Source organism: Prinia subflava, chromosome Z (assembly GCF_021018805.1).
Source record: "Prinia subflava isolate CZ2003 ecotype Zambia chromosome Z, Cam_Psub_1.2, whole genome shotgun sequence".
NCBI classification, from domain to species: Eukaryota; Metazoa; Chordata; class Aves; order Passeriformes; family Cisticolidae; genus Prinia; species Prinia subflava.
In genome coordinates, this window is record NC_086283.1 from 62,563,760 (window position 1) to 62,635,848 (window position 72,089).

The window sequence follows — 72,089 nt, forward strand, 5'->3', positions numbered from 1 at the left end:
ACTCTGAGCCTGCAATGCTGATCTGAATAATGGACTTGTTCTGACTGAGCATGCCTTAATAAGGATCAGACTTTCTTCTTCTGCCCTGGTTTGGTTACATCCTGGACTTAATAGTAACTGACCTAAGGATGTGAAATACAACTCTGCATTTGCATGCTGGACTGTCTTGAACACTTTGCATCTTGAAAGAGAATACTGGCTGCTGTTAGACTGAGGTTACTCATGGTCCATGTTTGATCTTTTATATGCCATGGGCAGCAGTTCCCATGGTCACATATCCATGGCTGCTAAGCCTCCCATCTGTGGATTTAAAAGTGGTATGTGAAACTGACAATATAGGAATGTGACAGCTGCACTATCATATTGTAATGAATGAGCATGGTTTGTGCTAAATTGTAACAATATATATACACAATATAATCAATATCAATTGATATAATTAATATCAATAGGTTAGTATTGTAACTTTATATTTAATCAATATTAGCAGAATTAGTAAAACTAACTTCAGATAAAGGCGTAGTGTTAGAAGAGGCCCCCCCGCCCCTTTTTCCTTGGCAAAATACCATGAGAAAACAGGACATTAGACCAAGAACAGTTAGTAAGGGAGCAGTGTCCTTGAAGATGCTAAAAAGAGATTGAGACGAGTCCAGGAAAACTAAGATAAGGCCAGATGTTGCTTTCTGGCTATATCTAATAGAACTTAACTATTTAGTTGTACAACATTAGCTCGTCACATATATATAACTTGCAAGGTCAAACAAAGGACATACAAGGAAGAGGAGTAGCCTTCATCCCAGCGACTACCAAAGGGAGTCAGAAGACCCTCAAATAACAACTGGAGCATGCACAATGAAGAAGGTGACACAGATTTCAAGAATCGAAACTGGGGGGAGACAAATCAAAGATGGGAAGAGATGGGATGTTTGCTACAGTATAAAAGTATAGATGAAATAGGCTTTGATTTGTACATGGGGTAGGGTCCTGAACCCTGCACATGTACCCGGGCGCCTGCCTTTTGCTCATGCTTTATCAGATCAGACCCAAATTACTTTTATAAAGAATGGAATACATTTTTATTTGAATGCAACCTTCTATTTAATTATATTCATCTCAATTAAAATTTGCTGCTAAATTTTAACTTGGGTGTTTTTGAGACCTTTTCATTTATAACAATATCTTTGTTTTTCTTCTCTCATTTTATTATTTTGCTAGGAATAATTCAAATTTAAAGAAAAAAGGGGGGGCAAAAAAACCCCACAAACTTAAGGAGCAATGAAGTTTTTTGAAACTTAGGTTAGCACTGGTTTCTAGTGCTGACCAGATTGCAGCAAATAATTTGTGCATGTGCATTGAATACTTCAGCACTAGTAGTAGACAGAGGAATCCTGTATGCTTTTAAAATCACAGCTCAAGACCAGAAAGATCCATTATGGTTATCTAGTTTAATTTCGTGACTATTACCAGACATGAAATTATGCCCACAGATTCTTAACATTAAGAAGACAAACTAAACTATAGATTCAAGCTAAGCTAACAAATCTGCCTATAAATCTTCTCTCACGGATCATGGGGGTTTGGAATTTGATGACCTTTAAGGTCCTTTCCAACCCAAGTCACTCTGATTTTATGATTTTGAGGTCATGTCTTCATCATAGGCTGTGATTCGTTGTCTTGAAGCTCCAGTGGCACCACATATCCAAACTCATTCTGCTTTATTTAGACACTACAAAAACAGGACACTCTTGAACATCACAGAAAAAAAAGTGACCTATACTTCTCACATTGTATTCTGCAATAGGCTGAACTTTTCTTGACTGTTGCAAAGTTTAATGGGCTCACTTTCACAAAAACTGGAATTATAGTTGGTCCCTGCAGACTGAAAGATAGTGTGACCCAGAGCTAGAGCTCTGCTTCCTGGGCAAGGCCTCTACTGTAGCTCCAAGGCAGACTGTCATGCCTGGAGAATACTGTACCTATCTTGTTCAGGAACAGTCCAGCAACAGCACACTGCAACAATCTTCCCTGCTAAAACTCTTCTTCATTGCCAGTCTTGTCTTAAGTTCTCAGCTAACTGGTGGTACTTATGTATGCCAAACATTTCCCCTTGCATTCAATGGATCACAGCTATTCTAGGCAGACAGTCTTTAATGTGAGACTTTCTGTCCTTTGGGGTTTTGTAGGAATTGCTTAATTTATCTTAATGGCTGTAAGTCAAATCATGTATAGAGAAAGTAGTTTATGTGTCCGGGCTATCTGACTTAGCTCCTTAGAGAGTTCACAGCTGAAGTGTAGATGCTTCTTTGATTCTTAATTCTTCTTCTTACTTAGACTTGTTTAAGCCTACTTCACAAGTCTCACTCACTCAGTTTCTCAGGCTATCAGGCAAGCAAATGATTATTTCTTGTTTAATTTGACCTATCCATAAAGTGGTAATTATTTGGATTACTAGTTTTTTAAGAATACGAACCTTAATGCATCAAATACTATTACAAATACTAATATAAAAGTTGCAATACAGAACCACTCATGAGTAGGAGTTCATTGTATGCAGTCTTGGTCTCATTGCATATGGAGAGGGGATGAATGTACAAATAAGCACACCTGACTTCTTGTTCATAAGAAAGTGTTGAACACATTTCTTCCCCCACAAAAAAAAATTCTGATGTACTTCAGTATGTTTTGTTTATCCTGAAAAGTACCAGTGCTGAGGGTTTACTAAAGTAATGGTGTTCTGTTCACTCCTGGAAGTGCCTAGGGATTCTTGGGATGAAAGACAAAATATAAATTTAAGATATTATTAGCCTTATTTCTGCTAATAATAATAATTCAACACCAGAAAAATGTTTATGGCTAAGTTATTACAATCCACTAAACAAATGGGTTTATACAGAATCAGAACTGCTGAGACAGCCTCCTGTAACAAGACAATGCCAGAAGGCATTACTATAACTCAAGCAAGGGCCAGTCAAAATGATACAGCCATTCTGTTGATGTGTTGTATATGATTGTGAGTATTGGTGCCAACTGTGTTATAAACCATTCCCTAGAAATAATAAACCTGACAGATAATAGAAATGAGTCAGCATTTTCTCCTTAATCAGAATGTTTTGTGAGGCTGGCTAAACAGTCTCAAGATTCAATAGGGAATATTTTCAGGGAATATTTTCACTCCTCCTGAAAACAAACCCCAGAAGTTTCTATTAGGTTATGCCCTTTATTTAATAAAGTTAATGGTTGCTTTCTCATGCCTTCTGAAGCTCTGCATGAGATAACACTTTAGGGGAGAGTGATGATTATAGATGGAAGGGTAGGACACTTCCTCATATAGGCCCTGCTTGTTGCGTGACACCAGTGCTGGAAAGGTGTTCTGGAGCTGGAGCATCAAGCTGTAAGTGCAGCAGGGACTCAAAGCAGATTCCCTTTGCTAGATAATTTGGTGGGAGTAGGGAGCAGGGGTGGCCTTAGAGATATACATATTATGCATTCTCTTTGGTCATGGGAGAAGAAATTTGATGGAAGTTCAAGCCAGATTAAAAATCCAGCTGAGGAAATGTGTGATCACAGACTGGCTTGTATTCACTTTTTCTGCCAGCCTCCTTCTGACTCTACTTCCTAATGTACCAAAGTAAAGATGTTTGTTGGAATAATATGACATGCAGCTTCTTCTCTCTAAATCTTCCACACAGAAATACCTACCTGCCCTTACTTTCCAACTAGAATCTGGATAGATTATTTGTGCCGACACTCCAAATTTTTCCTCCTACAATTTTTTTTTTAATGAAAGTGAAGGTGGAAAAGCTGCCAGATAAGCTGTGTTGTCTTCCCCTTAGTTTTCTGTAAATGCAAAGTCATTACATTTTCCTGTTACCTCAGCAATATGTTGCTTTTCTATTCCTTGCGAAAGCTGGGTATTTGACTTACAATGTGGAAAAGAAAAAGAAATAAGATACCTTTACAAGGTTTATTTTTGTATGGGCAGGCTAAACCGCTGTAATAGAAGATGAACTATCCAAGTCTTCACTTGGTGTTTGCCCACTGCAAAGTGAAATACTAAATTGCAGTTCTCTCCTGATTCCCTCTGGAAGGAGATATCCATCTGGAAGATTTGGCTTTGAACATCAGGATCATATTAAGTAAAATGCTGACTTTTTTCAGTTAACTTGATGGTAAGACTGCTCCATTTTTCAGCTTGAGTTTTTCCTTCAGGGATAATAATTATTTTTAGAAAATTTTCTAAGAGCATCTAATATTGATACAGGTGGCTATTTAAACTTTTTTCATCCTTTTACTACCACTGCATTTTAGCCTAGGACCCTGAAAATAATGAGTAAGAGTTAGCATGGGTTAGTCAAAAATGTATAGGGAGAATTCAGGCTCTTTGTGTCACAACTCATTTAGTAAAATTAGTGGAAGTGTTGCTCCAATAGTCATCCCAAGGGTCTAATAACAAATTTTCAGTTAGCTTGTTAGTAGTGGCAATGCCTGTGATCCACAGCACGGCCACAGAACTGCAATGTCAGCATTTGATAAAGGACATACCTATTCATAAAATCTCCTTGCACAGACAGTAGTGACATTTAGAGTTGAGAAATTAAGGTGTGCAGGTGAAGACCAAGTAAGCTGCCCCAAGTCATAATTAGGGCAGGCTTCTTGGCCTCAGAGCAGCTTAACAGGGACAGCTTCACAACCATGGTAACCTTTCCCTTTCCTTCATACTTCAGAACACAGAAGAGACTTTCTCCTGTCATTGGGTGTAGGAGATGTCACTAGCACTGCCCATTCCCCTCTAGCACTGGTTCTTGCTACAGATCTGACTGCAAATTCAGTCCTTGTGTTGTAGCCATGTTTGTGACTCAGCTAGAAAATCCTAATTTTCTACTCTTTTACTCTGTATAAATTCCTTTATCAGGTAGATTTAGATTAGCTATTAGGAAGAAATTCTTCACCCTTGATGAAGGTAGTACAATTCTGGAACATATTGCCCAGAGGAATCGTGAAATCTCCACCCCAAGAAGAGTTCAGGTCCAAACTGGATGAGGGTCTTAGCAACCTGTCTAGTGGAGGGTGTTCCTTCCCATTGCAAAGGAACTGGATCTAGATGACCTTTAAGGTCCTACCTAAGTCAAGTCAGTCCATGATTCTATTTTTCAAGAGTTTATATTCTGCCCTGCCAGCTGACCAGACTTACTGATCTGATCTTTCTGCTCTTGAACCCTGTGCTAATTTTTCTTTGGTTTGAAGGAGAAGGAGTAAAAGAGGGGAATGCAGGTAACTGTGGTCAATTAAACTGATTTGTAGAAGTGACAGCAATTCTCCTTTTGCACTTTCTGTATCTCTGAGAGAGGGTCATTCTATGCTTGAAACAGGACAGACACAGATTAGAAGATTTTAGAAAGAGAAGCCCTGTCTTTATAAATGCTTACCCTATAGCAATCCCCTGCGCTTAAATAGTACAACTTGTAGCCATAGTGAGATTTATAGCATCCTCTAGGCCAAACAGTGACCCATGAAGGATGCTCTGTCTTTAATTTGGCATCCAACCAAGCTGTGTCTGCACTGTTACAGAGAAACACGCAACAGTCTTTATGTGCACACTTGAATATGTGTGAGCACAAGCTGAGATAATTGCTAATGCTAAGCATCACTTAAGACTGAAATACCTGTGTCTGTATGACACATGAGTGCCTGAAAGATTGTCAGATCCCTAATCAAAAGTCTTTTGCCTTGGGGGCTGCCAGTAACCTCTCTGTAGTATTACTCATTCTGGCAGGTAGTATTCCAGAAGCTCACAAATGCAGGAGGCCATGAAAAATTAGGGGGTGAAGAAACACCTTTTTTATGCAAAGAAAGTGGTATCAGGACTGCCATTGTTCTGGCAAGCTTTGAACAAGGCTTTCAGAACGAGAAGGCTGGAGACGAAGCTGCTAAAAATCAGAAAGGATATCCTTGCCAGCATGGCATGATGAAAAGCAATGTTTCTTTATTTCTGCTGTCTCAGAAGTAAAATGTGGCTTAACACTGCAGATAGTGTTCAGGAAGGAAAAAAAAAGGAGGTGAAACCTATAGGTTTTATATATATGCCCTTGAAGAATATTTTTTTAGCCTGTTTTATCATTCCATGCTTTTATGCTGTAACTTAATATATACAGGAGAAATTTCGGGACTGTTGAGCATGCAGATTTTCCTAGGGGATGAGTGCAAGGTTATTTAGCACAGGTGTTTCTGTAATTGTACAACACTCCCTATTCATATGCCCACAAGCTTTTATTCTCTTGTGAATGATGCTGTTGTCTAGTATTAGAGCACCAGGTTCTAATAAAAGCTCAGATAATATTGCTTTACAGTGACCTCTTCTGTGAGTCATCTTTCATTTCACGAATGCATGCAACTCAGGGAATAGGCACTTCTGCACTACATATTATTTATTTAAACAAGTGTGACTACAGACTTTTCCCACAGATTTTTTTTAGACATTAGCATATTTCACATTCCAGATTATATGTACTGTGCAAAACATCCCCAAAAAATAAAATAGAGAGAGAAACCCCTCAATTCTAATTATTACTGAAATGGTCAGGTTGCTCCCCATGTTAGGCTACATCTGGCATATCTCCACTGAAATGCATAACATTGTGCTCAAGGTACTTAAGGAAGCTGCTATTATACTGTTGCCATGCAGATTCCACTCCAGAGGAGCTGCATGCCCTGCTCGCCACATTCAGCATACACATCTGCCACGTCTGCAGATCTGAAACTCGTATGTATAAATGAGCCAGCAGGGAGAGGACAGTCGGTCTGATTCCTGACACCTCTCCGAAACTCTAAGATATCTTTCTACATTTGCACTCATACACTTAATTTGACTACTCTAGCCCAGAGACTGTAGCAAGAGAGAAACAAAAATTACTCAGTTACATTCATCTGGCTTTTATTTTATTTCACAAAACCACATGTTTATAGAGACCATTGTTTAGGAGCTGTGATTTGAAAAGACAGTATGATTTTTTTTTCTCTTTAATTTATGCCAAGCACATAGAAATTTGTGAAGCATCAACAGGATCTGGCTGGGAGGAACATCTCTGATTATCATCCCATGAAGCTGAAGCTACAGTTACTGAGCTGCCCTGTGTTCTGGTATTTGCTGCTTCTTGGTACCTGTTTTTATAGAATAGTTTCATCTATTATTCACTACAGATTTAAAAATGCACTAAAGAACTACCTTCATTGCTCTTCAATTCTTTTGTATTTTCCTATGTAACTTGAATTCAGTCACCTGAGTAAACACCAATTCTCTAAAAAAAGATTAGTTCTTCCCTGCTTTGCTACAGAGGCATCCCCTGATTTTGGATTCAAGCAACCCTGCTTAATTACTAATTAGTGCTCTTTCCATTTCTTCCCATGTCAATTGTGTCTGATAGTGAAAAATGCTTAGCAAGATAACTTAGCACCTTTGCTAATTACTCAGTAGTGCTGTGCTTTGATTTATATTTTTTTGCAGGGCTTTTGAAACACGTTGGTTTCAGTAACCCTTTCAGATGCATTGCTCCTATTATTGATAATTTTCCTGGTTGCAAAAGAAAAGTAGTTTGTGGCCTTTGTTTGTGGTATAAAGTGAAGTATATTTTTTTTTACTCTGCACTGAAGAGGAGTGAGATACCAGCAGAAGGTGCATTCTGTAAAGGCAAAGTCCAAGGTGCAAAGCCACATAAAATGGCAGAGATTGACAGTGGAGGGCAAAACACAGTCCAGAGTGTGACTTGAGAAATCAGAACTGAAGGTGACCTTCCTTTAAGGAAGATTTGCAGTTTGACATCCTAGATGTACTGGGAAGTTTCCATATTCAACTGCAGTTGTATGGCAGCAGCATTAAAAAAAAAATATTGTCTGGGTCCCAAACCTCTAAGGGTCTCCTGAGGTATGGCTGAGATCTTGTATGTAAAGAGATAAGTCAGGTTTAATGCAGACTGGTTTGCTAATTGTGACATTTCCTCTTACCCATCTGACTGCAAACACCACTGGGGAAAAAACCACACCAATAACCTGTGTTAGTAAATATTGGAAAGAACAAAAATCTGAAAGCAAACTTAAAAACCTTGATTTGAAGAGTACAGAAAGGGAATGGGGAAGAACAATAGAAACTGTCCATTTTCAAAACCCTGCTGTTGCTGTGATGACATTACACCATACATATATGCCTTTCAAGATGCTAGAAGCTGCATTTCCAGGAACCATAAACTTCCAGCTGCTGCCAGAGCTGTGAGTCCTCACTTGTGTTCTACACCTTTTTTTTTTTTTTCTGAGCTAGCAAGAAGAGCTCGGAGGAGCAGGAAATCTGCAGCTGTGAATATTGATAATAGACGAGCAACAATAGAAGAAAAATCTTACACAATTTTTCACTAGTAAAGAAAATCCTGTTCTCCAGATCTTTTCATCCATAAAAGAAGCAGTCACTGCTAAGCCACTTCATTTCTTGCTCTTGAAGCCTCCCAGTCCTATCTTTTCACAGGCAGAGAACAAAAGGGGAGAGAAGAGCAGGGGCAGATGGCTGCCCTCCCTGCAGGAAGAGCACTCACTGCTGTCGGGACAGGCAGTCATTGAGCAGGGCAAAGCCCACTGCTTGCAGCAGGGAGGGATCAGAGCTCTGCTCAGAGACCCCTGCCCTTCAGGGCTGATGAGTGGCCAGCACAGACGGGGTCTGAGGTGATGCACAGCAGCAGCCTCTGAGCTGGATCCTTCTTCTGCACTGAGCTCTGCCCAGGCTTTGCACCACACGGGGATGCACTACTTCTAATTTATGATGCCAGGTTTTTATAAGTTATAGCTTTGGGTGAAAGGTAGAGCCTTCCTCTGTGTAAGGCACTGCAGAAAAGTAATTACAAAAGGCCACATCACTCCACAAAGCTGGACCGGGGAGGAAGGCAGAAAAGTGTACTTATGATGATATGAAATTTACTAAAGCAGTTTGAAAGATGAGGAAAGATGGGTAAAAAACAGGGAAGTTGGAAGCTGTTGCTGTAACTCAAAGAAAAGAAATCTCTGTTCAGAAACAAAATGATAGGCTGGAAAATGGAAAAAAGTTTTAACAGAAGGCTCTGTAATGTCACGAAAAGTTACATTTGATAGCAGTTTTTCTGAACTGATCAGAACTCTTTGAATTTGCAGAGCTGTCACCTTCAAGAGGGCTCAATGCACTGCAATTAAATGACCTGAAGAATAGAGTAGTATTTAAAGTCAATTGCATGAGCAATGCTGAAATGAGAAGCCCAGACACTGTCAGCAAGTATTGAATAAAATGAATGAGACTTGAAGAAGCTGTATGACAAGAAGGTGAATTTGTGAAAGTAACTAAAACAGAAAGCCTCAGCTGAACAGGCCTGTGTAAGAAAATACTCTGCCTCCTAATCAGAAAAAGAGTGTGAAATGGTTATTAAAATCAAAGAGCTCTTCTGTTAAGAATGTCTTTATCAAAATATCCATCAGAAAAAAAACATCCTGTAATGTTTAAGCTCTGGGCAAGTACTGAAATAGTAAGCATAAAAGTACTTCACAGGAACAAAGTTGAGTGCTCCTAAATACAGGATGACAGCCAGGCATGCTTTTCATGTGCAGCAGAAAGCTCTCCTGCAGCCTGTAGGACTGTCTTTGATGACCTCCAAGTATAGTCAGAATAGACAGATACCATGTATGGCTGATTACCCTGAATATTTGAGTATGAGCACTCTCAATATACAGGCAGTTTCCTCATACGTTGCTTTCTTCTTCAGCCTATAGTTAAGACTCTGCAGTCTCACAGAATTTTACAAATCAGGCATTCAAAGCAAATCAGTTTGAAAAATGCACAGTGGTCCCAAGAGATCAGAGCAGGCTATTTATTTGTTGCTGTGAATATCCTATGATGTCCCTTTTATAAACTGCTATTTAACTACAATCACTTCCGATTGATCCATGAGTTTCAGGTGCATGCAGGGTGGGCTGACATCACCTACCTTGTTGGTACTTTTGGGAGGTTCTTTTTTTGTTGTTGTTCTTTTTAATTTTCTTTCTTTCTTTCTTTCTTTCTTTCCTTCCTTTTTTTTTTTTTTTTTTTTTCCTTCTTATTTTCTTTCTGGGGATGGACAGAAAAGGGATTACAGTTTATTAGGCCAGAAACTAAGTGGGCAGGAGAAGTTTCAAACTGTCTTCAACCTGTCTCTTCAGTTGAGAAAGTGTCATGGTGCCCAGCTCTGCTGACTCTGCTTTTGCAGGATTTGCTACTCTAAGGAGCACAGAGAGAGTTGTGGGGCTGGGGTATCCCCAAGCACATTGTCAGGCAGATATCCTCATGGCAAGAAGCCCATGTCACACAGAAGTGTGTGAAGGGGAATGAAGAACCACTGCACCATGGTCTCTGTCTTTTGGTTTTGCTAATCTAAAACCACATCGCGTGTTTCCACCAGAGGAACTTCACTCTGAAGTTGAGATGCTGCAGGGCAGGAAGCTTTACTAATTAGTCGGTGTGTTGTTCGGTTGTGATGAGTGTGAACATGAAGAGATTTTTTAGTATTTCTGGCTGGATGCTGTGTGACTGTGAAGTAACAGGGAGGGTCTTCTCTGCTTGAAGAAGACATTTTGGCTTTGTATGTTTATGCAAAGTGATATGAACAATTCAAGCAAAATCAGAGGTGTTCTTTTGGACCTGTAGCTTCCTAAAAAGTTTGTGATTGGCCTATGTTCAATAGTACTGGGGTTATTTTTTTTTCCACCACCACACAGATTTCACACACATTTTTTCACAACTATTGTGGTGCATGCAAGTTCTTTATTCTTCCCCAAACATACACCATTTATTTTCTATTTCTTGAGCAATGAGCAGAATTAGACTTCTGGGAAAGTATAATAACGTTTTACCTCTCTGAAACCAAGGAGTTTTGACCTTGGGACTGTTTGGACAATATCTTGTGATCTCAGTGAAGTGGTACAGAGTTGTTTTTCTAATGGTCTGTAGCAGTCAGGTTTATGAGAAATACTTCTGCAACCACTTCCTCAACTTATTGTTCAAGAGGACATGTTCAAGTGGCAGTACTACTTTCAAGGCTGTCTCATGCTGTTTCTCATGTTTGGCACAGATAGGTTCAGACATAGACTTAGATGAATTACTGTGAATAAAAACCGGGAGAGTGGATTCCTAAACCTTAGCATTCCCCAGAAGCACAGTCCATGTGTTTTGGGGTTTTTTGCAGCTTCTTCTGGTTTTGATCATGAAGTTTAAACTTGCAGAAGGGATGTGGAGTGACACCAGCCTAAGGTCAAGGAGTACAACACCACATTTTATGTGTGTTTGTTGCTAAATTTTTTAACAGTCAGGCACTGTGACTCCACAAATCTTGTATCTGTTATAAATGAGCTGTCTCCCCTGTCTTCCAGCATCGGATTCAATACCTTTAGTAACATCAGTTTCCACACCTGCCTCAGTAAGGCACCACCTGCCTAACTGCCTGTCTCATCACTTTAGTCTCCTTTCTGACATTATTAGACTTATTATATCTCTGACTTCTAAAGGTGGCCACCTGAGGCTTGTTCTCCTTTCAGATGGCATAAAAACACTTGGAACAGAACCTCTGGGTGCAAGACATCAGATAAATTCATGTAATTTGTTCATTGTAGTGGTTAAATAGAAGTGTCTGTGCATACTAGAAAGCTTTTATGATTGTTTCTGAGTAGAATGGAAGTTTGAGTAGACTGCAAGCCAAGAACATTTTATGGAATACTTCTATCCTACTTCCACATTTTCATTATTTCTACATGCCAACAGTTCTCAGACCATCTGAAAAGTCAAGTGCAATTTCACACATGCAGGTATGTAATAGTGAGATTTGATGTACCTGTGCAAGTGAACTGACTGACTCATGGGTGAAAATCAACACATTCTTGAGGTGCAGGCAGCAGCTCTGTTACTCTATGCTAAAGAAGCAATCTTTTGGTCTCGATATGTAAAGATATCACCCTGCTAGAAATAATTTGAGTTTGTGATTTATACCTTTTATACCTCCTTTCCTGGGTTTTATTTTGTTTTGGTTTGGTTTTGGTTTTGGGGTTTTTTTTTGGTTTTTTGTGGGTTTTTTGGGGGGGGGGTTTGTTTGTTTGTTTGGGTTTTTTTTATGACTGAGATGAACACAGGGAAGGTATCAAAGAGAACAGTCTTTGTCTAATTTATAACTTATTTTCCTCAAGATGTTCATAGAGCAAATGATGTTTTCCCAGTGTAACACTGAAAAAACCTTTCTCACTTTAGCACCCTATACTTTTTCCTTCATAGGTGCTGCACTTGACATCTCCAGGGAAAGAACAGGAGTAACCCAGAAAGATTAAGCCATTCTCTCTCCACAGGTGCTTTTTACATTGTCCTTGCCATGAGACAACTAATCTCTTTCTAAAAAGTGGCCCTAAAATTTTTTTGGCCTTTTGTAGCTATTGCTTCTTGATAATAGTTTGCCTATTTTGTTTTGAAAATCACTTAATATAGTCTTATTTCATATAAAATTCCCAACTGACTTAATTGTAACTTATATATTTGCCTTTTTTTTTTAGATCATATCTAGAAATTTTGTGGGTTTTTCATCAATCAGATACTCAGTTTTCTCAATTTTATCTGAGAATTCTCCCCATGTCATTTCCAGGCCAGTTCTAGAACGTTGTGATCTAAGCCCTACACAGCCCTACACAATATCTGCTTCATATGTAACTTGTTATTCCTGTCATATAGTGCTCTCTCGATCCTAAAACACAATATCACAATACTCCTGAGCAGCCTGACTGAACTCTGAAGATACCCTTGCTTTGACCAGGAGGCTGGGCTCTAAGGATCTCCATGGGTCCCTTACAACTTACATATGTCATTTTACAAGTAGTCAGAGAAAACAGCCTCTAACAGGACAGAACATGTGTCTAAAGTATAAACTGACTTTTGGATAAGTCAAATGTATTTATTTATTGCTTTCAGAGTCCTTTTGACTGGGGAAAGGGGAAGGTATTTAAGATATGAAGTCATGTGGAGCTATTCACAGCATAAAAAGCATAGATGATTTGCTAAATAAAGAAATAGTCATCATGCTTCTTTTCAGTTTTGAAGCAGTGCCATGACTGTGAGATAGATGAGCAGTGCTGGGAACTCCTGAAACCAATTGTGGTGTGCATTTGTAGCACTACATCATCAGACATGCCTAATTTGCTCTTACTGTTGTAAGTAAGGAGGTAGTTAAGAAAATAATGCCTATATACACATGCAAACATAAGACTTTATTTAGCAGCAATAGCAGAAATTGACAGTAGCTAATAGAATAAAAGGCACCACTAACAACAAAATGCCATGAAGAACAAAGAGCTGTGAAACACCCCTTTATTAGGCAGTGGGAAGAGTCCAGTAGGAGGTAGTGCAAACCTCTGAGCAACAAGGTTTACATAGTAGAAAGATCTCTGGTAAATTATTGTCTTTTGGAGTTGAATATACAGCAATGTGTTTTCTGGACCAAGTGCAACAGGATGATATGACTGTGTGGAGAGCTAGACCTGAATGTTGGGCAAGGTGTAGTTTCCCAACCAGAATGTGAGACAGGCCAGTTGGTGCAAAATGGGTTGGCACACAGCACTGAACAAAAACCGTAATACCTCACATTTGTAATAATGAGTGTTTGGACTCTATTCCATCTGCAGCAAACTTTAATTTTAAAGCAGAATTCCTCCTTATTTTCTGTCACCCAGCCCTTTCCAGCTCATCTTGTACTGCTGTTGTACTATCCAAACCTTGAAGACAGGAGGACAGAGCAGGGGTTGCCCAGCCTGTAGAAAAGAAGGCTCTGGGGAGGCCTTATTACAGGCTTCCAGTACTTAAAGATGGCTTGCAAAAGAGATGGAGAGTGGCTTTTTACACAGGCTGATGGTGACAGGACAAGGGGGAACCATTTAAAACAAAAAGTGAAGAGGTTTAAATTAGATGCTAGAAGGAGCTTCTTCACCCAGATGTTGAGACACTTGTACAGGTTGCCCAAAGAAGATCTGGATGCCCCGTCTCTGGTAGGGAATCCAAGGCCAAGTTGAACAGGACTTTGAGCAACCAGGTCAAGTGGAAGGCGTCCTTACCTAGGGCAGCAGGCACAGTGCTAGATGATCTTTAAGGTCCATTCCAACCCAAACTGTTCTGTGATACCACAATACTAAGGAGTTACTCTTACTAAGGGATACTCATATTATTTGCAGCATAACAGCTCTCTAAAAACCTTCTAGAACTGGCATAAGCTCTAACATCCTGACAGGCAACTATTTTATTACATGTCCTCCTCTGTCTCCCTCTTTCCTTTCCTTGGAAAATTCCTTAGGTCTTGTTTTTCCAGACATCTCTTGCCAGGCATATGAACAGTTAGGATTTGTCTTTAGCTTGTGGTCCTAAAGAGATTGTCTTCTTTCAATCTTATTAGAAAAGTCTGTTCAGAAGCACATGTTATCTACAAAGGAAAGAATTGCATCCTCAGTTTTACGTGGTATGTCCTAAAACCTCTAGTTTCATGCTTTCTATCAACAGGCAGGTGAGAAATGTAAAACCACTGTTGCAGATGAGAGGTTAGTACCTTCAGTGACCTGCCCTAACCTCTTCTTTTGCCTTTGGTGTAAGGAGACCACAGCAGAATTTATTTCCATTCTTACACGCTCCCACTGTTTTTCCCCTGTTCTTTCTCGTGCAAAACTCGTTCAAAACCACTGTGCACCATAGAGATGCTAGCTGAGTTGACATTGAACATGTCACATCACAGGTTTTATGAGCTGTGCTCCATTTCACACTGGTGAAAAACACAGAAAACCAGGTTTATTTATGCTTACTTGTATAGAGAGCCAGGAGAGACACTTTACAAGCAGGTGATCTTGCTGGGAGGAATAAACTAGGTTTTGATAGCTCTTTGCACAATAAAGTCTCTTGTCTGTTGCAAACTCCATCCCCTTTGTATGCATAGGTCCAGGTCAAGAGTGTGGATGGTCACTTAGAGTGCCTCATAAACCTGCCTAGAACTTTTCATCTTGAGTTTTTTATGGGGTGTATTAAGAAGAGTTTTGCATGAATGAGGTCCATATATACAAACCCATGCTTTATTAAAGTGTTTATTTTTTAAAATAATAAAGCACTGTGGAAAAGAAATTTTAAAAAGCCAAACTTACCATAAAAAGCACCTTACAAAAAGCCCTTTTTTAACATAAAGACCACAGTTATCAGGCACTACCAGAACTACTCAAGTACATCTGATGTCTTACATAGATAATTACAAGGTGTTCTGGCAGAACAAGTACTAATTCTTTACCACTTAATTCCTCAACTAGGAATTAACCAGAACAAAAATGAGTTCTTTGTGTAACTTATGTGAGCAGATGTTTGGCTATTTTTGACATGGAGATCTTGACAGTTTTACATATAGGGCTGGCTGATACTTAGCTGTGTCATTACCTCTTAAATGAGCTTGATCGTATCTGAATTTCAGATATACAGCATAGCATAAACTACATAAATGGCATGACTATGAGCAAAAAGACATATTTTTTCTCTTGGGAACATCTTGCATTGCCATCTTTGTAATAAGCCTGAAGATCCAACCAGAAGCACTTAGCTAATTGGGAGAAAAGGCATTGTTAATATTCAAGTTTTAATCCATTTTGAAGGATTTCCTCTCTGCAGCTATCTTCAGGAAGCTCAGAGAGTGTCATAGCTGCAATGAAGGATGCAGCTATGACACGTTGCCACTGAAAACAGCAACTCCTGGTATTCTCTTATTCAGTAATATACAGATATGTATGTTAAAACACTGACTGACTTTTAAGAATGAATAGAAAGCATAAGCATGACAGAAGAGAGAGATTTCAAAGAGCAAGACCATAGGTTTCCTTTAAAGGTAGTTTTTCTGGGGGTGGAGAAAAAAAGTTATTGCTTGCCTTTACTGACAAAATCTGCTGTGAAAATGAAAAGTAAATCTTTTTCTGCCCACAGGCAGGAACAGTTACCCAGCTGGGGTATGTATCCTTCAGTGATATTGAGTACTTTCTGATGGGATTAATTTTTTTCTACAAAAAAAGAAAAGATCAAAGCTTCATCTTCTATATAGGTGAAGTCTGTCTCAGGGAGAAGATACAGAGTATACTAATGCACAATGCCCCTGACATGCAATGCAATGCAGATTTATTCATAACAATTCACAGTCAAACTGGTAAATCTGCTTTTACTGATCGTAGTTAGTTGGACCTGGAGAAATGGTAGGAGTGCTTTCCAGCACACAGCTTGTCCCATTGGGTGCCTACCCAAGGAGGCAGGAATACTGAGTTTCTTACATCTGTACTGGGAGGGAACTGCAGCTTTATTTGGGTCAGAGTAGGAAGATATGTTGGGCCTCATCCTCTAGCTCTATTGAAACCCCTCATATTGATGCAGAATGAATGCATAGAAAGAAACTTTCCCTCACCATAGTCATGCTAGAGGCTTTGCAGCAAAGCAAAATATTTCTCCAATAGATTGATTTGCTACAGAGAGCTTCTGCAGAGAGGAGTGCTAAGGCATATGCTGTGTCCGATGGGAAAATTTTGCCTTTTTTTGTCATCTGTCCTTCTGTGATGTCAGACAAGCAGATATCCTCCTGCTGTCACAGCACATACTCCATTTGTATGTGCCAGGATAGGGGAGACTGTGTGTTCCTCTGGATGCCTGTTTCAGGGCATGTCCTGCAATGCCATCACAAAGATGAGCAATAGGCTGCTGACCTCAGGCCAGGCCAGCCTAACATGCTTACATGGGCACCAACATACAAAAACACTTCTTGCACTACTAACCACTCCCTGGAAGAGATCAGAAGCTAATACCCAGAAATACATCAGATTTCAATTTATGGAAAACCAGCAGCAAAAATTCTGAATAAAAACTGAAAAAATCTGAAAAGAAGTTTCCCATTATTACTCATATAATCAGGCATTTGTTCTATATAAATACGTGTCAGCGCATGCACACATATGCCTATACAAGTATGATAAGTACAAAAATATACACTGAACTATCGGTAAACACTGAGTTAATAATGTATCATAATGAGAGCATGCTTCTAGAAATCCAGACATTTGGTTGTGATTAACATTAAAGTCAACAAACAAAATATGAGAGTCATGAAAAATTAAATTACAGGTTCAGTTTCAAAAATGGTCAGCTTTGCAAAAAAGCAGTATTGTAAGCACAAATATATTTTTCAAAATAGATACAGTAATTATGCAATAGCTAGAATATAGCACCTATGTACATATTTTGGAATAAGTAGGGTGTTTTCCCTTAGCAAGACACATAGAATACCAACTTTAATGCTTGTTTCCTGAATACATTTGAAAATATCTACTTGTTCATACTTGTTTATGCTCATTTTAGAAGCCTTGTCTTGGCCTTAGGTTGTAGTCAGGTCATGGTGGTCTGAAGATGTTTGTACCCCAAAACTGCAATAGCTTGAAGTGCTACCAGATGACAGATCTTCTAGTGGTCTGCAGGTGGAGGTAAGGTCTGCTGCCAGTTTTCCTCTAATACTCAGTTTTTAGTTTGCTGTCCTTCCAGGGCCTCATGGACACAATTTTTCCCTTAATTTTCAAGGCAAGCAGAGGTCTAGATAGTGTGTTTTTTACCTAACACAGATCACAGCTCTTTACCCAACAATTTCTGTACCAGACTCATAACCTTTGTGCTGCAGCATCTCTCTGGGAGAGACAATCTTGATTTCAAAATGTCAAATGATATGCAATTATTTGCTAAGCGCTATCACGAGTATGATATAAAATGTGAAATTAACCCTGCTCCTTAACACAGGGAACTTGGCATATCTTCGGATCAGATGAACATGTTGTAACAATCTCTTTCTGTGTCTCAAAAATTGAAGGGAAACAACCGGATTGATCAAGCTAGTGCACAAGAATTGGAGAAACAGACTGTGCAAAAGATGCTATTTTTTGCTGTCAGTTCCAGGGGCCTAGAAATGGTTGCGTGTATAAACACGTCTGCTTGTCATAGATCACTCCTGTGTAATGAGGCAAGCAGCACATGGTGCTGTAGAAATTTAAAATGTGCCAAGATGAAGGAACTGGCACCAACACACAAGCAAAAAACTAGTCATGCAGAAGATTACCTAACAATGCTAACTGGAAACTTAAATATGAATCCTTTTTATTACCACAAAAAAAAAAAAAAAAAAAAAAAAAAAAAAAAAAAAAAAAAAAAAAAAAAAAAAAAAATCTGTTTTCTCATTACTTCATTGTAAGCCTTTGGTTACTTTATGAACACAAATATATCACAATTACAGTGAGTGCTGATGATAAAAGTAATTCCTAAGGGCAGGCTTTTTATACAGGGACTAGACATACAATGTCACTGTACAAACTGTAGAGTTAGAGGAATAGGCAGTTAGCACAAAATTTGACCCCATCTTCTCAAGAGATTAATAAAATGAGAAAAACCACCCTTTTGCTCTCAAATGACTCATGCTGAAGTTCTTCATCCCTCCAAATTCACCTATCCTTCTAAAATCTCATTTTCCCTGCTTTTCCAAATCTATTATTTCAAACTTGAGCTCCTTCAGTTCCAGCATCCCATTTCCATACCTTTAGACAATAAAGTTGCTACTGAGTGTGTTCTTCCTCCAGCCAGAGCCCAACACAGACCTTCCTTGCCATGTACACACATCAGTGGGACAGGCCCACAGCAAAGGCAACACATTTCCCAGGCTCTGATGGCCTTGGACTTCTTGCTACTAACTCCATAAGTGTCACAAAACTGTCCACATTTTCTTCTCTTTTCCTAGAGAAATTACCTACTTGACTGTGTTGAACATTCAACCACTGAAATTTAAATCATGTATTAGGGATATTTTTCCCCTTGCAATATTTTAGATTCAGAGAAGAGATAATTAAAGGGTCTAAAGATGTAATCTCTGGAGAAACTCTGGAAGGCTTTTACAGCATTTATTTAACCATTGATTTTTAAAGAGATGCTTATCCTCAACAAATTGTTGCTAAAGTCAAGTAAGAGGTTACTTGGTCTGTTCAGTCTGGAGGAGACTGAGGGGAGACCTCACTGCAGTTACAACTTCCCTGTGAGGGGAAGAGGAGGGGCAGGCACTGATCTCTCCTCTGTGGTGACAGTGACAGGACCCGAGGGAATGGCCTGACCTCGTGTCAGGGCAGGTTTAGGTTTGATATCAGGAAAAGATTCTTCCCCCAGAGGGTTGCTAGGAACAGGGTCCCCAGGGAAGTGGTCACAGCACCAAGGCTGACAGAGCTTGAGAACCATTTGGACAATGTCCTTAGGTACATGCTGTGACTCCTGCAGACATCCTGTACAGGGCCAGGAGTTGGGCTCAGTGATCTGTGGGAGTTCCTTCCAACTCAGAATATTCTGTGATTCTATGTCGAGTAGCTGTGGGGCTTAAAGGAAATTAAAATCTGCAAAGCACAGTGTTTCCAAAGATACTCCATTTAATAAGATTCCTATTAAGGCTCTTTCTTTACACTCCCTTTGAAAATCTTGCAGAAATATATGTTGTGTGCAGTCAGAAGGTGTTTCCTAGAGTGAACATTTCAGATTTATCTGGGGCTGATGAAAAATCTTCGAAATTTGCCCAACTACTTTGCAGCCAAGAATCACACACATGTACATGTATGCATATGTTCTTGCACATACACATGCAAGGCTGCAAGATTGTTGCATGTGTTTGATGTCTTAGCACTTATCATATCTGCAGCTTCATAATTGGTAAGGTTGAACTAATATTTTCTAACCCCTAAACAACCACTCCAGATCGGTGCAGAGATGGAGTGTTTCATTCATCTACATCCCTTAAACACGTTTATTGCCCTTAATATTGGTAGTGTAAGTTTTAATTAAGCCTGGAAATTTTAGAGCTATTTCACGACAAGGCGTTATACATCAGGAAAATGGAGAAAAGCAGTTACGAGGATTTTTATTGCTCAGTAGGTGCAGGCTCAGGTATTTGTACTTCGCTGATGCAGCTTTGGGGAAGAGGATTTAGCTTTCAACAGTGACCCCTTCTGGTGCGCGCGGAGAGAGTCTCCATGCGGCACACACCGCCCTGACACTGTCATTTCTAATATGAAATACCTTGCTTATAAAAATTATTACTTTCCAGCTGTCATTTGAGTAGTGTAAGTGGAAAAAAGGAGTCTGCCATAAAGGCCTCACTTCCTTCCTGACCTTGTGTTACTAAGACATCTCCGAGCACTCTTGGTTTTTTCTCTTTTTAACACGAAATGTCATTTAACCAAGATCAATGCCTCTTAGCAGAGCTGCATTACTTAGAGAACAGGAATCAATGTTCAGTCTGGTGCTAAACATAGAAAAGACTATAAGTAGGGGTCTCTGGCAATAATACCTGTCAAACAACTAATTTTCTTTCTGAGGGTGAAATACTGGAATTTTCATTCTTGCAAATCTATTCTTCCCTTCCTCTCTTTTGCTTCTTTCTTTCTGAAGAGCCATAATGCCATTTAAGATTTGCCTTTCAAGACCATTTGACCGTAATGATCAGTGTTATACAGCTTTTAGACTCTACTCTGGCTCTGAAACAGTCTTCATTAATTTATCAGGCAGACACTTGTAGTTTTTAAGCAAAAGACTTATAATCTCAGTACTGCAATTGAAGTTTCAAATATATATAGTACACAGCATATTCAGACATAAAAATCTTGAGCAGATTCATACTTGATGCAATCTTCATTTCTGCTAGCTTGTCTACTAGGCATGCCACAATTTCATTTCACTCAATAAGCCTTTAAAATTTGTGCCTTGAAAAAAAAGACCTGTTGTTTCTTCTGGACTGGCACAAGAAATTCTGTCACATTCCTCTGTGAAGTGACAACATTTCCTCATCAGTACAGCTTTGTTCCTCAGTGCTCTTCTAGCAATTTTTTTCCATTTTTTGCTAGTTTGAGTGGGGGTTTTTTGGCAAGGGATGGAGGGGCCGATCAAATTAGATGTGATTCCACTGAGAACACTTCACAGCTTGTGACATTGTTGAGCTTATTTTAGTTCTCTACACACTGCAATATACTTGTAAAAATATAAAACCTACCAGGAGCTGCAATCAAATTACTTATTCCCCAGCCTTGATGCTGAAGCAGCACCACCGCAGTCACTACAGACAGGTAGACATCCAACTTGTTCCCACAGACCTGTAAGGAAGAGCCCACCACCTCAGGATGGTTTCTTCTGGGGCTCAGATAACACTAATAACTACTCCTGACTTCCCAGCAGATTCTCCCTTACTGTTATTTAATACTGCTAAGTTTGCCCTTCATGGATGCAGAAAAGACGCATCTACCTTTTTAAGTGACATGTCTCAGATGACTGTAGTTGCCTCACAGTCATCACTGCATCTGGGAATTATAATAGCTATTATAATAGCTCTGGTTGGGAGACAGCCAGCCAGCAAAGCACACAATAAGCAACCCACTAGAGAGATGGCTGAATTGCTGCCTCCTGTCAGCTGAGGTGAGTTGGTCATTACAGAAAAAGCTGTGATAGTCTTTCCCTAGAAAGATTCATTCTTCATTTCACATGTAGCACAAATGCTTCCCACCCATCTTGAACTCTGCATCTTTCATGTCTTTTGGTCTCTGTCTCTCCTAAGTTGCATGTTTTCCAATTGCATCTTTGTCCCCTTCCTGTTATGGGTGTCAGAACCCGTCTCTAAGGTCTACAAGGTTGCTCTTTGCTGACAGCTATGAGCAAAGGCTACAAGCCCAGACAAGTGATTTCAGTGGGAGCCAAAAGGTATTGCAGCTTTTTGGGAGGCAGGGAAGCAATGAGCACAGAGGACAAGCCAGGTGGGATAGATCCTTGAACTGAGGAGAAAGATGCTAATCAGGAACACTGCGTAAGGCCTTTAACAGAAGGTGTTGCCATGGCTGAGTCCAAGATGAGACAGGAAAATTGGAAGAGCTATGACTGGGACAGAAAAATCTGAAATTATGCTCCTTAAGACAAGTGTTGGGACTAAATGGGACAGAAGGGAAAGGCAGAGCTGTCAATACTTTTCACTGAAATCCATCAGACTGGCTTGTTGTAAACTGTTGCAAACTGGCTGTTCATGACTTAATGATTACATTCTCTGTGGAAAAGAGAGTATGAAGATAGGGATTATTTGTTCCCTTTTTCTCAGCTACTGCAGGATTAGCTTTTACCCAGACTCTTTCAGGATCTAATTCCTCTGCTGGAAAAGAAGAAGAACAACATCTCCTGAGGATCCTGTTAAAAACCTTCAGTAGATAGACCCTCATAGTCTTTTCACCATCCACTGAAGTTTATTTCATGACATGTGGGATGAATGGTCTTTACCATATTTAATACTGGTAAAATCCTCTGATGTGTATTCTTTTTAAAATCATTAGTATCATTTAATATCATGAAGCCATGTAACTCTGCCACAACTTTCTCAAATGGTGAAGTATGCTGACATTTGGAAAAGATGGCAATGTTCCTTGTAGCATCACTGATGACATTTATAGTACCTCCAGGGCACCAAGACCTCTGTTTCAGAGTGGCTTTTCTTGGTTTAAGGTCCACTTGCTTCCAGGGTTCAGATGTCATTGTTTTTCATTGCTGTCTTTCAAAAGGGTAGTAGAAGACTTGATTAAAAATATAAATAAATCAATAAGGCATAAGAACAGATTGAATACAATCAAAAATACAAAATAAATACAATTTTTAATACTTTTCCTGTGTTTTATTGCTAGTTATATGATTTCCTTGTTCTGCTTGCTTATTAAAGTCACTGCATTAGATGATGAAGCATAAAAATTTTAATAGAAAACCTCTAGAGAACAATCACTGCCAGAGCATTTTTGTACTGAAGCATACTCACAAGAAAAAATATTAAAATAGGTGCACCCATACATGACAATTTGGATCCAGAATTAGCTTTCCAAATCTTTTTCTTCAGGTTCCCTGGCAGAGAATAATTTTTAAGCAAAGATATGCAAAAATTAAAAAGCAGACAGCATTAATAGTGTACAGATTTTTCTCTTTTTTTTCACTGTTACATTTCAGGCCCCCTGATGCTGCAGGATGACATAGGTACATAGATGACTACAACATCTGGTAGGTCAAGGTGATCTGTGAACATGAAAAAAAATGCTTCTTAAAAGTACAGACTAAAAAACTTCCAGTGCTCAATTCCACAAACACTCAGCTAAATGAGGGCTAAAACATGTGTGACATGATAAAAATGTATTTCACCAATACCCTGACACTCTTCCTTGTACAAAGTAAGTACTTATCCTGTGAATAAGTGCAGAAGTGTTTCCACTTACAAGAACCCTTCCAAAGGAGCCTCATGTTTAAGACATTACAAGTTAAGATATTTTCTCCCCTTTTTCAAGTTTTTGCTCTGTTACCAGATGTATTATAGTTCTTGCTCCTTGATTCCTTTTTCTACATCAGTCTGCCTCAGAACACAAGTGAACCTGTCAAGAATCTTTCTAGTTGACTGACCAGTCAATGGCAGCCAGCAATTTCACAAATGAATCTGTTTAATCAAGGTACCTAAGGTGAAGAAGGTACTTATAGAGCTTTGCAGGAGCAGGAGACTGACTTGTCACAGTTGTGTTATTCTTAAATTGGTGAGAGCAGAGTAACTTGGGTCAAGGAGGAAAATCATTGAACAATAAGTCACTGAAGTGCTTTGCTGAATTGGGTTTTAAGTTCCACTCAGACACAGTGGAAGCTGTCCATCAGCTGAAGTTTGGGCAGAATGAAAAACTTTTCAAAGTTTGTCACATTCTGAACTGATATCCTGAAGAGCCATTTGCTGATTCCGTGCTTAAGACTTGTCTGCAAGCTGCCATGTTCCCTACACTCCCACATAAATAACCTTTATAAATGTGTAAAACATGGGTCATGTTTATTCCCTCAACAAAAGGTATCTGGCAATGTTACTAATATTTTTCTTCCCTCAATAGTGTGGTTGTCAATAGTATTGTTGCAAAATTGCATGCTCCTTTCCTATGACCTTTATGTAATCTTCTGAACATTCTGAAGAGAGAAAAGCCCTCTCTCCACACCTGCCTGGCATTAGCACTCCAGATTGCACACAGCCATGGGTCTTGGAGGCATTGCCTCTGCTCCCTGACCCTGCTCCACCAAGCCCCCTCAGCTCCACCCCAATCACCCTGTGCAGCCTGGCACAGTCACAGAACAAACTGATAGCATAGTACCTATTCCATGGAGATGATTTCAAATTCAACTGGATGCATACGCAAAACTGAACCCATCCGCCTCCCTGTATGAAACCAAAAAGTCTTGGATAGAACAATGCCAAAACTTGTAAATGGAAACGATGCTGCTCTTTGACAAATATTATCTGTCAAATGAAGCTCTTCAGAGGAGGGCTGTTCCTTCCAAAACATCTGAAAAATTGTTACCAAATCACTTCAGAAGTCATAGCTTTCTTCCACTATTTGTTCATTCATTTTCATGTCTTACAACTCTCCCTTGCACTTTTATAACTTGCACTAACACCTTCTAAGCCTGGTGACAGAGAACTAACTTTGTGCCACAGAACAAATAAGCTCAGCTTGTCTCAATAACTAAAAAAAATGCCTTTAAGAAAAAGATATTATTTTCTCTGAACATAACACAGAAAACAGTAGGAAAGGATAAGGACAATTTAACTAATGGATGAAAATGCAAATTACTGTGAGAATCTGTTTGCAGACTCATGGAAAAGCATCCTAACAGATCCTCATAATTCCTTCCCTTTTGGAAGGATTTCTTTGTCAGCGTGTTACAAATCATCCCTCTTCCTTTTATTTCTTTTTCTCAAATGGAAGATTTCAGTACTCTATGCAGTTTTGTAGCAGGTGGCCAATGCAGCAAATGGAAGAACTGCAGAATTAATAGAATGATTAATCCAAGTCATTCTGCATATCAGATATGTAGATTTTTTTAACCTGTGAAATTTTCTAACACACATATGTCACCAGGGCTTATTCTCCCACTGCTGTTGTGCCTCTGGAAAGCCATACTTGCCTTATGCTTCAAGCCTTGTGCTTGGTATGAAGAGAGGTATAGGCCAGGTAACCCAGAGGGAAATAAACTCCAGAATAACTCACTGGTAGAAGACAACAGCTGTTTATGATGGCTCTTACTGCCCCCTGCAGTATACACTGGAGCTGGGTTTGCAGAGAGACTCTAAATCAAGCTGAGTACTGTCTGCTGTGGCCCTAATTGTCCACCTTTCCCTGGTGGTCAGTGGTGAAGGTTTCTCATTTGTCATTCTGCGAGGTCAGTTCCCCTTTTTCATGTGCTATGCCAGGATGGGCATCATATTCCTCCCCCGAACTTTACAGTAATTAGAAAATATTCTGTTATTCATGTAACTGTCCATTACCACTACTGTGTCAAAAAGCAAACCATCAACGACTCCTGAGTACTTTTTAAATCACTCAGTCACAGCAGAATTGACGACAGAAAGTGCTTCTTTCACATCTGAACTGAGCAGCCACCCTCACACAAATGGTGCCATACACAGGAACTCCAGTTCTGGCTGGTGCATCTAGTGCCATCTTTGGGCAACAGGATGGCTTGGCCAGGACCACACTGGAATAGAGACAAGGGCAGAGCAGTTCCTAGATTTCTGCAGGGCACCATAGCATGTTCAGTGCTTTCTGTGGTTACAGTGAGGGTGGTTCCTAGGGTTTTCACCCAGGATGTTACACAAGAACAATGGACAACATTAAGAACATAAACATACATTTACCCACAGTTCTACAATATGTGCCTAAGGTGAGTGAAATGGCACCTTAATGTTAATCAAGAACAGTAGGTGCTGACAAAATAAATCAGCTCACTGCTAACTCAGAATAGTCCTTTAAAAAATAAAATCTACCTTCTCCATTACTGTCTAATTGTTGTACAAGAATTTGTCTTCTTTTTGTATTGTTTCTCTGCAAAAGTCCCCTGTCCTTACTTGTTTGTTGCTTTTTGGTACAGATGATATACTAATACCTAATTTACATATAGATTAAATATTACCTTGACACTTATTTGCCCCTTGATGATGAAAAGCAGCAGAACAACGTATGGACATATAGGTTCCATTAAGACTGTTTGGGGGTTCAGTTTTGATACTTGGTCTGTATCACAAACTGGACTTTAGAAAAGTGATGTTTTCATCTCTGTCCAGGTACAAAGTACTATTCCAGATACCAGCCAATAGTTGTTAGTACTTTAGAGTTTAAAAACTATGAGGCTTGCTGTGGTTAACAAAAATAACTCAGTTTGTTCCTAATTTTTATTATGAAACTTTTCTCTTCCTCTCCCAAGCTCAGACATATAATGTGCTTTCAGATCTGGCACTATGAAAACAGCCCACCCTGCCTCTCTCCTTCTGTCCCTCAGCTATGCTTTCCAATATTAAATTTTTAAAAAATCCCTTTTCCATTAGTTTCCTAAGGAAATTATTAAACTTTTCTGTATTGATTTACAGACATCTTCATATCTTCTGTCATACATTAAGCTTCATTTTTACAGAAAATTACCTTTTATAAACTCTGACTGTTTGTTTTCAGCTTAACAAGAATAATAAAGAGAACAATTGCTGAGAATGAGAGAGGAACATAGTGTTCCTAAGACTACTAATTTTCTTTATGCTCCCTATGTTATTGGAACTCTGTAATCACCTGAAATAGGTCTTCACTGATGTTTTTTCAGTCTTTTCTTAGAAGAGCATCATGCATATTTTCCCTTCCAGAAGAATGTTGCAAGCAGAGCATGAACTGCCTTTGTGAATGTATTTCAGGTTGTCACTGTGCTGTCATACACAGTTCTGATGGAAAGGTGAGCTTCAGGCCCCCACTGGAGCACGTGGCAGCAACCTACTTCTGACAAGGGCCAGCCCTGCTGTTCCCAAGCCTCCACACCCTCATCACCTGCTGGCTGATATTAGTGACATTAGGAGGTTGTACTCAGTTTAAGTACACAGGTGAAGTGCACACTGGTAGACCTCTAGCTAGTCATCATTATTCCTCTGTAAGTTTAGGTCTAGACTGCAATAGATAGTGAAAGGAGGGTGCTTGTAACCTTCAGAAAGAACAAGAACTTAGGCTGAAGATATTTGCATGTCTGATTGCACAGAACTATAGCCATGGCTGAGTATCCACAGTTCAACAATCCATATTCACCTTTTAAATTAAGAGATATCTGCTTCAGAGATAGATCAGGTATAGAATACTGTGTCAAAAAAAAAATGGATGAGAAAATACATCCTGTCAACTGCAGTGCTATTTTTTATTGTGTTAAAGAGATAGAACCTAAAACTTCATGAAAAACAGCTTTAATGATTTGTACGTGTTCCTTGACAGGCATACCTTTAAAAAGGGTGGTGTGATTGGTCCTCCAGTGTATGCAAAATCATAGGTTTAGAACATCCTTAAACCTGAAGGCTTTGACTGAGCCTGTAAGTTTGAACTACACACTTGGAGTAGTTCACCACCAACAGCATCAGTTGAAACCACTGGGATAAATCAAACAAGAAGAAAGACATAAAAAGGCACATCAGTACTGTAAAATGACTCTGTAGACAGTTCACCCTCCCAGAATGGCAGAGCTCACTTAGTACTAATGGGATGGCTGAAGGAGGATCACTTTTCTGGGAAACAGGAGGAAGGAATGTAACCACATCCCTTCCCAGATCTGAAGACAGGTGGGGGAAGCAGGTCTCACTGATATTCTCTCTCCCACATCACAGTCAGCAATAACCTCCTTTCCTGGCTTGTTTTGTGCCCCATCGCTGCCTACCTAGGCCTCTGAAAGACGCTTCTGTGCTTGCTGCCACAAAACAAGAGGCATCACAGCAGGTTAAACAGCAAGGACATTGAACAGCTTTTATTTTAAAAAATGCTGCTGTTTATTGTTAAGGTACACAAACTTTGCTGGAAAAAAGGCAAATATCTAATGCAAGAGACAGGGTGCACAAAAGAGCACTGTTGGCTATATCACATTTTTCTTTCTTCACTTAAAATGGAAGGTACAATAAAAAAATTATACCTTGTCTCTTCAACACAGTATTGAATCCCCAAGTTGTGTCAAAAAGATGTGTCTGGTTTCATTACTAGTTTGATTTTAAAAATTACTGGTTTCATTAAAATCTTTCCACCAAATATCTTTTAAAAATAGATATAACCCCTTCACTACTATCTTTTCTTTATTCTGTTCAATTTCACACACATACATAATCTTTTTTAACACCATTCACCATGGATCCATTGTGAGAGCTATAAAGGAAACCTTCACTGTAGAAATAACCATTTCTTGCTGCAGCTATTTTTTTCTCAGTTGTCTGATCTCTTTGATTTCAAAATAAAGGCCACCAGCTTCATTCTTAAATGGTTGTCATTTATTCCTAGACACATACTCACCAAATCCAAGAGAAAGGTCAGTTGGGTCAGCAAGCAAATAACTGAGGGAGCTACTAACTCATAGCCTGTATGTGCAAGCAGTTAAGGAGTCAGGATTGTAAATAAGGAAGCTGTGATTCCACTAGAACTGCTGCTCAGTAGGGTGGAAGGAAGCACTCCAATGCTGATCACTTATAGACAGACAGACTGGCTGACTTGGGTGTCTATAGATAGAATGAGATAATCCCCTGGGCAGCGACATGCAACTCTCCAGACACCACCCTCACTCCTCAAAATCCTTTGCTTTCTACATAGGATATTACTGCCTCCTTCATCCTGAAACCTCCAGCTGACTGTATCATGACAACATTTCACTACTGATGGAGCATATTTTATAGATCAGACAATACTATGATTTTTTGATAGTAGTGTCTCTGTAGCTTTTCTTTAAAGGGGTGAAATTATCTTTTTCCCCTGAGTAAATTAGGTATTAGTTTGTGACGCAAAAGCTCAGCTTTTTAAAAGTTATGGCCTAGAATAACTGTTTTATTTCCACATATTCTTCTCTGCAACTACTAGGGTACTTGTCCTAAAGACCTTTCTACCCCTTTGAGTGAGGGGATGAGTTACTGCAACAGCTGCAAAAGCCTCTAAAAGGACGACTTTTGGTGTAACTTGGGCACTGAACTACTGCTGTCTTGGAAAATGTCTCCCTTAATGACATGCTTTGGCATCTGTTTTAATTTTAGTTGTGCTGACATAGCAGAGAGAATTTTGTTTCCCTTCATTTTTGTTTTCTCTAGGGAGTTTCCAAAGAATATATATAACACTCATAATCTTCTCTTACAACACCTGTGAGATGGATAATACTAGCAGCTCCTGCATTCTTTCTATACCTCTAGTCAGGTCTATTAAGAAGACCTTTGTTTAGTCTTTGAGAAAACAAAATATTTCTTTTTTTACTGCCATCCTGAGAAACTAGTTATTTCTCTGCACCATACTGTGCCACTGCTTTCAGTCACATCACTCTGGAAAGAATCCATGTGTTTTTCCTCTATTATATTACAGTACAAGAAGATTAAAGTTATGTATTTCATTTAAGGTGATGTTTAGTTTCACATGTTGTTCATCCAGACCACTTATGCCCAATTAGATACTCAGGAGGTCTTATCACTTTATCACTTAAACCTCTTTCAAATGGCTTCAGAAGAGTAATGTTCATTCTTTAGAACTAGCTAAAATTAAAACCTAAGTCATTGCAAATCATATGAACTGTGAATCACAACCTCCATGACTGGAAGTTTCCAGATGTACAGGTGCCGAGTTCTCCTTCAGAGCTTTCTGAACAGAAAGGACGTGCATTTTCCAGCTATACAGGGACCTGTATTAAAAAGAGACTGCAGTATAGAAATGGTACTGAATAGCACTGGTATTCAGTGCCATTCCTTTGGTATAAACACATAGAAATAAATAAGCCATGCATCCACATCTCACCTGAATTAGGCACACAGCTGATGCAACTACAAAATGACCATGCCCTCAGGTAGCATTTTGTCCACATAAACAGTATTTCAAAATGATATTTAGGGATGACTGAATTACATTAAATCTAATACCTTCTGAAAAATACAAAATTTCATCCACATTTTGGGGTTTTGGGGGGGGGGTTTTGTCTTTTCATTCACTTAAATGTTTGGGGAATTATCGATCTGATCTTGGCACTGATTTGCACGTGTGTGTAGCTTTTGCATCCTCTTTGAGATGTCTGTCTTCCTTAGATATTTCAGGCACACCAAGAGTTTAACATATGAGAACTATGCCATATTTTTAGCTGCCCTCCCCACTTTGCCTTAACAAATCTCAATATAAACAAAACCAGGTTCTAGCCTCAAGGCATGCAAGGACAACCCCTGGATTCCAGATTACCTTTTCAACAGCACTGCTTTTAAAGCCTGTTTTCTTCTGTAGGGACTGACAACCATGAAGTCAAAGCAGCTTTTCTTATGCCAAAATAGACAGGCATCTACTCCTGTTGCAGAGAAAGATTAAGCTCATTGTAGCCAAAGCAGAGCTTTCTGAAACCTAGAAAATGAGCATGCGCTGCTTAGGGTTTATCATCAAATTACCTTGAACCTAACACAAATGTAATTAAAAATCTAACCAATAGAAGTCTATAAGCTTCTTGCATACATTTTAAGTATGTATCTGAGTAATATGACCACCAGCAGGGGAAACAAATATGCATACAGCAACACACAGGAAGCATCCATTCAAGAAAAAAATTGATAAATACAAAGACAGATGCAAAAGGTTGCAGGGGGCAGGACATCTTGATGCATACAAATGAAGAATGACTGACCACAACCAAGGTAAGCAGTAAGAGAAGCAGATTATATCCCTCTTTCAGGAGGCAGGCAAAGAGAATATTAACATCAGGCAGCAAGAGAAAGGACAGCAAAGGAAGAGGACAGGCCCACATATGACCAGACTTCACGTACGGAAAAGATATCCAGTCTTATTGCCTCCACCTCCATAACCAGGACTACCAAGGACATAGCCATCGGAATTCATGGCATCAGTGTCATGGCAACACATACATAGTAGTGATTTGAGATATCTGTGCTAAGGACAAATAATTTTGCATACATAGAGAAGACGACTAATGTTGTTTAAGTATTAACCAACAATTAGCACAAAATGAGTTGTTAATGAATGTATTTAATAAAGGACCTTGAATTAAATATTGGCCTGCTTTATCAGCCTGCTAAAAATTCTAGTCATAATGATCTGTAATTCCCTACATGTATACACATATTTAGTTGCAAGATTACACTCTTTAGCTTTAATGATCACAAAGTAAAAATATGAACAATTTTTTTTCTGTATGCTACGCTACTCCAATTAAATTTAACTCATCATTGCTGTGAGGGTATCCTGTACCTGAATCCTATCAGGACGTGTTCCTCTTACTCAGTGACAATTGCTAAGTAGAGGTAATTCATACGGCAGCGCAAGTATTTCAATGACCAAAAAGTGAAAAGCTGACCAAGGGTGAGCCAGAGGTATTACCACTGCAGTAACCAAACACATAAATTTTCAGTGCAATCTGAGTGCTGATATGTTGTTTGCAGGACTTGTCCTTCTCTGATGTAAGTGGCCAAGCTCCATGGCAGTCCGTCAGACCCAGCAGAGGTACTAATCCCATGCATGAAAGTTAATATTTTACAATTTGGTCACCTCTCAAATACTTGCTAACAAAATGTACTCACTGAAAACCCTAGCAACTAATTTTCTGTCTGCCAGTTTTAAGGTGTTGCTGATTATATATCCAGTATGGAATCTTTTGCTGCTGTCAACATATGCTATATTTTTAATCAGCTCTCATTTTGCAAAAACACATTCTTTGGCATATTAGGAAATATACACATTTCACTGTCCTTCAATAACTGGAATTTCACCTCCTCTTCCCATTCCACTGTGAGTTGTCTGAAGACATTTTTCTTTTAACTTCTATTCGTAAACTTCAAACAGAAATGGTAGTGACTGATTACAGGAGCCTTGTGTTTAATCAGCAGTGCTGCCCATTAGTCCTAAGCATCTGACTTGCATTTTCTTTAGTCAGATGCCACATCCTCCTCAGTACGACATGAGAATCCTGCTTGGCTGCATCAGATGCCATTGTTATTACATTTGTTGGCTGATGCTGTAACTGAAAGACTTCTCTGCCTGAATGCTGCGCTTATCATTTTTGTGCGCCTACCTGTGAATTGGTAGGCTGTAATAAAATGATGTTATAGATGTTATAGAAGATCCCCAAAATAAAGTTTCTGTGGAGATAAGAACCAGTTAGGCAACAGCAGGCAAAAGTGAGATTGTTTGAATTTATAAACTGATTACATTGCTTCCTTGCTCAGACTAAAGGGCTATGTTTGTCCCATTTCAAACTCCACCGATACTGCAATAAATTTTCAATTCCTAAAATAACATATTAGTATATGTTCCATTATGAATACACTTAGCATCTCTAATCCTGCATTGATCATAATTTCTGTGAGACTTGATAGATGTTTGTGGATCTAGAAATTATGACTTTGAGAGACACCTGACATTTTGTCTGGTCCTTGTTCCCAGTGGATTTCTGACTACTGTCTTGTTAAAGCCTCCTCTGATTCTGGACAATCCTGTGTATCATAACATACAAAAGAAAGCCTAGGCAATAACACTACGTCATTTAAATCTCTGAGGATTCACATACACTCTTCATGTCTCATCATCTGCCAGAGTAGGCAACTGAGACCCTGATTGGAACTTCTTTTTCTGATCCCATGGATACCAGGTCTCACATACCATAGCTGTCCTCTTACCTGCTACATCTTCTGGGGCTTATACCCTTTGCTCATGAGATGCAATGAGATGGCTCATTTTTCCAGTTTACAGATTTACCATACCACTCCCCAATATAAGAAATACTTCTCTTTGTACATAGCTCATTCAAAAACATCCTTCAAACAAACTTGCTGTGAAAGACAAAGTAACATCATAACTTCTAAAAGCATGATTACACATGTTCTTAATAAAGTTAGCAAGTGGAGTTGGGGCAGGAGGTTATTAGAGTGGTTACCGAACACACTTGCATCACAATCATCCTTAGATGTCTTATGTTTCAGGCTGCAGGCATTACAGACCATCTCTCGATGGAAGAGCTTTCTGCTTGTAAGCAGCTTTATTAGTTTCTTTGAGCATGGAAATGTTCTGAGATTGGACCACAAGACCTCCACTCCATCTGCCTATGCAACTTATGTCACATAAAACTTCTTCCTACCACCTGGGTGACTCAGGTTGATGCTTTTGCAGAGTGAAGTATCTTCACCTGTTAAGCAAAACATTTAAAATAGTTTGCACACTGACAAAATGCTCAACAGAAATATTTGAACAGGAAAATTGAAGTGTCTCATTACCAGCTCCTGACTGAAACCAGACATGACCGTAAATAAATCACTGCAGGGTGACATTACACTTCATGTGGCTGATCTCTTCCACAGTCTTTGAGAAAGCTTAACAACTACCAAATAACAGCATGGTATGCCTTATTCATTTATGCACCTTTAGCATTGTTTACAAATTTATATCACTTATTCTATCAGCAGAAAAGCTTAACTGGCTTTTACATGTGTCCGCTTTGTACAAATTAATTTTCTCAGATACTCTTATCAAGATTGGATTCATGTTTTACATGAAAATACCTGGAAAACTGCTCATTAGTTAAGGGAGCAAGGGTTGTCAGTGATCTTCAGACCTATAGCACACAAAACTCATTTGATATCAATCCCTTCAAGATTTGAGATCCTCAAGATTTGAATCAAATTTTGCAATTTAATTTTTTAGTTATTTATGAATACTGTAGTTGGGCAGTTACAATTGAGCAATTCTACTGTGAATTTGTATTCTTGGCTAACACTTTGTTTCAAGAAAAAGTGAAGATAATTTCCAAGATGAATGAGAGTCACCAGGAGTGAAATCAGGACTGAGCAGTAACTGGGGGAAAGGTAATTTCAGCAGTGGCAGAGCCTGACCACCAACTCATTGACCACCTACTCAAAATGGACCACAGACTTAAATGGAGGGAAGAACTACACCTGAGGACTAATTAGCATGAGAAGTGAGTGATATAACAAGTAAATAGGGAGTTGAGTACTAACTGATTAAAAAGCTGTGGAAACTGTGACCAACGAATGCTGATGCCTTTGTTTGCTAAAATGTATAAATAATGTAAAGTTTAGATGATCAGGGAGTCAGGCTTCTGTGTGCTACCATCCAGCGGCCTTCTTTGTGCACTCTAGGATAAAAAAATAGAGATACCTTAACTTGGTGTGAGAATTAGCACTGGGTAATGAACTCACATCCAGGACAACAATTTACCTTTGAAGTTGCAAGTGGCAATCAATGAACTGGTGCATTCATATCATACCCAAAGTCATCTTGACAGACTTTAGCTGTAACACACCGGAAAACAGGCCAAGAAGGACATACCTCATTTTATTCAACAATATTCTAAATGGTATAGTGTCGCAGATATTCTTGAATCTTTTGAACACATTAAAATAACAGGGGTTTTTTATTACCCCTCAGAGAAGCAGAAGTTAGGTAATATAGTGGAGGCTTCTTGGTCTTTGTTTTGGGTACACATTCTGAAAGGTGGTCTGAAAACTGAACTTTTATCTTCAGAAGAGGTTTAGCAATAAGCATGTCTAAATATTGTTTGAAATATCACCTCAGAGTGAAAGCATGCAACTTGGCCACATTTTTAGGTTGTCAGCAGGGATCCTCTAGTGGCCACAGGTGCTGGTGTTTGACATCTAGACATCAGAAAATTGTGCTTTGTCACATGCTAGGGCATGAAAACTTGTCCTCAGACAGGACCAAAGGAGTAGATGGGAGCAAATGGAACACTCACAGCCTTTCTGCTGATAGCCCTGCAGGTCAGCAGTATTCCACCTACTCCATCTGAGACTGGAAATTTCTGCTCATCAATTTACATAAAGAGGATATCAAATGAAACCACTGTGTTTCTTCTAAATGGCTTTCTTGTTATAGACATTTAAAGCACATGGGAGCTGATAAAATGCAAGTTCATTTCATATAGTGACATCAGTGTGTACCAAGTCTTTGGCTCACATATGAACTTCTGTGGCAGAAGGGCTCGTTTTCTCAAGTAATTTCTCCTGCTGTACATAAGCTCCCATGGCATCTGAACAGTAATTATAAGGACAAATTTAAACAACTGACAGTGGCAATATTACTGAATATATCCTTGATTAATGAGTATCTTCACTTCTGTGAATTCAAAAAAGGCATAAAATGAAAAAGTGTTTCTTAATTGTTTGGGAATTTGAGCAGCAAGGAAAGATGGAAGTGCTCTAGGGCTGTCTAACAAAAAAAAAAAAATCCAAAAGGATGGGGTTTTTTCCTTCCCTAGGTGAAAAGCACATTGCAACCAACATGTCACAATATACTGCTCCCTATTTCTTTAGCTGCACTGTGGCACAAAAAAGTGCATTCAAATTGAAAATCTTAAAAAAAGATCTTTAAAAAAATAAAATTTGAAACAAAATCTTGAATGTCAGCTAGCAACTGCGTAGTGGGTTGACCCTGGCTGGACACCAAGTACCCACCAAAGCTGCTCTATCACTGCCTTCCTCAGCTGGACTTAGGATAGAAAATAAACAAAAGGCTTGTTGGTCAAGCTAAGGACAGGGAGAAATTACTCACCAGATGGTGTTACAGGCAAAACAGACACAACTTGGGGCAACTAATTGAACTTGTTACTAATCTGATCGGAGTAAGGTAATGAGAAGTAAATCCTAAAGCTATTTCTGCCAGCTCTCCCTTCTTCAATTCACTCCCCTTTTTCATACTTTCTGCTCACCAGCAGCACAGGGAGATGGAGAATGGGGACTGCAGTCAGTTCATCCCATGTTGTCTCTGCCACTACTTCTTCCTCAGGGAAAGGTCTCCTCACACTCCTCCCCGGCTCCAGCATAGGGTCCCTTCCATGGGAATGAAAACTGCATGACCTTCCCCAGTGTGAGACTTTCCCACAGGCTGCAGCTCTTAATCAACTGCTCTATCATGGATGCCTTCCATGGGGTGCAGTCCCTCAGGAAGACTGCTCCAGCCTGATCCCCCATGGGGTCACAAGTCTTGCCAGAAAACTTGCCTCAGTGTGGGCTCCTTTGTTCATGGGGCCACGGGTCCTGCCAGGAGCCTGCTCCAGCATGGAGCCTCCACTGGGTCACGGTCTTCTTTGGACATCCACTGCTGAGGCCTGGGGGTCTCCATGGGCTGCAGGCAGATCTCGGCTCCACAGTGGACCTCCACAGGCTGCAGGCAGCTGCCTTACCATGGTCTTCATGATAGGCTACAGAGTAATCTTCTCACATCAGCCACCACTGCTGTAGCCCCTGTGGCACCAAATCCTTGACGTGCAAACCCAACACAAACTATCCTAAAGAGCTGTGGCTCACCCATCTCCCTGACATCACCTTAGCAGTACCGCTGCTTTGAACTCATTAGTGACAGGCATGTTATACGAACAGACTGTTAACTCCTCCTACAGGTTTTGATCTCAAATATTTATTTTAGTAAGAGATGAGCTCGTTCCTTGCCTCTTTTTGCCCACTTCTTGATAGAACAAAGTAAAACATATGAAAAGGTATCTTTCACAAGTATTAGAATAGCATGAGGATTGCAGATTCAGTGCTGCAGTGTGTCAAGTTTCTTGTTAAGTGCATTATTATAACAGGACAACAAACACAGAGCAATTCTCCTCACAGTAGCCATGATGATGAGTGACAGAATCCTTATATCTGTCTGTGCGCAAGGAAACAACTTTCAAGATTTCTAAATTATTTTTAATGCAAATTTTGTCAATTTTGGAAAAAAAATGGAAAATTTAATGCTTGCTTCTAATATTTGAGTTTACTTCCTTTGCCATTAATAATTCCTGAAAAAAAATGAACCAGTAGTGGGGAAAATGTGTTGCCTTTTTACTTCATGAAATTCAATGCTTCTTTCAGTATTTTTGGTTTCAATATTAAGAAAATAAAAATCACTCCATTTTCCCTTGTTACTTCTCTGGAAAGAGCTTATTCTTTAGTACCTGAGCTTTAGTTCTAATATCTCATATTTCTCTTACACATTTCTGCCTCAGAGACTAGCTACTTTGTCCTGCATTTTGCAAAGAAAGCAATTATTAGCCTCATTCAGGGAAGGTGTATAGATCTTACGCTTTTCTTGAAGATTTAAGGCATGTATGGGACAAATTCCTGTGGAGTTAAGTGTTGCAGAAATGACAAATTCATGTCACTAAGTGCTCTTAGTGCCATATTTCTAGCCCACCAATTTTATTCCTCCCTGGATGCCTTCCCATTTTTAGCTATTAATCCAAGCTACTCTCTCAGGCAAAACTCCCTCTGGAAGTTTTATAATTCTGCCAAATGGAGAGAACAGAGACCCTGGTTTTGAGGTGTGTATCTCTGTTTTCGAAGAGGAAGCAACATTATATGCTCTTTGGTGTTTCTATCTGACTATTTTCTTTTATTTCCTAAATGTAAACATTTGTTATACTTGATGTGGTACCTCACTGCTATAACCAGCCTGAGCTTAGTCAACTTAGAAACAGTTGATTGTTTTCAGCATCATCTAAAAGTACAATTGCTTTTTGCAACAAGGCAATGATATGAGGCCACATCAGTTCCCTTTCAACAGAGTACATAGAAGAGTAGCTTTGTAATGATAAGAATTTATTAATCAAAGCGGAACATTACTGGCATGTTACCAGAAAAACAGACAAGAAAGTAAGCATAAGATTCTTCAGTTCAAGACTAGAAAAACTGAAAGCAGATCATGGAATAATTTGTGTTCTTTACATCGTTTAAATGTTGGTTATTTTTAACTGTCATGGACAATACCTTGTTAACATCGATAAGCAGGAGATAACCATAGACATAAGGGATGAATGCCCAAAACTGAGCTTCTGAATTCTCAAGCACAGGCCTGCTATTTGCTAGCTACAACCTGTATAGGCTTGTTGTAAAACACAGAAACACTCTGGATTAAACCGAAGTGAAATGACTAAATCCTGCAATAAAGTAAGGCACATGCCATACCATAAGGCAAACCTCCTTATTTAGAGGCAGATCACATGTGTTTCTACATATATTTAGATGAAGAAAAGCAGGTTTATAAAATAGGAAACAGGGTAATTTCCTTGAAAATGCAGGTGACTGGGGATTTGGCCACTGACACTCAAGATCAGTAATTGCAAGCACCAGAATAGCACAAAGTCAAACCCCAGCACCCCATGATCAACAGCAACCTTCCCAAAAGAAGAAAGAGAGAAGAAAGTCAAGATTGGGTGAATGTTACCTTGGGAATGAGTGTTTATGTGAAGTTATTAAGGACAATAATGGTGCCACCACCACCAGTTTTTAAAACCTCAGTATTCCAACACACAGTTTTTTCATCATGCTCATGACAGTAATACATGAAAGTAAAGCAGAAATAAAACACCTAATAAAAATGCCTTACTAGGTTATGTAGACAGAAGCTTCTGTAAGACACAAACCTACCATAACCCACTCAAATTTTAACCAGTCCACCAACATTAAAACAAATATTTGATGAACCACGTTTTCAGAATTACTTAGAAAGACTCTCTAATATTTGAATATACCAACAAGATAATCAAGCTTTAAATACAAGGACAGAGAAAATAATTATTGAAGTCAAGAAGGAATGCCACAGAAGTGTCTGTTACCAAGCTTTGCTTGCAACACTTCAGAGCAGGATCAATTAAATGAGGTGCAGAAAGATTCCAAATCTTTTCTCCAGTGAAAATAATCATACAAATTATGAGGCAGTGCTGAATTTGTACCCACATTGTTGTTCTAAGATAAAGTTGTCATCGACAGCTGCAGTCAACATCCTGCACTGCCTCAAGGCAAGGTTGTCCTCTCCTGTTAATCTAAAGGCAATTTTGCCACTGATCCCAGTGGAAGTAAAAGGAAATGCAAATAATGAAAAATATACAGCAAAAACACCTCCAACACCAATATATTTCTGCAGCCCTTATTGATACTCAAGGTTTGCCTGCATATTTTGTCACCGTTTGGTTTAACTGTACAAGATGAATGAATATCTGGAATCATTTAAGTATCACGAAATCCTATTTGTATTTCTAAACTGACACCACACACTACTCAGAATCTTTACATGTAGCTCAGAAGGCTTGCTAAATGCATTTGATGTAATTGTTAGCCAGTTCTGTGGCTGCTTGAAGAAACTTAGTCACTTTCAATTGTCTTAGAATCTATACAGCCTGCAGATAGTTCATCATTTGTGGTTACAAACTTGGCTTGCACTTACCATCCAGAAAGAGACTTTTCTTCCAGCTGGCTATAATAAAGTGCTGAGCTGTATTTGGATTTTAACTACTTTCCCTTATGGAAAGGCTATGTCGCTTGGCAACTACCATGACCCTAAGAAACCATCGTGTCTCTTGACTCAGTTGAAGTGCATGTAGGACTGATCCTTGGCCACATGGGGCTCTGGGAAATTCAAATGTAGAAGTTGTGCTGGAGCTGCACACAGTGATGGCAGCAAGGTGATACGACAGGGTTGCTGGATGATCAAGTATGTGAGTAAGTGAGCCACCAGAGAATACCAAAGGTGCCTGTTCTTCACTGCCTTGTTGTCTAGCTGAATATACAACTATCCCAGAGAAGAACTGCTGCCATTTTCTGCTTACAAATAACTGCTAGGTCTCTGCTTAAGGAGTAGGTGCTACATGTCTTGTGGATTTAGGAAGACTTGGATACATACTTTGAGTCTGGTTAAGTATAGTGGAATATATTTCTTTGGCCTTGGAGCTGTAGGAAAATAGCTATAGTAATTTTGTATTGCTCAAGAGGAGGAAAAAAGAAGTTTACATATCTAAGAGCCCATATAAATGCTCTTCATGAAATCCAGCTGAAGAGTCTTCTGACACACAGGTGGAAAACAGCAGAGAGATAAGCATGCTGCTCTAACAACACAGGACTTTTGGGTATCATATTTTTGTCAGAACCAAAAAAATCACATTCTTTGACATCTGTAAAGGTCTCAATAATGACAAAAGAATTGTGAAGATTAAAATGAGCTACCAGTAAGCCAATAAAGCCAAATAAACAGATTGATAGACTAGCTCAACATTTACAGCTTCATGAATTTGTGATCACCTTTTAGCTGCTACCATTTCAGGTGCAGATACACCAGTATCACTGAGACTCTTTTAAAGTATTTCAACCAAAGAATTACATGTTCAAAACACTATCAGGGCAACAAAAAGACATTATCTAGCTTGTGGAACATTCTGAAGAGGAAGTTCTGGTTACAGTTTGTTTTGTTCTAGAAGTAGAAGCACTGAAACCAGTAGCAGAGACAGACCAGCTGACTTAGCCATACAGCATGGGTAGCAGTAAGGCAATCTTCAATCAGTTTTGGGAAGTTTAATACAGAATGTTCTCACACACCTGAAAAGGAGGAATGACTAGAACTCTAAAGTATGTGTGGAAGTGCTTTCCATCTGGAAATCAAAGCAACAGTATATTTTCTCCAAAGTGTAAGACTGTCCTGGTTCTAAGGTTACATGCTGTGCTTTTATAATGCCTTCTGCACTATGAATTGAAATACATTTAAATGTATGGCAAGTTATAAATATGCAATGAGACAGGACAGAATCTGGCTCTTCTGGATCCTCAGCCTTTCAGCTATAAACCCATCTTTCTAAGGTTAATTCTGTTCTCAGATATCAAAGAGCTAGACTGTGAGAATGAGTCATGGGATGGCTGTGAGGACCTTCTTGTTCCAACAGACATGTAACAAGAAATGATCAGATAGGGACATCAGTGTAATGGTGAATATGAATGGGAGAACCAAAACTGTCTTAGGGGGTGTTTGCCCAGGACTGATAATACTAAAGATCAGGCAATTACCAGAGATTTTGGTGTAAAAAAAATCCCCCTAAAAAGCAATATAAAACCAGCAAAAACATTTGCAGCAGTGGGGCAGCAGCTGCTGATGCTGGGCAGATAGAGCAGCCTCACTGCAGGGCAGTGCTGGGCACTTGCACTCCTCTTCTGTGAAGGACACAGGGGAAGGAATCTCCACTGGCATGTGCCTATGGCACCTTGAAGGGCCTTCCTCAGTGGATTAGCATTCTGGGCTGTAAGCGTGAAACAGGCAAAAATTAAACAAGCTGCACACTGGGGCTCATTATTCCATGAGTGCGGTGTCCTGGTTTTGAGCAAATTTTGCTCTGGGAAGCAAACCCAAACAGCCCCTCCCCTGATTGGTCTGGGAAAGAACCTCCTCAGAGAAAAGTAGAAAAACCTATTTATCTAACAAACAAAGTGTCCACAAGCATGAAGAATGTATAATATTGTTATAAATGCCAGGACGATTTATTTCCAAATTCAATAATTTGGTTTATTAAAAATTCAAATCACAAAATTTGAATTGGAATCAAATCACAGAATTTTAGGCAGCAAAACGCCCACAAAACAGCGATACCTACTTGACAGAGTTTTCCCGGGAAAATAGCCAAGGGTGACCCTGAGACACACAGAGCCTGGCAGTCTGCTGTCTCTTGCAGGGTACACGAATTTGCCATGTTCGAGGCTTGGTTTTTATACTCTTTATTCTGCCTCTGGCAATATTTCCCCATATTTCCCTTTGTTTCTTGGTTAGCTATTCAAACCCAAATCCATCTCCGGTCGGATTGAAAAGAGCTCCCTTCCCAAGTCCATGTGCTAATGTTCAGTTTCTATGGATCCTTATAGTTGATGAATGTCCGAGATATGGGTGATATTGCTTGATGGTCTGTGAAGGTGGCTCCCGAGGTGTGAGTTGCTGATTCCGGCTCATCTCAACAGGTCCCCTCCCAATACTTGAGAAGGCTGCAAAGTCTTTTGTTCCCTTCTGAATGGAGACGCCTGATTTTCAGGGTGGTCAGTTTCATCATCTGCTGCAGAAACCTCCTAAAACATAGACTTTTACCTGATATAAATTTATTGTTATAAATGCCAGGACAATTTATTTCCAAATTCAATAATTTGGTTTATTAAAAATTCAAATCACAAAATTTGGAATCAAATAACAGAATTTTTAAGCAATAAAATTTTAAGCAAATTAAATAGCAGTAACTTTTCAAACTAGTTTAGTTCCATTATTCCTCCAAGCTTTTCTGTAATGGTTACTTTTTTTTTTTTTTTTTTTTAACTTTTTTTGAGCTTTGCTTCTCAGAAATTAAAATTACAATCCAACACATAGACAGAAGTAATTTCATGTTCAGCATTTATTTTTAAAATCATTAATTAAAATAATCTAAAAGGCAAATTTTAGCTGGCTGAAGACCACATTTTTCACTGTGATGCTGTTCAATTGTCTGTCATTAAAGGGATTTTTACAGGCTTCCCAGGGAGGTCATGGGTTTCTGGTGACATTCAAGACCCACCAGGACACCTTACTGGGTAACCTGGTCTAGATGACCTTGCCTAGGCAGGGAGGTTGGATAGGATCATCTCCAGAGGTCCCTTCCAAACCTAATGATTCTGTGAATTTTGAGGTGAGTGATTTTTGTGATTAAAATTGGAGGGTATGAATAAAAAAAAAATTATACTTCAGGTCTCTTGTATGCTGTTAAGACTTCCTGAATGGGCCTGTTCAAGCTGCCAAAGACACACGTCCTTAAGGTACTTCAGGATACAACCTCAGGGTACTTCAGGATACTCTGATTTTCAAGGCTATAAATAAGCAAATGCCTCTAATATGTGACTATGGGGATCTCAATGACAGAATCCTAGATTGTTAAGGGGCTGGAAAGGACCTTAGAGACCATCCTGTTCCAAACCCCACCGCCAAGGGCATGGAGACCTCCCACCATACCAGCTGCCCAAAGTCTTATCCAGCCTGGCTTTAAACATTGCCAGGGATGGGCCACCCACAGTTTCTCTGGGCAACTCGTTCCCCAGTCTCACCACCGTCAGAGTAAAGCATTTCTTCCCAGTATCTTGTCTAAATTTCCCGTTTTACTTTGTACTCATTCCTCCTTGTCCTATCACTACAATTCCTAATGACGAGTTCCTCTCTGGCACCTGGACTAAGTAACTATAGGTTCTCACCACGTACCTCCAACACTAAACCAACCTCACTCACCTCCACCATTCTGCACGCACTATGTTTGGATACCATCTCAATTCCACCATTACCGACTCCTCTTCTAGGCCTAAAAGCCTCTCCATAAACTGTGCCGGATGCTCCCGACACTATACAGTTTCTTTGGCTTCCTCCTCAAACTACACTGGGTTGGGCCTGCTTCCTTCCACTGTGGCCCGCCAGATGAGACCCACTCCCCCCGCTACGGATACACACGCACGGCTCCGTGCCCGGGGCGGTCACACCGGCACGGCTCCCCTCGGCTCCCTGCTCAGGGCAGTCACACCGGCACGGCTCTCCCTGCCCAGGGCGGTCACACCGGCACGGCTCCCCTCGGCCCCTTGCCCGGGGCGGTCACACCGGCACGGCTCCCCTCGGCCCCTTGCCCGGGGCGGTCACACCGGCACGGCTCCCCTCGGCCCCTTGCCCGGGGCGGTCACACCGCCACGGCTCTCCCTGCCCAGGGCGGTCACACCGCCACGGCTCTCCCCGCCCAGGGCGCACCGCGCCTGCGGAGCCCGCGGTGTGCGGCAGGGGCGGGGCGGCGCAGGCGCGGGGCAGCGGCCGGAGCCGAGGTGAGGCGGGCGTGGGGCCGCGGCGGCGGGAATGTGTGGAGTGCCGGGGCCGGTGGGGTTGTGTTGGTGCCGGGGCCGGTGTTAGCGGCCCCTCTGCCTTGGGGGATAGGAATGGGGCCCTCCCGCAGCTGCCTCCTCGCCATTTCCCTTAGAGTTCGAACCAGACCCGGGCGGTTCGACACGGGCCTCATCCGGGCCGGGAGAGCGGAGGTGCCGCAGCCGCCGAGGTGGCAGTGCCCTCGCCTTTGGAGAGGCGATGGTCCAAGAGAGCCTCTGGTCAGCCCGTGAGTGCAAGGAGCCAGTGGAGGTGGCTGGCGCCGTGTCTTCCCTGAAAATCGTGAAGTCACGGTGTCGGATGGCCAAGTCAGATGGCCTTGGCTCCCTGTTGCCTCTCGGGCGGGGCACCGGCTGCTCTTGAGAAGGAGCCGGAGCGAAAGGGGTTTTATACTTCTGCTGGGAGGTAATAAATGAAAAAGGAAAAAGAAGTTCAGAGACAGAGCTCTGGCGAGTTAGAGCTGCGGTAGTGACGTGTGTGTTCCCGATCCTGTGGTCCTGGGTGGGATTTCCTGCTGCTGTCATGTGGAGTGCTGCAGGCAGAATGGAGAGGAAGGTTGCCAACTGCTCATGAGAGGTGTTCCTCGATAAGAGTGGGTTCCAGCTGTTGCAGGCTTGCAAACATTTTTTATTTCTCTTCTTCCTCTGACTCTAGCATAACTTTTAGGGAAGATGGAACTTCCTGTTGTCTTCTGCAGCCTTGTCAGAATGGGGAAGCTGTAGAGTTGATGGGAACTGCTAGGGAAAATGTTCAGGAACTGTGTCCGGACAAGATAATAATCCATCAATATATTCTATAAAGTGCTGAGCACTTGTCTTTTATCATAGCACCCTGCGTGTGATGTAAAGGATATATTTATCTTGTCAGTTTTTATACGCAAGCTGTATGTTGTGTAGGTTCGTCATACTTCTGTAGTGAGTAAGGGGCATTTGAGGTCTGACTAATGATTGTAAAGCATGCCACTTCGTTATGTGAAACATACATATGTATATATAATAGCTTCCTTCCTGAATGAAGTCTACAGTGAAATCTCGGGTAAAGAAGTCAGGTTGCCCCTTGAAAGTGTCATTTGGAAAGAAAAGAATTGTGGAAAGGGACCTTAAAGAGGATGTAGTTCCAACACCCCCTGTTCTGGGCAGGCATACCATGCCACTAAATCAAGTTGCTCAGTCCTCCATCCAGCCTGGCTTTGAGCATTTCCAGGGATTGTGCATCCATTTCTCTGGGCAGCTTGTTCCCAGTGCATCACCACTGTCACAGTGAAGAATTTCTTCCTAACATCTAATCTAAATATTTCCTGTCTTTGTTTAAAACAAGTCCTATCACTACCTGCCCGTGTAAAAAGAAGATGAGGTAGTTATGAGCGCTGCTCTAACTCTTCTTTCCTACAAAACCTTTTTTTTTTTTTTTAGGTAATGTAAGCATTTCAGTTGGACAAGAGGGAGGAAACAGGCATGTCAGCTCTTTGTCCACCACCGTCTCCTGCAGTTGCTAAGACAGAGATCTCTTTGAATGGCGAGTCACCGTTACTAGCTGCCACTTTTGCTTACTGGGACAATATTCTTGGCCCCCGAGTGCGGCATATATGGGCTCCAAAGACAGAACAGGTCCTTCTCAGTGATGGTGAAATAACTTTTCTCGCTAACCACACCCTGAACGGAGAAATACTTCGGAATGCAGAAAGTGGAGCAATAGATGTGAAGTTCTTTGTTTTGGCTGAAAAACGAGTAATCATTGTGTCGTTAATCTTTGATGGAAACTGGAATGGAGACAGAAGCACATATGGACTATCAATTATACTTCCACAAAGTGAACTTGGTTTCTACCTGCCCCTTCACAGAGTGTGCGTGGATAGGTTAACACATATTATAAGGAAAGGAAGGATATGGATGCATAAGGTAAGTTTATTATTTATTACTTAAAATAATTATTAGATTGTCTTGTGCAGAAGCAAAAATTGAGATGCTGTGACACCTGTTGTGTGGAGACGAGAGGCACAAACTCAGAAAAAGCTGGTCTCTGCAGTTTTGAAGGTTAAAGTTTATCAAATTGTTATGTCAGCAAATTCAAGGCTGGGATTTTTAGCCACAGGATTATCCTGGTGATATTATATAGCCTGTAGAAGACTGGGTAGTTGAAAGAGGTTTCCTGTACAGTTTTTAATCTCTTTGAATTTCATATAAATTGTTGCTTTTAATTGTATTAATTTGTGTATTAAAACTAGGTATAACTGTAAATTTACTGTGTTTGAAATCAGTGTTTTCCTTGTTGAGGTTCAGAAAAGGAACTGATGCAATTAATCTTCTCGTCGCTGTTACAGGTTTATTTTTTAAAAAAAGAGGGTGTTAAGGAACAGTTTGTCAGGACTTAAACTGTGTAGAACTAAAGGGAGATGTACAAAAGTACATCTGCTTTAGTCCAAATATTTCTAGTCCTGGAATTCAAAAAGGAAAACATGCCAAATTTTTTTCTTAAGCATTGGAACTGTGACCTTTGGATAAATCATGGATATTTCCATATTAAGTGGAATGTTTTATGTATTTTTCTTAAAACTAAATAACTGCCTAATGGTAAAAATTAATTTTTTTGTCATCTCCATGGAGTCCAAGCTGTCTTAAAACAGTAGAGTGCACATCAGCTGTAATGTATATGGTGATGCACGTTTTTCTGGTGTCTTCTGTTCTGAGACCTGTAGTCAACATACTTTAAACTTACTCTTCGAGTGCTCTTACCTTAACTAGTTACAGAAGTAACAAGCCAATACTATTTTTCTGGTGTTGTTTCCTTTTTGCGGTATTGCCTGATGACAGCTGGTAGTGCTTTCTGAAACCCTGGCTTTTCATACTTTCAGGGGTTTACTTTTCAGAGGAAATACAGTACATAAAGTATTTTTCTCAATATTGTAGAAACATAAATATTGAATTCCTTATCTAGTCTTTTAAAACTCTGTTAGATGTTAGTGGTTTTGATTTGAGTGCTGTCTCATGTTCCTGATTATGTTGCTTCTTTCATTCGGTGTCCTCTGTACTGACTTCTAATATGAGTGCTCAAATAAGAATTATCCACCATTTTTAGCTATAATACATTTTCTCAGTTTTTAGATATTGTTCCATACCAGTATGTTACCACAGTAGAAGTAACCTTCAAGCATCATCGAGAATGACAAAAAGTTTTTTTCTTTGAGCAGGTAGGTCAGTTGAATTAGCTGAGACAGTGATACATTCTGAATTCTGAAATAGACATTTATTATATTTTTGTTTCGGGGTTTTTTTGTGGTTTTGTTTTTTTTGGGGTTTTTGGGGGTTTTTTTGTTGTTTTTCGGTGTGGTTTTTTGTTTTGTTTTTGGTTTGGTTTGGTTTTTTTAGGGTTTTTTTGTGGATTTTTTTGTGGGTTTTTGGGGTTTTTTTTGTTTGGTTTTGTTTTGTTTTTTGTTTTTTGGTTTTTTGGTTTTTGGGTTTTTTTGTTTTTTGAGGGAGAGCACAGATCCCTGCCTATATCTGCAGTTCTTCAGTCTTAAAAGAGAAACTGTTTGGAAAATGTAGATTAAAATTTAGGCATGAGTTGTAGAATAATCTTAACAATGATAACAAATTAAAACTGTTTCATTCTGTAGTTTGCATTTTGAGGCAGTTTAGCAGCTATGGTTACATGCAGCAAATTAAAAAATTCTCAATCCTGTCTGAAAGGTGTTGTGTACGTGTTCTGGATGTTCTAATAGTTGTGAATATTAGCTCTCCTTAGTTCTGCATAGTGAGATGCCAGACAACATTTCCAGATAGACTTGAGATAAGAAGAAGCCTTTTGAACTTGAAAATTAGGAGAAACATGGAGCAGTGTTCAGACTGACAAATAAAGACAAGCAACTTCGAGCAAGTCATCAATATGGGATTAGAAACCCCTTTCACCTACTCCAGTTAATGATCTGTATGTTTATCTAATAATTTTGAACAGTTACATTTCTGAAAAGAAGTTATATTCTTGCACCATTTGTTCAGCCTTATCTTCAAGAAGACTGAGGTTTTTTTAAATGGTTGTCAAGGATGTCTTCCTTCTCTGACTGAAGGGTAGAGGTGCCCTGAAGGAATCTGCCTTGTTCCAGTATTGTTTTTCACTGATGCTTCTTAGAGATGGTTAGAAAAGTTTTACTGCTGTTTAAGGGCAAACTACACTAGTTTATTCCCTATTCATCTGTTCAAAAAAACCTCTTGCAAACTATTTTCACACTTGAAGTTGATTAACTCTGAGTAGTCAATCACAGGAAGCTAATGAGTAACCAATAAAAATACAATAACCTGTTAGCATCTAGCAAAAGTTATCATTAGTTCTCCCAGCGTCTGCTGTTTTTTGTAACTTGTGTTGATGCTGTAGTGATTGTCTTTGTGAATAATGACTTTATTCCATTGTAAGTTCATTTTAAATGCAGTTTGCTAATCAGCTGCTGATGAGTCTGTTTTCTTTTACATTGTGTTTTGTGTACCTTGAGGTTTTGTGTCTCCTGTACTTGGTTATAAAACAATGTTTTGAAGTCTTTTAAGTGCCTCAAGAGGTGGGAAAAAAGGTATTTTGTTTCCCACCCTTCCCAGTCAAATAATTTTTCTCATTATGAAGATCTTGTTTTTTATTGTTGCCTCAGGAATCCTCAATCTATACTTTATCCATTTGAAAATAAAAATCCATACATAAAGTGGAATTATTCATCATATTCTGATCATGTGCCATTTTCTTGATCTGTGATGAAGAAAATGTTTTGACATCGTCATCAAACCCTTCCTTTCCTGCCCAAACATGGGAAATGTGCAGTGGAGGGCAGAGCAGGGAACGTTGATCTGTGTTGCATGACATCACTTCCTCCTAAAGTGAACTTAGTAAAAGAAAAAGACTTGAACATCAAAATTTGAATCCAAGAAGCATGACTCCACAGGGAAGAAACTGTACTGAGTGACTGTTGTGTGCATACATACCTGAACAAATGCCAGAGCGTTTATATTTAACTGCTTCTCTTGCTCAGGAGAGGCAAGAACATTTCCAGAAGATTGTCTTGGAAGGTACAGAAAGAATGGAGGATCAGGTAAGGGCCTTCTGGTGGATGCATATGGCACACCGTTTCAAAACCATTTGACTGCATCAGATGACTGTGGAAGTTGGTGTTGCTTCTTATTTTGGGGATTCAGGAGGATGCACTGGTCTGGCTAATAGTGTGACATGCACAGTAGGCAAAGTTTCTGAAGACAGGATGATGGAAGCTGTGATCAAATTAAAGGAAAATACATTTCATCACTTTAGGAATAAAGTAAAAATTTGTGAGGAATATTAGCTTTCAGAAGAGGAAACTCACTGACTTGAACTTGAAACTCTGTAGAGGCACCAGCTTCCATAGAGTCATGCCACTCTCCAGTCAAGGTTGTTTTTCCATTAGATTAGGTCACCTTTTAGAATTACAGAGACATACAGAATCTGTCATGTTGAAATGTGCTTGGAAACTCAATGGATGAGACCATGAAAATAATTTGATTTCTGAAACTCTGAATGTGAGATTGTGGCTTCATTTTCCTGTGACAGATAAGTCAGGAAAGTATTTTTGCATGTTAATAAGTAATATGCTTGGTTTTGGTTTCCAGTCATTGTTAAACATCAGACATCAAAGTAAAAGGCTTAATAGTAATTGCACATAACACAGTATGATCACATTATCTCACATCTGTCTTGGGTTGCAAACAACATCAAATACTGTTGTCTAAGTCGACCAAAACTGATGCTGAAAATTAGCATAAGACCCAGAAATACATTTTAGGTATGAAGTTAAGAAGCCAAATACATGTTTCCAGTTCATAATTCTGATAAGCAAAGCCCAAAAAGTCTATACATCAATTTGTGCTCATACTACCCTTCCAAGAAATTGGAAGTTAGGATGTTTTGCATGTCATACTGCAAGTTTGTGTTAGTAATAACTTCTAATACTACACAATGTGCTTTTACTTCAAGCATCTTATTTATTGTGCAGGGTCAGAGCATCATTCCAATGCTGACAGGAGAAGTCATTCCTGTAATGGAACTCCTTTCATCTATGAAATCACACAGTGTTCCAGAAGAAATAGATGTAAGTTCTTGTTTGATTTGTATTCTGAATTTTTAAAAAGTGATTTTCTCCCTCTGGGTAAAACATAGCTTTGGACCTTTATTTTGGTACTCACTTTGCTGGAGAAAATGCCCATTTTCCTAAATTCTTGTATACTTCTGTTGATTCACATCAAGTTCTCCTAAGTACTATAAGGAATGACATAGTATTCATGTCAAAAAATATCATAAAAATGGTATTTTTTTTGGTCATCACTTAGCAAAATTGACTGCATAAGATGTTGTCATTGTACGAGTGGAAAGGCAGTTTGATGCAAACCAAAATGAGTGGGCAGATTAATGGATTTGATGTTGGTAACTCTTTCAGTGCATTGTAGTGTTCTTGTGGAAGAAGTAGAAGTGATATGACACCCACCAATTTAAAGTATTCTGGACACTAGGAGGACCCTGACTTGGGACTAGTGAAGACTTAATAATCAAGTTACTTTCTCATTTTCAAAATGCTTTGTCTGAAGTCAGGTCTTTTTAAGATTATGCTTTTTGGGGAAGCCTTACAGCTTAATATAAATAGTTTCCAAATTGTTCCCATCTATCAAAGCAAAAATTGATTAATTAGAAGGTGATCAGATTCTTGTCTAACTTTTGTTTATATTTACTTGTGTTTCAGATAAGTGACACAGTGCTAAACGATGATGACATTGGGGATAGTTGCCATGAAGGTTTTCTCCTCAAGTATGAAATTGTTTTGATTTATGCTGTAGTAAAATAATTTAAACTTGTATGCATCTAAATGTATCTATCTGCATCTGCATGTGCCTGTGAACGTGGATTGGAATAGATTTCTTTATAGAAGGGGAACAATTACACACATTTGGCTTTCTGAGATTTTTGTCAATAAAATGTTATAAAAGTTTCTGTTATTCTAGAAGAGTGGTTCTGGGCTAATTGGCTGCATCTCTGTAGACTCTGTTGTCACAGTATTATTTGTTTGATAATAGAGGTCCTATCAAATACACATTTTTCTTTGATACCTACATCTAATTTTATACTGCTCTAAGTCAAAGTCTTTCATTTTTTGAAATAGCAAAAAGCCTGGGTTGTGCATAAACTCTGAATAAGAGTCATTAATGGTATGGCACATAGCATGCTTATTGTTGAGTTGTGTGTTTTTATTTTTCCCCTGTTTTTGATTTTTAAGTGGAAATAGTTGAACTTGAGAGCAACTAGGTCTCTTCCTATGGGAAAGTGTATTTAATGGGTTTTAATTGATGTTCTGTCACCTTTCATTGTATCTCCTGCATAACTGCATTCATATTTGTAGTGCTTGGTACATCTATTGATACACCATCACATGTGCTTCCTGAAGAAACTGTTGAACTTTTGGATTTCAGCAGTAAATTACACTGCTCATTAAAGTTCTATGGTTGTGGGCATGTAGGCTATATTTATACTCGAAGCACTTAATTCTTCTTGTGAAGCTGATAGTTGTTTCATTTGAAAAATCTGATTAAGTGTATTAACCTGTGTCTGTTTTTACTTGCAGTGCCATTAGTTCACACCTGCAGACCTGCGGTTGTTCTGTAGTTGTAGGAAGTAGTGCAGAAAAAGTTAATAAGGTAACATACTTCCTAATAAACTGAACTAAAATGCTGATTATTAGGAGTGTTACTTGGTACAAAGTTAATCTATAAACATACTTGAGGCTGAAGAAAGAAGGAGTGCTGTTGTCTGGCTATCTTCAGCTGACTGGTCAAGCAGAAGATAATTCTGGAGAAAAATGCCTTTTAGTTATATTCTGACAACTATAAGAAAATCAATGAAATTAACTGATGTAGTACATAAATGAGTAGTAAATGAGTCTGAGCTTTTTAAATAAAGGGGGGTTTTAGCTAAAATACACAGATCAAAGAGACCTGACTGGCTTGCTCATTTCAGCTATGCCATAGAATCACAGAATGATCAAAGTTGGAAGAGACCTTTAGGGTCATCCAGTCCAGCCATCCACTTGGCACTGCCACTGTAACCCCTAAACCACTCAACCACATCACCCAGCACCAGATCCAGACACCTCTTAAACACCTCCGGGTATGGGGACTCCACCACCTCTCTGGGCAACCTATTCCAGTGCCTGACAGCTAACAGCAGGTGTTTTTTTGTAACAATTAATCTGAATCTCCCCTGTCTCACTTTAAGATCATTTCTTCTTGTCCTCTCACTGCAGGCATGGCAAGAGCGACCAGCTGTCATCTCACTGCAAACTCCTTTCAGGGAGTTGTAGAGAGCAATGAGGTCACCTGAGCCTAAATAGCCATTCGTCTTAAGACATGTTTTCTAGTCCTTTCATGAGCCTTGTTGCCCTTTTCTGGACACACTCCAACACTTCAGTGTCCTTTTTGAAGCGAGAGGCCCAGAAGTAAAGAAAGTATTTGAGCTGTGGCCTCACAAGAACCAAGTACAGGGAAACAATCACTGCCTGGTCCTGCTGGCCATAGTATTGCTGATACAGGCCAGGGTGCCATTGGCCTTCTTGGCTACCTGGGCACACTGCTGGCTCGTTTAAAGCTGGCTGTCAACCAGCACCCCCCAGATCCCTTACTCCTGAACAGCTCTCAAGCCACTCTGCCCCAGCCTGTAGTGCTGCGTGGGGCTATTGTAACTCAAGGGTGGAATGCAGCACTTAGCTTTTTTGCACCTCATGCAGTTTGTCCTTGGCCCATTGATCAAGTCTGTCCAGGTGTCTCTGCAGAGCCTTCTGATCCTTGAGCAGAACACTCCTGCCCAGCTAGGGGTCATCTGCAAACTGACTGAGGGTGCACTCAGTCCCCACATCCAGATCATCAGTAAAGATGCTGAACTGGATCAAGCCCAGAACTGAGCCCTGATGAGTATACAGACAATAACCATGTCATTGGATATTGTCCATATGCTCTTAAACAATTAGTATCTCCATAATTTCTCCTGCACTGGGCAGTAAACATACTTCTGTATCATGAGCTGCTTGTGTTTTGTGGAACCTGTGTCTACTTCTTCAACGTAAAATAAACAAAATGATGAAGAGTGGGCCTGCTGAATATATTATATATTACTTATAGACTATATATACTATATATTATGTATTTTATAGTATAGTGGGCTTCTTGCCTTAATGAAATATAATTTTTTTTAAAAAAAATCTAAAGGTACTTTTAGTAAAACTATGTTTTGAAATAAACAGTTCGTTATGCTTTATAAAAATCAGGGCAGAGGGAATGCATTGTTTCATGTGTATTACCAGCAGTGATAAAGGACCTCTGATCAAATCAACAATAAATGCAGATGCCCACAAGCAACAGGTAAATCAGAGAAAAGAAAATTCTCATCTCTTAGCTGAAATTACAGCTAACCGTAGTTAATATGTATTGGTTCAGAGATTTAAGATTTACACACAATTAAGTTATTGGAAATGTTATATGCTTAAGAGAAATGCTATATATGTATACATGCATGCTATATATAATACAAGAGGATATGTTAGAAGGTTAAGTAGTTACAAAAAACTTACGAATCATTAAATAGTAAAAAAGGATTTAATGTCTAAATGGTTATGAATATGTAAAATAATACATAGATAAACTAGACAGTATAGGAAAAAGTGTAAAAGAATTCGAGCCTCAAGATCCATCCCCGGTAAATTTTAGAAATGAATTCTACACATGTTCTTATCAGCAGCATGCTCCTTACATCATGGCACAACTCTTCTAAGTAACTGCTTTCTTAATAGCGTATTTCAGCTTTACTCAAAGTTAAAAAAACACTTGTGGCATACTGTGACAAAAAGCATTGGTCAGAAATTGTTTTAGGTACTGCAGAAACACGCTGTGCAAGGACAGAGCCCTTTCAAATATTATACAGACACAAATAGGAGGACTCCACCAGTTAAGACTGAAAGATGAGCAGAATGGAATAGATGTATTTGGAGTGATTACTGGTATCTATTTCAGCCCAGAAGTTTGAAGATGCGTGATGAAGTACCTGTGTTCATTATAGTAGAGAATTTAAGGAAATTACTGAGGAAATAAGCATGGATGCTTACTTACAAAATTTACTGTGCCTGATTTGAGACAATAACTCAATATGGAATGAATAAGAGGCCTAAAGGGCTAGGAAAGTAATCATGGTAACTCATGTGTGTTAAAAGAAAGATGTAGAAGACAAAAGTGATTTGTTCTATGTAATTGGGTAAAAAACAAACTTAGTTGCAAAAAATGTGTTGGATTTGTTCATCATTTGACAAGAAGTTGGAGTAATATGGCTTACAGTGCCAGTATTTAAAAATTCAGTAAAAGTAAGCATGTCACTGTTCTATGCCGTTTTATAAAGTTTTGGCTTTTCTAATGAGTGTGTTTAACTATTTGGTTCATAATTTGGAAATGCCTAACACAGTCTAGTCAGACCTCCGTCCAGTTTCCTGTTTTTCAGAGCTGTTTTTTTTAACGCAGATTGTGAGAACGTTGTGCCTGTTTCTCACACCGTCTGAGCGGAAGTGTTCCAGACTCTGTAGAAGTGAGTCCTCTTTCAAATATGAGTCTGGACTTTTTGTTCAAGGCTTGCTCAAGGTAAGTATGCTTAGGAAAGTTCTGTTCTTCCGTAGTTTAAGAGCATTCTTCAGTGTATGTTTTTGCCTTTGATATGCACACACATACACACATTCACATTCAAAAATATGTGTCCTCTTCCCTTGTTGTCATTTTTTCTGGTGCTGTAACTTTCTTTGTAATTATTTTCATGTTAAAGTTCCAAGCCAGTCTTTTCTATTACCCATCTGTTTATTGAGGATTGTTCAGGATTGTTCCTGTACTTTGAGGTACAATAGTAATATGCTTTTGTTTGCTTGGGGCTAGAATTCCAAAAGGCATTAAAGTTTTTGTGTTTTAACAAAACGAAGGAGGAACAATCACATCAGGCGTGGAGTTTCCAAGTATTTCAGTCTGTAGCAATGGGTGAAAATGAATAGACAAGTAATGATTCATGCTCTAGCCTGTTGTCTGAACCTACCAGGTAACTATAATACTCTAATCTTAATGGGCTCACAAACCAGGTGATGCAATACTCTAATACACAGGTCACCTGAGAACCTGTTTTCACCATTTTGTCAAGGAAATCATCCAGTATTAAGGACTTAGTGCTGCAATACAACCACCAGTTGTCCCAAACAAAACACATAGAAACAAATGGGTTATAAAATGCAGGCATAATGTTTAAATATTGTTTTGTCCCAGTTCAGCTATATGTTTTTAACTAAAATAGAGGTTTTTTTTCACTAAAACAGGATTCAACGGGAAGTTTTGTGTTGCCCTTCCGTCAAGTAATGTATGCCCCATACCCTACTACGCATATAGATGTGGATGTCAATACAGTAAAGCAGATGCCCCCTTGTCACGAGCACATCTATAACCAACGACGATACATGAGATCTGAGCTGACAGCATTTTGGAGAGCTAATTCAGATGAAGAAATGTCTCAAGATCATATTATCCACACTGATGAGAGTTTCACACCTGATTTGTACGTATTCTCACATCTTGCAGAGTTACTGGATTTGGGATAAGAGTGTAGACTGCAGAGCCTACTTGCTAACAAAGTATATGGAGCTTCGTAAAAGCAAAAGAACGTCTTCAGTTCTGGTAGTTATACTTGTTTTGGCAGGATTTACCAGGTCCTTTTGTAGTTTGGTAGCGCCAAATATTATTGAAATTTTCAGTGATAAATTCTGGCCATGTCATGTTAATTTTATTGCCTGTTTTAACTAGGGATATAATAGAGCTAAGTGTATCTGACAAAGCTCAGTGGCTTTCCTGGATTTAGTTTATTTCATCTGAATGCTTTAAAATCCTGTGTTATCTTTAGAAATACCAGGATTTTAATTCACTACAGTTTTTAATTCCAACCACACAATCAACAGTAATGCTACTGCTTTGGTCAGCTCCTGTAAGGTTAATATCCCTTACTGGCATTAACTCAAACACTTGTTTTCTTTTTTATAGAAACGTCTTTCAAGATATCGTGCATAGAGATACATTAGTAAAAGCCTTCCTGGATCAGGTAATTGTTGCATTTTTCAGAAAAAAAAAGAAATGCAAGTAAGTACTTCGACCCCTAGTAACAGCTAATTTAACATAAATACACAATTTAATGGTTTTGTAGCTTTTCTCTGTACTACTGCTGTGATTCTTCTCTACATAAGTAGAAAGAAAAATATTGATAGAAAACTGAAACTTCTGCTTAAGTGTGAAAAATAAGCAACATTTTCTATTGCTGTGCAACAGTGTCTGCAATTACAGTATTGAAAAAACTGGGTGACTGGGAATAATTACAGATAATTATCCAAACAGAATTGTAATACAGCTTTTATTGTATCTGAGCAGATAGAAAACATAGAAAGCATACTGACTATGCAGAAATCTGCTGTTGTTTGCCTTGTTTGCTCTAATTAAGGATATCTTAGGTGTGTATGCAATGTTTCTTCATTTTCTGGATTCCTGAAATGATTTTTGAATTTCCATGTCTACCTAATATTCTTAATTTTTAACAGATCTTTCACCTGAAGCCTGGCTTGTCTCTAAGGAGTACTTTCCTTGCACAATTTCTGCTAGTCCTTCACAGGAAAGCCTTAACTTTAATAAAGTACATAGAGGATGACACGTAAGTAAGAAACAGATAATGGAAAGTAGATTTAGAGAAATTTCTTTTGTCTGTTTTTAAAACAGGTGTTTTATTTTCTTGCAGGCAAAAAGGCAAAAAACCTTTCAAGTCTCTTCGTAGCTTAAAGATAGATCTTGACTTGACAGCAGAGGGCGATCTTAACATAATAATGGCTTTGGCTGAGAAGATTAAACCAGGTCTACACTCCTTTATCTTTGGGAGGCCATTCTACACTAGTGTACAAGAACGTGACATGCTCATGACATTTTAAAATCTTCCCTGCATCTGATATTGCAGTTCTGCAGAGTACAAAATCTGTCAGTGTGACCCCCACACTGGTGACAGAAGCATTAAAGACTGAATGTGAAGTAACATTGAGATGTGTCTCAAGCAGTAGGGGTCTTGTTAGAGGGAATTTCAGCTTAGCTAGATAAGCATGATTTTAATTAATTGGTCTCTTCTGTGTGCTTTTTTAATTGTATATGTTACCAGAGGTTCCTTGGTCGTATTGGCTTAGTGGATAAATGTGGATATGTTTTGGTGTATGATAAAAGAAAGCATTTTAATTTTTGTTCCCCAGAGACTTCTTCCGGGTGCCTGTCAGATTTCTCCTGTTCTGGTGTGTCAGTATTTTCAGTGTTTCCACAGAAAACAGTACATATGTCCTCTCTAACCAGGGAGGTTGCAGAAAAGGCGCCTTCCAAGAGTTTCAGGGTTTTTTAAAACTGTTGTTCTTATGTATGTGATGCAAATCTTAAATACGTGTTTTACCCATCTGCCTCTTTTAACACTACTGTCTCCTTCCTTTAGAGCATTTAAACATATTTGGAATTTTTAATATACTACAAAGTGCTATTTCTGAGTGCAGACTGCTGATTATTTGCAGCTTAAATAGCAGTAGGTTGCACATGGGAATTAGGTCATTACTCAAGCAGCTTTGTGCATGTAAGTGCCAACGAGGATATTCTTATCATATATTTATGGGCTGTCTTGTGGTGAGTGGTCAGTGATCAGGTAACTGAGGTCTTTCAAAACACAAAACAGAAGACTCATGTCATTCCACAGCAGTTGTCAGTCTTTTTGTGTGTAAACTGTGAACTGCTACTGGTAGTTGCACTGTCAGTTTCAGTGAGGCTCATAGAATCATGTAGAATGGAGAAGATGTTCAAGGTCATTGAGTCCAACATTAACCCAGAACTGCCAGGTCTGCCAATAAATCCTATTCCCAAGTGCCACATCTGCACAATTTTTAACTCTTCCAGGGACTGTGATTCCACCACTTCCTGGGCAGATTGTTCTAATGCTTGACAAAGTATTCAGATTAAAGTATTAGACCCTTTCCGAAGAACATCAAGGTGATAGCCAAGCTAAAAGATAAAACAGTATTTTCTTTTTCATTTACATCACCATTAATATATTTAATAATCCTTAATTTATAGATGTGCATGGCTATGAACTAATGTGATTAGCAGTTTAGTAACTTAACTCTAGTCATTAAGTTTACCTATCTTCTTAGTTCAGCTTACCATATCTCCAACTTAGCTTGAAATCAGAGCACATTTTGCATTGATATGTCTCAACTTTTCTTTCTCAGCAGCATGTAGAGCAGTGTGATGTCAGGTGAATCCAAACCCTTTTTTTTACCCAGAAATCAGAGATACATCTGTACCGCATGTTGTTGTATCTCTGCCCTTTTTGGACAAGGATAGGAATTTGTGTCGTGTTTCAGCATAAAGTAATAACTCAGTATTCATTGGAAAAGAGAAAGAGCTTCACTGATTGGAGAAGCCATGGCTGCTTTATTGTTTACCTTATTTATAACTCTCCTTTGTAAATAGGTTTCTGTTTTCAAGATAGCTTTTTAGTGTTACTTTCATGTAGCGCAGCAGAAAAGTTAGAAGTTAGATTCACAACTTTTCCTGAAATGTCTAATACTCAGATTTTAAAAGAAATACTGTCCTTTATTGAGATGCTCAAAATTCCCTTACATTCCCTGAAAGACAAAGATTCTCAATCAAATAGTTAGAGCCTCTAAAAGATGTGAAATGGAGCCTCATCGGCACACCATTTTTGTGAGTTTGCATCATCGGATTTACCTGGTTGTAAAAGAACTGGCATTTTGTGCAGCCATCTTTTTGCTGTACATGAATGTAGAACTCATGCAGCAAGATTGGGGATTCATAAAAGGAATTTGTCAGAATTACATAAGTTACTTGTGCTGAGATTTTGTCATTCTACTACTACTGTTCCCTTTTGTGTTTTCAGTCAAGACATTAGAGCCTGAATGTGCTTAAGTTGTTACTCTCATGTCTAAATAGTGAAGGAAATGTAATAAACACTGCCAAAACTTCTAATGTAGAAGTTGTGTCAAAATATAAGAGCTTTAAATCTGCTGCTGAAATTAATCCTTTCAGATTGATAAGCATTGGAAACTCAACACTGACACTACTAACAGTGAAGCTTTTGTTTACTGAAGATTCTGTTCCTTTTTGAAGTTACTAAAAACTGGAAATTCAATTGCTACTTTTGTTGCACAGCTGTCACAAGTACAGAATGTATAGTGAAGTACATTGTTAAATGCATCTGCATGTTGTGTTGTAAATCTGGCTCAGGAAATAATAAAATTCATGCACAATTTTTGGACTTTAATTGTTGCTGATTTTTTTTACAGAATTTCTGCTCTGTATCTGAAAGCACCATTATCTTTTATGCTTCAAATTAAGGAATAAATTTCCTTCATTCTTGAATTATGCTTGGATGTTGCTGTCACTGATGAAGGTCACATATTATTTACTTCCTTCATTCCTGTTAAGGACTTACTCATTTCAAGCTGAGACCAGTGGGACTTGCTATGCCTCTGATGTACTCAATTTTGAATTTTAAAAATCTTACATCCCATAGGTGTGAGGGTAGAAATGTTTTATCTAGCAGTCAGTGAGTGCCTTTCTTCGGGATTTTATTTCTTATATTTAAAAGAAGACGGCAAATTTGTTTCTTCCAGCTGGATTTGAAAAGGAAGTGGTATTTTCAAGCACTTTTAGTAGCACATTTTTCCTGATCTTAGCGCACCTAAAAAGATGACATAGAAAGATACCCACTGGAATGTCTTCTGTGTTAGGACCCCAGAGGATATTCCCTGTTGATATACCAGTATGTTGTAATGTCAGTTTTATTCTAGAGCAAAATAGACATTTCAGTGTTGTTCTTACCTCTAAGCCAGCAGTTTGCTACACCAGTACAGAGTGCCAGGATTTCTGCACTCAGTTCTTTACTGTCTAAGGATGTTAGAAAGCTTTCTCTTCCTGTTCTCAGACCTGTGAGTGCAAAAGAATGTGATCCAGAACATGAGGACAAACAGGCATGGTACTCCCGTCTGTTGTCTAATGAGAGCCTACAAAGCAAGTACCCTTTTAGCAGCGAGGAGGCACAAACCATACGCATTAGTGTGCTGAGTAGATTTTGCACAAGAGTAGAACATGGTTGTCTAGTTTACCTGTGTCCTAACACAGAGCTCCTGTTACTCTTCCTACTTGGGCAAAACACTTAAGGAAGTTCCAGGGCAGCATGTCCTTATTGTTGTTCACATGATATTTCAGTTATAGGAAGTAATTATCTCACTTCTCAAAGGCATACTGTGCACATGCATACCCAAAAGTTTCAAACACAGAAGACTTTCAATAAAAGTTCAGAAGTGTGAAGTAAAGGATGCATTCCTGACAACGGCCACCAAGTAAGTCTGATTTCAGTTTTAAATAAAATAGAGGTACCCTGCATTGATTGATTAGCATTGAGCAGCTTTTAAAATCAAAAGATCAGAGGGAAGAGAAATTACTTAACACAGAATGGCAACTGGTAGTTGTTCCTTTCTCTTAGATACTTCTATCTTTGTTGTCACATAGGTGGAGGAGACCTTTGACAACTGGAAAAGAGCCAAGAGACTGTCTAAAGAAATGAAGCTTCACCAGTTTTACTCAGGTATCAATGAAAATCATGGCATGTGTCCTCTTAGACCTTGTGTCTTACCACATGAAGGAGGAGAAGTTGATTGGGAGTTACCAGCACAGACTGACAAAGTGAATAATGCTTCATCCACCTCATTCTATTTTGTGATAAAATGACTGGATTTGAAGATGTGAAGAATGGGATGTTACAGGCTGGCTTCAGCAAGGCTTCCAGCACCCTTCCACAAGCTCCCTGTAGCCAAGCTGGTAGTAGGGCTGGGGAGGTGTGCCCCACAAGAGTGGTACGTACCTGGTTGGGTGTTTGGGCACAGAAATGATGTCATGTATGACTGAAGGTCAGTGCCCTGTGAGATCCCAGAGCGTCTCCCCTGGGGTTTGTCTTTTGCACTGTCTGTTGATGACTTGAGAAGGTGACCAAGACCTTCAGGTTTGCAGGTGGTGCCAAATCAGGGATCACCGTTCAACATGCACAAGGGTAGGGCAGCTGTCCATAGGAAGCAGAGTGGGTGGGAGGAAAAGATGGGTTCCCCATGTCCTTGGGGCAGCAGAAAAGGGCAGCCCTGCCCTGGGCAGGCAGAGCTCTGGAAGCCATGCCTGTGAAACCTTGGGCAGCTCTGGGGAGAAGGCCCTGGGTCCTGGTGAGCTGGGCAGAACCTGAAGGGCTGGCGATTAGGAAAGCTTGTGGCCCAGGAGGACAGTTGGGCAGTGGGGATGTGCTCAGAGAGGTGGTGCTGTTTCTCTACCTAGAGGGTTTCCAGGCTCCACAAGACAACATCCTGAGCCCTGGTCTGACTGCGGGGCTGAGCCTGCTCTGAGCAGGAGTAGGAATGGAGACCCTCTGAGGTCCTTATCAGGACTAAGTGTCCTGTGGTGCTAAGGTTTGGCAGGCAGGCTGCAGCTCTGGTTCATTAGGCTAGAGAAAACAGATAGGCAGTGACCTCTGGAGAGTGAGGGTCCAATCCCCTGTTTGGACCAGGCCAGCTCCTGTCAATATTGCTCATAGACTTGTCTGGTCTGTTCTGACCAGAACATTGCAAAAGCTTTGAGGTGGCCCTGGGTTCACCAGTAAAACTGTATGTATGCTAGTACATAAATCCCAAAAAGAAAAATACAAGGTTATCAGGAATACTTTATCTATAGGGTCTAGTGCACATGTTAAAATTAATGGCAACATGTCCTCTAACTGAAAGATGGGGGTTAATAAGGACTTTTTGCAGAAACATCTCTCTTTAGCAAAGAAACAAAGAATTAAGGTAGAGAAAAGTACACATCTAAGCAAGGGTGAGTAAGTAAAGTCAATTAAGATATTTTTGGCTGGATTTCAAAGTAAAAGTGTTATTCTCAAAGGCAAACATCTAAAGCTTCAACCCTAATAGTTTCTAACAAAAAGCCAAAATATTTGAAAATGTATGACAGCCAAAAGCTAAGGATGAACCTTTGAGTTCAATGCCAGTCTCTTCCATTTATATAATGGTCTCATTATAGTACAAGAGAGTTGTCTTACAACTTCAATTAAATATGATTAATGGACAGACTTTCTCTTTCCAGTAGAAGCAGGAATGTAAGAAACTAGAGGTCAGGAAATATTGAAATTTAGTACTGCAGCTTATACACAGAGTAATTAAATATTCTTTTCCAAAGTGTTCAGTGTGTGGCTGACTGATGAAATTGCAGTTTTGGCCTTCAACATTCATCCACAGAAATGCAAAGCAATTTGTCCTTGCTGAGATTTCAGTCTGTCTCAGGTTGCCTCTTCACTGAAGATTAATCCTGCATCACTTCATCGCGTTCTATGCCCTGCCTCTGTAACAGTAGTATTTGAAAATAATTTTTGATAACCTAGCAGCTGGAGGGAGGACCATCTGGCATTTGGGGGTTTTTTAAGAGCCAAAGTCAGCTCCACAGACAAAACACAGAGAGCACAAGGGACCTGGATAAAAAGTAATGACTAATTAACTTCACACTAGTTTTTGCAGAAAACTGGGTGCTGGCAGGCCGAAAAACATTTTGGGTTCAGTCTGCTTTTAGCATCATAACTGCCAAAGTCTGACACTTTCTCTCCAGGTCAGAGACTTGAGAGGTAGCTGATGCAAACGTGATTGGCATGTTTTTGAATAATGATCGCACTAGAAGGAAATGTGTAGGACAGCAAAGTTCTCAGTGATCTAGCCAATCAGATGTACCAGCTTGTAATTAAATAACAATGCAGGGTATTAGGCTTGACTGTGACACTGTTAATTACAGGTTTGAAGTCCAGTGAAACCTATAAGCATGCAATTGCCGTCAAATTATATTTTTGTATTTCCTCCCACACCACATTTAATGGACACTATCCAGATGATGGGTTGTCCAAAGAGGGTCCCTATAGCATCCCAGTGGATGGGGCATGCAGGTCAGCATCACTATGTGCAGATATTCGTGCTGCTGTTGCTAGGGGATTCACCTTCCTTTTTTCTACACCTGACTTCATACTTTAGTCCTCATTTATTCTTATATTAAGTTGACATTTTTGCCATCTTTGCATTTTACTCCACTGAGCTCTTCTCAGCACGTGATCATTTTTTGCTGTTGGTCCCAGTTTTACTACATCCACAGACAAATACGGTATTTCTGATTCTGTCACTTAGGTCACACTTGGGCATACGTGGCTTTTCGGCCATATTGAACATATGTAACTTTACCAACAGTAGAGCTCATTGTGAGTGGCTTTGCATTCAAAGCTCTCTTCCATTGTTCAGCCTGGTTGGATTTACTCCTAGAAGTAATTTTTTTACTTTATCCTTCATGCTCCTGGCTAGTTCATATTGAGCATGAGTAAGTTCTCCCTTTACATACCAACAGTTTACATACCAGAGAAACAGAGTAACTTGTTTTTCACACATCTGCTGTGGTCTGTCACAGGTCTCCCATAGGACCTCGGCGGCTGTGAGGCCACATGTCCCACAGGACCTTGAGCTTTCAGTGCCACGACCTCCAGGATGGTGAAGCATACTCATTTACAAGGGTCCTTACAGGACATAAGAGCATGATATAGCAAAGCACTCAACAAACAAGGTTTTGGATATGGTTCAGGGAGTTGCATGATGCCTTGATGCAGTTGCATGATGTCTTGATTGCAGTGCACGCAGTGCACTCAGTTTGACTTCCTGTGACTCCACCGAATAAAGTTACTCTTTGATGCCAGCTAACAGTGGCCACGGTAGCTCTATAAATTGTGAATTTTACTTTAGACCCTTTCACCTTCTCTCAAGTTCTCCACAAAAGAACAGCTGTATTTCTAAACATTTTTTGGGATAGTTGCAGCACAACTGCGCATTGGGATGAACTGTATTTATACCTATCTCTATCTCAGGCAAAATTTTCATACAGCTATAAAACATATATAAATAAAGTGTAAACTGTGAAGTTGGGAATAAAACAAAAAAAATAAAATAAAGCATTCCAGTCACCTGTCTGATAATGCATTCAAGAAAAAAAAATAATGTTAAAAAACATTTTTAGCTAATAGACTCCATTAACTTTCAGCATGTCTCTTTTCAAGCTAATCACTGAATTTTCATTCGCATCTTTCCGTATATCGACAGATTTCTTTGTCCATTTATGAACAAACTTACCACTCTGTCACATGTGAAGATAAATGTCTGTCTGACTCTTCTCATGGATGTGGTGACAATGTGATGTCTTTAATTAGTTCCAATAAGTGTCAGCTTGTATATGTGCTTATTACCAATAAAAGGTAGGCAAATCCATGGCATCACACATTAATGTATCTATTTTCCTAATAGAGCATATGCATAAATTATACAGTGTTTTAGTGGAGACTTATATTGGTGGAGGCTGCAATTAATGTTCTGTGTTTTTTTAATGTGGCATTTTTGTAGCTTTCTCTGCTGGTAATTTTACCTGGGAATGCAAATTTATGAACTGGATACAAACCTGTCCCTTGGTTTTGTTAATTTCTGATGGTTAGTAATGTCACATACCACAAAAACAATTCATTGGCTTAAATGCCAAAATGTATGTGTTTTGGATCAACACAAAAGCTGAACTGCAGCACTTTTGAGGCAGGAGTCAGCTGAGAGCTACTGGAGTGATGCTGAAGCCACAGGCTGCAGCCACAGAGAAACCTGAGAGAAACCGGTTTGAAACAGTTTCAGCCCCAGTTCTGAAAGCTGTGGTTGCTCTCTGGGGGAGGAGGCAGGGCAGGCGCTCCTGCCTGGTGGAGCTTCCCAGGCCTACTCTGATTTTCAGAGACGATGAAAGACTATCACATGAGCTTAAAAAAAAAATGCAGGAGTTAGGTGGAGAGAAGGAGAGAAGTTATTTTGGAGGAGAATGAAGAAAGAATCCAAGAGGCATCAGTTTGGTGCTATGAGTCCCAGACCGAATGTGGCTTACCCAAGGAAAATGAGCAGCACAAGAACTCTGGTCGCCTCCCAGCAGTCCCTGTTATTCAAATTCTACCTTTTACCTTTACAGCTCAGTGAGGGAAACAGAGTTTTTTACCATAAAGAGAGAAATCTCACCATGGCCTTAACACAGTTTTAACTGGGAAAGAATTAAGAATTTTTGACTTGAGACCATTGGTCTGAACTGCAAAGAGTCTGACTGTGCAGTGATTGAAAACATTTTTGCTTTTAAACCCAAACAGAGCAACTACTTTCATTCAAAACAAGACAGTGTTATTCTGCTGTGCAAAGAAAGATCAATTCTTTGTGTTGTGAAAATAAGGCTTTTAGATAACTTGGGTAACAAGGGTCACAAAGCTATCCTTTGCCCTGCTCAGTGCACAGAGACCTCCTGTCTCTTTGCAGGCAGCTGCTGGAAACAGCTTTGCTGCTGTCAGTGGAGCCTGTGGCTGAACCAATCAAGGAGCAGCCAGTGGGATTTCAGATGTTCTCTGTTTGCAAACAATTCACAGATTATTTTGAGGAAGAAGCTGAGAAGAACAGCCCAATGACACAGCAAAAACAAACTGCATGTTTATGACTGTGCTGAAAGGGTAACATTTACTCCAGTGCAAACAAAGTATTTGGGTGGAAGGTGGAGGACTTAGAGTGGTTGGGCTCTTGGGAAATTCCTCCCAAGTGGGGAGGGAAAAAATCCATCCATGGAGGTCAGGGAAACTGAGTCAAGCCTTCTTAAAAGGAAAGAAGGGGGAACAAGAGGGTGCTGGCAGCAGCAGAGCCGTGAGAGGCCACCAGTGCTGTGCTTCAGAGCCCGGTGGTCAAGGGGTGCAAAGGGAGACTGTGTGTGACAACCACAGAACTGAGATGAAAACCAGCATAAGCATTCACAGACACAGGCCTAGTGTGTGTGTGGTCACTCAAGTGCATGCCTTTTGTTTCACTACATCGTGGTAGCACTTGGTGAAATGCTGTGGGAGTGGTTTCATGGAGCAAAATAATAGGTGCTGAGGACCTGAGACCCATGTGCATGTTTCAGCAGTACAGTGCTTCAAACAAGCTTTAGTTCCATCCCATACCCTGATTGCCCACTGGCTGGAATACCTCTTTCCATTCGGTTTAGTGGGATGAAATCTAGTTTACGCAGAGAATTAGGTGAGGTAAACCACAGTGAAGAAGGATGATAATTAGATGAATGATTTTAGGAGAGCATTCCCAGTGTGAACTGAAACACTGCTACAGATTTACTCTCTGACCAAGTTGCTGATCACAAATAACAGGTAGGAGTGTTTACTTGAAAGTAGTGGCAAGAAGGATAACAGAAAGGAGAAAATGTGAAAAGGAGGGAAATGAAAGGGTTAATTATCCAGAAAATTCTGAAAGAAGAGGACAAAAGGACTGCCTATGGATCTTTGTCTTCAAAGGTGGCATGGCATGGGGCAGAAATTAATCTGCTTCAAGATCAATGTCTCAGGTAGAAAAATGGTTTGGTTTTATCACAAACACATTTGAATGTTCAGCACTAAAAAAATCTGAATGATGGAAACCAAATAGATTAGAATGATCATATTTATGTGCTTTTATTTTTTCACCACATCTGGTCTGGATTACCACACTGTTCTTGTAGAAGATTGTGGAAATGCATTTATCCAATTACTTCCTCCTTTCTCCTCCCTTTCAACTAATCACTAAATGTAGGCAACATTTTTATTTTTAGCAGAAAATGCAAGCAGCATGCATCAGCCAAAGCAAGCAGGAACATGCCTCAGCAAATATTTCACTACATGTTTTATTATAAGGTGAACTTTTAAAACTGTTACGATACATTGACATGCCTGTGAGCACATGTGACCTCTTTAGAGGGAGTTGAAGTAGGCTGAAATACATCTATTGATATCAGCCATGGGATGAGGTTGTTTTAAGTTTTTCACTATTTGTGAGAAAGAGTATACAGAAAGGAAATCCTTACTATGTTCACTGTCATAGGTTCCTGTGTTTCCAGTGTAGCCCAATTTAATTCCCTTCTACTTTTCACAAGATTCCTTTCCCAGGGCTTTTTGTGTTGCAGCATCTCCTCTCATTAAAAAAAAAAAGCTCCTACAGTACAGAGAAGCTAGGCATCTTGGAACCATCTCACACTTGCTTGTGGGCAGAAATTGTGGAATGCTGACTATTCTGCATGCCAGATCTTGCCAACAGCTGGAGAAAAATAAAGCCATTATTTAAAACAGCATTGTTACTATTTCCAACAAGAGCAAGAACCATCTGGTTCTTATAGTGTTTGAGACTGTGTTAAGCAATGCAGATTTTGCTGACTTAGGACAGACTTCGGAACCAGAATACTTCTAGTGTTTCATGTTTGAAATTTTCTTGACTCTGGGTAGGAGGAGGCCATAGGTGAGGGGAAAAAAGACAACTGAGGGCAAGATCAATGTGTTTCCCTGATTTTTGAGGCAAGAGACAGATAAATGTCATCTACCACAAGGTGAAAGAAGCTACTATAACCACAGGTTGCTTATATTGTGGCAGCATCTCAGGGTTTTAGCTTCATCTCCTGTATACACCTGGAACAAACAGCTCCAGTGGTCATACAGTCATCTGAACAGTGTGAGGTTTCAACAGCTTTTTAATGCTCTGGTTTGTTAACTTTACTTCTCTTGTTAAGAGACTGCTCTGATGAGTACAAATTACTTTACCGATAGGCAGCTGCAAAGATAAAATGTGATGAATTTTATACCTCAATAATCAGTGCTAAGTGATTGTGGTAAGCAACTTGAAGCCAGCTAGAAATGGTCCAGAGGAATTATTCAAGGTCTGATAGCTTTAGTACTGGTTTGCTTTATTAAGCAATTTCTCTGAAGAAGACATTATATTTGGTGTTAAATTTTGGGGGGACTGTATGATAACTGTTATGGGTTAATGGGTAGCAGAAAAAATTCATGGAAGTTGAAAATATTACTAAACAAACTCTTACTAAACAAAATATTACTAAACTAAACTAAACAGCTAGGTTTTGCCTCAAGCAGAGACATGTCCCAAAATCAATTTGCACCAAGTTATAGCTCGTCAGTAAGAAAGCTACGCTTTGCTCTGTGATGTATGTCTGCAATATCTCACAGCCTTGGTAATGGAGATATTCATGATCAGCTTCTGACAGCATTGCTCATTTGGACACCCCAAACCACCAATGAACCACAGTGGTATTTCCACAATGCTGATCTTTAGTCAGTTAGGGAAGGCACTAAACCCCAGCCCTTAGCCTAAGTCTTTTGCTGCTCTTCTCCCTTGCAGTTTAGTCTCTCTGCTATGCACAGAGCTTTCTTTGCTGGCTGTGCAGCAAAATTGCTCACTCGGTTGCTCTTGAATCTTCCTGATGGGAGGTGACATGTATGTTTTTGATGGTAAGCTTCTCTGCTCCTTTTCTGGACCTAATTCTTTTCAGGAGAAAGGGAAGAGGAAATGGAAGCAGAAGTGGAAGCAGAAAGTAAAGGAGAGAGTAAGGAAGGTTTTACTAATTACCTTCCTGGAAATCTGCCATTTGATTAGTTTTCAAGAAGGTACTTAAAAAGAGTGAGATGAGAACTGTAAATCATTGGTATCAGTTTTTGTAAAACCACTACCAAAAAAAAAAAAATCATGAGAGAAAAGAAAAAAAAAACCCAAATGCAACAGATTTCTGATTTGTTCTGAGTGATTCAGTTGCATAAATACTGCCTTATTTGAGATTATTTTGTTTGCCCTTCATTGTCTATACAGTAAGTGAAATGTGAAAGTTGTAATGGAATTACCTTCTTAAATGCATTTTACTGTTTCATTTCAAACCTTGCAAGGACATTCTTTACATACTTTGTCATTTGCTGTATACTAAGTATGTTACATCCCATATAAATGGCAGTCTCGCTAAAGAGACAAACTGACAAACTAAAATTTCTCTCTTCTTTAATCTCAGGCATTCTGAATTCTTGCATGTTTTTGCATACATCATACCCTTGGATCCCATTCAGAAACAATGATCACAGAAGTAGTTGGAGTGGAGCAATACTGATGGAATAATTTCCCACTCCAAGTAATTCATGAAAGTTTTTTAGTGACTATAGAATCAGAAACACCCCAGAATTACATAGACCTGGAAAAATATGCAAGGAAAAGATTCTCTCTGATGTATTTCAAGAGTAATTCCAATATTTTCAGACAAGGATTCAGCTCTTCCTTTGGTTTCTCCTTCCCTGTAGGAGTTGGAGATGGGGTTTTACAGTCTTGATCCTGGTTTGTGAATGGACATCACTTTCAAGGCAGTCCACGTATCTCTTTTGGCTCCTTACTTTGTAAATACCAATAAAGCATGTTTTGTCATGAGCTAGTGTGTCAAGATCTTCACTGGACAAGAAGACCTTGCTGAATGCATAGTTTGAGTAGATTAAAAAGATACATCTCTTTGAATGTAGCAGGTTGAGGTAGGCTCAGGGAACCATGCCTAAATCTGAAAATCATGACGGAACTTGGAGGCTAAAACCACTGGTCCCAAACTGGAATCTAAAACTGACATTATTATCCGTGATAACATGAACAGAAACATCTTGCATTAGTTTATTAAAAACCTAATACAAATATGTGTGATTAAAAATGTATGGGGAATTTAAACACAAGAACAATTCAGACTGATTTTTTTCTTTTCAGTTTCAAATCTTTTCTTCTAGAGTATAGTCTGACTTAGAGACCACTGAGAGCTTCCAGTGACAGAAAGAACAGTCTTTTTGTGTCATCTATCTATGGATAGAAGGAATTAAAACATTATTGCAATCTCTATCTTACTGTATAGGTATTACACCATCAGTAGGGACAGAATAGTGGAGGAAGGAGATTTTTCAGGTGAGGTGCAAAAGGGCACTGGAAACTGAAATTTGAGTTTTATTCTTCACTTTCCTTTTATGTTCAGTGTGATTTGAAGTCCCCCATTAGACATTTGTAAAAGGGTTTTAGCCATCTGGATATCAAAGAAAGATTAGTTTATGTATTCTGGGAATGCATTTACATAAATATTCATAACATAGTCATCCTGAAAAACAAATGAAAGTGTCTGGACATGGCTTCATGCAGAGGCTGTTGAATCCCACTGGAGTTACACCAAGAAGATTTCTGCACGTAGACAGGACCCACTTCTGCACATTTTATTTCATTTATTTGAATCCTCTGCTTTTCACTAGAAACTTGTATTTCCTAGGCAAATTGAACCACTTCAGATAATTCACAGGAATGTTTAGACTAGTTCTGTTTTTCGAAATACATTCCCCACTTGGTTCCATTAGTCTTTTTGACCAGCTGTAATGTACAGTTTTATCTTATGATGAATTAGTTTGCATTTCCTCAGCTCAGGGTGGTGACAAGACATGCTGCTTTAATGAGTAAGTGCATCATATTTTACAAGTGGTCAAGAAATTTGTGCTCTAAGAGATGGGACTCTTACTGAAGCTAGCATATTAATTTAAAAGAAGAAGTAATGATTTAAGATGAGATTTTAGACTATGAATCTGCCTCTGTTATCAAGTGAGTCTTTAGTGTTGTTTGAAGGAGACAGTTACCTAGAAAAATGTTAGCCTTGTGGCTTAACTTTGTTTTGAAGATGCATTTACATTAACCCTTTAGTTAATGAAGAATAACTTGTGTACTTTTAAAGGCAGTACTGAGCCCTTGCCTTTCCTTCAAATGCTGTGGCTGGAATAGCGTTGCAAAACTTGTGATGTTGCTGTTTGTGAATCAAGAGTTATTGTGTTCATCTGGATGTTCCTATAAATCCATTCAGTGAAACACACTGCAGAGAGAAAAATACTGTTCTGCCCTTGTAGACATGCACGTAAGTGCATGTAATGTTAGTTGACTCATCCCTGCTGAAAACTGAAGCGCTCTGAGGCTGCAACCTCCAGGGCCAAAGAAAGAACCAGGTGGCAATGAAAGAAAGAACTTCAATATTTTCTTCTCCTGTTGCAGAATATACGGGTCTGAGCCCTTCTTGGGGACATCAGACCACTCATCTTGTGAGCTGTTCAAACAAGTGCACATCTTTCACTGAATCAACACTTAGTCCATGCTTTGGCTTGTAACACAACTGTCCTTGTATGGAACTGGCAGTAGTGTTATCTTTAGATAAAGAATAAATTAAATAACACTTTTTTTCTTTTTTAAGAGAAACACACGACATTGTGCTCCATGGTCTGTGTTGTTATTTTGAATCAAAATTTAATTTGGCATTCTGGATTTGTGGAGTCTTCAAAGAATAACTTCAGAGAGTATATTTTATTTAGGTGTTTTACAAGATGTAAACACCAGAAATGCCTTTCCAAGGCCTGTATATTCTTCCTAATTAATAATAATCTTCAAAATTACAGGATTTCATCATCTATATATTCTTCCAGCTGATGCTATTGCACTGAGCTCCTAAACTAATTATATGTTGCAGAAAGCTTTTGCAAGCCTTTTCTCTTCCAGTTGTCAGACTGGAAAATAGGCTTTAATAACACATGTGGGAGTTCAATCTGGGGATGAACAGACGTGAATATTCAAGTGCTCTTGCCATCCACTTCTCTTCTATATCAAGGCTTCTAAATGTTGAGTGCCTCTTCTGATCATAAAATAACCAGATCCAAAACAATTAGGGCCTTGAAAGCTTTGAATTTTCCTTGGGGACTTCCAGGCAGCTACTCCAGCTGTCTGAACAGCAGTGTAATGCTTTCCTGTCACAAAGTCCCACATAAGTGAGCTACCAGGTTCCAAATTAGTTTTGGTGTCCAAATGATGTCATTAAATAGAAGGAGATATTAAAGCTAGATAGGGAATAAGCCAGCCAGAATATGAAACATTAATCTGCAGCTTCCCCAGTTACAGGTACATCTTTCGGGAAAATGTTAAAATGCTGTGTCAGCACTCATCAGGTAAGATTAAGTGCTAAGCAAAAATATTTATCATTGTGGGGAGGGGTATATTTTAAAGTGTATTATCATACCCAAACTGTTCTGATGTGTCATGCACAACCCATATCATGCAAGAGACACCACAAACTTTTCTGTACCCCTGTCAAATATTTAGTGACAAAGCATGGCAGACATTTGTTCATGGTGGGTCTCCCTTCAAAATGTCATTG

The 72,089-nt window shown here is 39.4% G+C and overlaps 1 protein-coding gene across 5 annotated transcripts; it reads left to right on the top strand.

Moving 5' to 3' along the window:
* Nucleotides 1-43,713: 43,713 nt before the first annotated feature.
* On the top strand, nt 43,714-59,333 carry C9orf72 (C9orf72-SMCR8 complex subunit). Of its 5 annotated transcripts, none has more exons than XM_063422872.1 (11): nt 43,714-43,775; nt 45,243-45,728; nt 48,839-48,898; nt 49,832-49,927; nt 50,573-50,637; nt 51,449-51,521; nt 54,384-54,500; nt 55,214-55,449; nt 55,929-55,986; nt 56,477-56,586; nt 56,671-59,333. In XM_063422872.1, the coding sequence occupies exons 2-11, from the start codon at nt 45,285-45,287 to the stop codon at nt 56,855-56,857; spliced, it is 1,446 nt and encodes a 481-aa protein (XP_063278942.1). In that variant the 5' UTR covers nt 43,714-43,775; nt 45,243-45,284; the 3' UTR covers nt 56,858-59,333. The 5 variants fall into 5 exon arrangements, with proteins under 5 accessions (XP_063278942.1, XP_063278945.1, XP_063278943.1 ...); XM_063422873.1 differs by lacking the exon at nt 43,714-43,775 and adding an exon at nt 43,787-44,059; XM_063422874.1 differs by lacking the exon at nt 43,714-43,775 and adding an exon at nt 44,066-44,235.
* Nucleotides 59,334-72,089: the final 12,756 nt, after the last annotated feature.

Excerpts from the sequence above, each read along its gene's own strand:
- C9orf72 (XM_063422872.1), top strand. The coding sequence starts at position 45,285 with ATGTCAGCTCTTTGTCCACCACCGTCTCCTGCAGTTGCTAAGACAGAG. Across the intron at positions 49,928-50,572 it reads GTGTTCCAGAAGAAATAGAT|ATAAGTGACACAGTGCTAAA; the intron begins GTAAGTTCTTGT and ends CTTGTGTTTCAG. Across the intron at positions 51,522-54,383 it reads GTGCAGAAAAAGTTAATAAG|ATTGTGAGAACGTTGTGCCT; the intron begins GTAACATACTTC and ends TTTTTAACGCAG.